This window comes from Eulemur rufifrons, chromosome 16 (genome assembly GCF_041146395.1).
Source record: "Eulemur rufifrons isolate Redbay chromosome 16, OSU_ERuf_1, whole genome shotgun sequence".
Taxonomy (NCBI): Eukaryota; Metazoa; Chordata; class Mammalia; order Primates; family Lemuridae; genus Eulemur; species Eulemur rufifrons.
Window position 1 is genome coordinate 27950640 of NC_090998.1, and position 72089 is coordinate 28022728.

The 72089-nt window shown below is 38.7% G+C and overlaps 2 protein-coding genes and 1 pseudogene across 3 annotated transcripts; 2 read left to right on the forward strand and 1 right to left on the reverse strand.

Annotated features, from left to right (window-relative positions):
* The first annotated feature begins 383 nt into the window (after positions 1–383).
* ETFBKMT (electron transfer flavoprotein subunit beta lysine methyltransferase) lies at positions 384–5359 on the forward strand. Its single transcript, XM_069490678.1, has 5 exons — positions 384–466; positions 1583–1653; positions 2392–2814; positions 3033–3163; positions 4306–5359. Exons 3-5 carry the CDS (start codon positions 2507–2509, stop codon positions 4647–4649), a joined length of 783 nt encoding a protein of 260 aa, XP_069346779.1. The 5' UTR covers positions 384–466; positions 1583–1653; positions 2392–2506; the 3' UTR covers positions 4650–5359.
* A 2151-nt stretch (positions 5360–7510) lies between these two features.
* Positions 7511–46230, reverse strand: AMN1 (antagonist of mitotic exit network 1 homolog). Of its 2 annotated transcripts, none has more exons than XM_069490501.1 (7): positions 45178–46230; positions 31302–31434; positions 26938–27082; positions 23971–24188; positions 23595–23651; positions 20615–20726; positions 7511–8796 (listed from the first exon to the last, which is right to left on the reverse strand). In XM_069490501.1, the coding sequence occupies exons 2-7, from the start codon at positions 31416–31418 to the stop codon at positions 8723–8725; spliced, it is 723 nt and encodes a 240-aa protein (XP_069346602.1). In that variant the 5' UTR covers positions 31419–31434; positions 45178–46230; the 3' UTR covers positions 7511–8722. The 2 variants fall into 2 exon arrangements, with proteins under 2 accessions (XP_069346602.1, XP_069346601.1); XM_069490500.1 differs by having other exon boundaries at positions 45158–46230.
* Positions 34090–34414, forward strand: LOC138397494 (cytochrome c, somatic pseudogene; annotated as a pseudogene).
* Positions 46231–72089: the final 25859 nt, after the last annotated feature.

Genomic DNA, 72089 nt, shown 5'->3' on the forward strand with positions numbered 1-72089 from the left:
CATAAAGGGCTTACACCGTGTCTATTTTGCTCACCATACTATGCCCAGTGCCTAGAAGCCTGACTGGCACATAGTAGATGTTCACGTACATACTTTCAGAATGAACGTTTTAGAAATCAGAATTCGACAAACATTGCACACATTTAACATTCCCTTACTTTCTAAGTGAGGTGAGGACGCCCTTGGGTTTCACACTTCTGCCCCTTTAAGAAAGTGTAGGGGACAGGAAACCGCCACCTCGGGAGAGGGCGGGCGGGGCGGGGCCGCGCGGGTCAGGCTCCCGCCCCGCCTCCCGCAGCCCCGCCCCGCCCCGAGGCCACGCCCCCAGCCCCGCCTCTCGTGCCAGCTCGCGTCTACGGAAGCGAGACCCCCTCGCGCGGCCGTAAAGAGTGCGCGGAAAGACTGCAAGGGCGAGTGGTAGACGTGCCCTGTGCTCTACTTGCGAGCGCGGTGTCAGCAAAGCCAGGTGAGGAAATGAGCAAGCCTGTGTCTGCCCCTTGAAGAATCGGTCCTGTCGTCCTTTGCAGGAAAATAAAGGGGTCAGAAACACTTTTTGGAACTTAACCCTTTTTATCCCATCATCTTTCCTTATCTGTTAATATTGATACCAACCAAGTGTCCACCACTTAATCACACACATCGTAACTGATGCCTCATTGGAGCTGGGGAGGCAGAGGGAAGCGTCTGTCTAAATGGCATGGTGTCCAAATCCAAAATAATCTCATGTTTGCTCTGTTTTAATTTTAAACCTTAGGCTTGTATGATTCAAGGGATGGCCCAAAGCTGCGTGACAGAATTAGTCTAGTGGGATGTCAGGCTCTTAGAGACTTCTGGGATCCCCAGGGCATAAACGTGTGGTAACTACCCCACTGACTGTCTACCAGGCGTTTACAGACTAGTGGACCTGACCTGCGTGTTGGCCTGCTCTGCGATTTGCTATTTGAATGAGTCGCCAGTGTTCAAAAGCAGGAGCTAATGTGTAAATATCTGGATTTCTGGATTATTTTAAGAAAGTGGAAGATCTGGCAACACGTTCCTGCCTGGCCCCTTTGGACTGTTTAGAAACAGTCTCCAGTTTGCCACAGCCACCTTTGAACCAGCCTGCCTCACTCAATTCTGGTGTCTGGTCCCTTGTAGGCAGTTGAGTTTTAGACCCCTTCGCTCAATACTTGGGTGGATGTAAGAGTATTTAAAACATTTGTAAAGAACAGATCAGAGGTCCCAAACACCTGGGTGTATAATTTGTGTTTAAATTGCTGTTCCTCATTCCCACTTATATTTGTCAAGGTGGTGTTTTTCTATTGGGACAAATCTTTTCAGTCCAGGCTTAGTAAAATTGAATCATCAGAGGTATTTACCGAAAAAGATTTGGGAGTTGATGTTATTTTATTACAATTAAATCCATAAGATTTCTTTTTAAAGAAAAAATCTGAAACTCGATTGTTTTATGATATGACAATCTTTAATGAAATAGTGTAGTTAGTATAATTTGTATATCTCTGCCAGTAGACACTTATAGTTTGTTAACTCCCACAACTCTTGGCTAAAACTGTTTGCCTTAACTGCTCTTTCCCACCACTAGAATGTAAACTTCCTGAAGACGGAGAACTTTTGTTTATTTTCTTCACAGTTGCCAAGCATGCCTGCTTAAAAGTAAGTGATTTGTTAAATGCATGAAAGAACTTTAAAGGTATGATCAACCTTCTATATAACAACATAAACAATGTAATAATAACAATATAAAATAATAATACAACAATAAAAATAATACAAAAAATACAGGATAACAATTATTTACATAGCACTTACATTGTATTAAGTATTATAAGTAATCTATTTTCTTTTATCTTCCCCACCCTCAAAATTATTATAAGTAATCTAGAGATGATTTAAAGTATTAATAGAGTGTATTGAACTGATCCATGTAACTAAAATTGTTTGTACTCTGTAATACTTTGAAATGAAAAGAGTACAGTTTATGGGAGGATGTGTATAGTTTATATGCAAATACTATGCCATTTTATATAAGGGACTTGAGCATCCTTGGATTTTAGTATGGTTGGGGTGGTCCTAGAACCAATCCCCTGTGATACTGCGGGATGACTGTGTATCTTATTTTATGTAGCAGGCATTTTCTCGAGGATTCTCTCAAAAATCAAATGCTTATATATTTCTTCTAAATTATTAAAACGATTCTCTTGAGAAAATGCATCATTTTAAAAGATTGGATTTCCCCACATTGATGCACCAAAGCTTCCATCTGAAATGAACTTGTACTTGTGAATCATCAGATATAGAACTTACACTGTAATATTTTCTCTTATTATGTAATAAGATCTGGAAATGTTGGTCAGCCTTGGAATTTTTAGTATTGTTTGTTTGTTTTTTTAGAGATCCAGAAATTCCAGTTGAGATAGAGTTGAAAGACAGACCTTGTTCTTCCCCCATGAGGAGCAGTCCTTGTCAACAACAACATTGACAGAACCTGTGTTTAGGAAAAGTCCTAATGGCTTTGAGTGTAGGTTGGAAAGCTCGCAGGAACTGCTGTGGTCTCCTTCTGCAGGCTATGAGACGTCCTCCTTTGTCTCCCTGGGCCTGCTGTTCCTGGAGAGGAGCTGGAAGCTTTTTGGACCCTGAGATGAGAGCTTTCCTGGAGGAGAACACTGAAGTCACCAGCAGTGGCAGCCTCACCCCCGAAATCCAGTTGCGGCTTTTGACCCCCAGGTGCAAGTTCTGGTGGGAAAGAGCTGACCTGTGGCCCCACGGTGATCCTTACTGGGCAATCTACTGGCCAGGAGGCCAAGCCCTGTCTAGGTACTGCCCTCTTGAAATGGGAACCTTTAAAGCTGCTACAGATCCTTTCTCTTTTCAGCCCCCTCCAACTCCTCATTCTCCTGCCCCTACAAAAACCAGAGCAAAAGTCTTCTTGCTTTCTTATTTAGAACACGTTAGCAATATTTTTTTGGTTGTTTTGTTGTATAGTTTCCCTTTCTAACCCTGTTCCCGTGTTTTCTCCTTTCTTTATAATGTAGGTATCTTCTGGATCATCCTGATGTTGTCAGAGGGAAATCTGTATTAGATCTGGGGAGTGGATGTGGGGCCACAGCTATTGCTGCTAAGATGAGTGGAGCATCAAGGATCTTGGCCAATGACATAGACCCTAGTAAGTATTCGTATTCAAAAATATTTAAAGCTCATCTTTTTTTCTCTTTCTGGGATAAGTATGTATACATACCTCAATGTGATAGCTTATTGCCATCTGATTTTTTTTTTGTAATCTGATATTATGAATTTTTGTTCAGTGGGACATTATTTGCAGGAATCCTCTGAGGCCTGAGTTGATGGTACATTTTTCCCAAGAGGATTTGCATTTGTATCTGCCAGACATCCTGGAAGTATACCAACCAGGAAGCACTTACGTTAATTTCTGGGCTAGGAATTTCCTGAAATAGTGTTTATTTGATCCCAAACCCAAGTGGGGATCTCTAGGGGAGATTTTTATTCCAACAGAACTCCAGGTGAGACAAGTTTTTATTTTATCTGATTTTATTCTGGTCCACCCTTTTACTGAGGATATAGCCCTTGAAGATCTGTATTTTATACAGGGGTCTCATTTCTAATTTGTTGTCATGCTCAAGCCCAAGACTCGTTTCCTTGTCCACAGTAAAAAAAACAAAACTCTTGGTTTGAGGCCGGGCGCGGTGGCTCACGCCTGTAATCCTAGCACTCTGGGAGGCCGAGGTGGGCGGATCGTTTGAGCTCAGGAGTTCGAGACCAGCCTGAGCAAGAGTGAGACCCCATCTCTACTAAAAATAGAAAGAAATTATATGGACAGCTAAAAAATATATATAGAAAAAATTAGCCGGGCATGGTGGTGCATGCCTGTAGTCCCAGCTACTCGGGAGGCTGAGGCAGGAGGATCGCTTGAGCTCAGGAGTTTGAGGTTGCTGTGAGCTAGGCTGACGCCATGGCACTCACTCTAGCCTGGGCAATAGAGTGAGACTCTGTCTCAAAAAAAAAAAAAAACTCTTGGTTTGAAATAAGCAAATGTTCCTAAAATCCCAATGTTTGTAGGTATTTTGGTTTGTTTTGTTTTTAGGATATCTTGTCATATATTCAGAAATTACAGTATATGGCTTATATTGCCATAAACTTTAGATTGTTTACCTAAAAAAAGAAACCTTTCAACTTTTTAAAAAGGGGAAAAAAACCCATATTGTTAGGAGATTTTCTAAATTATTTAAATTAGTCAATAGGGAATTATAACAGCCTACCATATATCAATCATTATATGCTTTTTTAAAGTTGCAGGAATGGCTATTACACTAAATTGTGAATTGAACCGACTGAATCCTTTGCCCATTTTAACCAAAAACATTTTGGATTTGGAACAAGAGAAGTGGGACCTTGTTGTTCTTGGAGATATGTTTTATGATGAGAGCCTTGCAGATAGTCTTCATCAGTGGCTGAAGAATTGCTTCTGGACCTACAGAACTCGGGTACTGATTGGTGACCCTGGGAGGCCCCAGTTCAGCGGACACAGCATTCAGCATCAGCTGCACAAAGTGGTGGAATATTCACTTCCAGAGCCTACCAGGCAGGAAAACAATGGACTGACGACAAGCACAGTGTGGGATTTTCAGCCTTGAGTTGTCAAAGTGCTTCCAAGTATGAATATAGTTATGTTTGGATTTACCCCTAGAAGTTTTCTTCATGGGAGATATTCTCCACTTTAAAGAATCCAATTACTGTTAAATGGCAAATCTTGTTTCCAAATATGAAGGTTTAAATTTGTGTCAGCCTTTGTCACATAACTAGTTCTGCATTTCCATGCTTGCTAATTATACAAATTCTCTATCTGCAATTTTTCCCCTAGTTTTACGGCTATGGGAATATTACGATAGAAGGCAATTTTCAGTGGTGGTAACATGTAATTTAAGTAGTGGAGATGAGTTAGATATTCTAGCTGAATCTGTTTCTATAGTTAAGGACAACTGTAATGTATCTTTGAATTAAACAAACAAAATACAAAATATAGAAGATTTTTTTTTTTTTGAGATGTGGTCTCACTATGATGCCCAGGCTGGAGTACACTGGCTACTGACAGGTATGATCATAGCTCACAGCAGCCTCAAACTCCTGGGCTCAAGCAATCCTCCTGCCTTAGCCTCCCCAGTAGCTGGGACTATAGGTTTGTGCCACTGTACCTGGCTTATAAGAATACTGTATTTTTAAGAAGTTATTTGTAAAGATCAAAGTGGTATGGTAACAGAGTACATGGGCTTTGGAGTCAGGCAACCCTGTCACTTTCTAGCCAGGATTTTGGGCTAGTTAAGCTCTTGAAGCTTTAATCTTCTCATCTAGAAAATAGTAATAAAACTCAATAAACCTTACCTCAAAGAGTTATTGTACTAAATGAAAGTATAAGGTGCCTAATATAGTATGTAGTACATAGTAGGGCCTCAATGAACAATCACAGAGAAAAATAAAGATTTTAGAATTTCCTACATACTCTGTGCTATGACACCTTGTGATTCCTCTTTATGGTTTACTAAGGTTAGCTAGAAATTGGTTATGCCACCAGTACATGCCCCCAGGTTGTCAGGATGTTATCAATAAAAACACTGTTACCTAAGTGAAAAATAATGTGAAGAAGAATATGTATATTATGCCACTATTTTTATAAAAATGTATATATTTACCTAGCCATGTATGTATATATTAATAAAATACATACTTGCTTGCAGTATACATAGAATATCTCTGGAAAGATAAATAAACTGGTAACAATTGTTGCCTTCTGAGAGGGAACCAAATGGCTTGTGGACTGGGTGGTGGAGGGAGACCTAGTTTTTACTTTTGGGTCTTAGAATTTCATACTAATTACATGTACTGTATTTCCTATTCTCTAATTTAAAACTAAATACCACCACTACACAAGGGCTTTCTGGAAAGTATCCAGCCATGTAACTGTTCTCATTATATGAACAATATTACAAGTGAAACATCAAATGCAGCCTTTCTAACGTACCCTCGCGTTCTTATAGACTGCTTTGGAATTGTTTATGACACTTGCATTCTATGCTTTCTAATATTATATGCTGTCCCGGGATTAGGATACCAGGGAGATATGATCAGAATTAGAGTCATACAGCAGAAATGCAGAAAAAGAATTAAGGGCAAGTTGTTGCTTAGACAGGAAAATAGGATAATTAGATGGGATTTTTGGAGCTGGAGTTGCAGAGGATCTTGGAATTTCCTTCCTTGTGATTCTTGAACTTGGGAAGTCTAAGTTTATTACAAGTCAGTGAATCAACTTTTTTTTTTTTTTTTTTTTTTGAGACAGAGTCTCACTCTGTTGCCCGGGCTAGAGGGCTAGAGTGCCGTGGCATCAGCCTAGCTCACAGCAACCTCAGACTCCTGGGCTCAAGTGATCCTCCTGCCTCAGCCTCCCAAGTAGCTGGGACTACAGGCCGGGGACACCATGCCCTGCTAATTTTTTCTATATATTTTTAGTTGTCCAGCTAATTTCTTTTTATTTTTAGTAGAGATGGGGTCTCGCTCTTGCTCAGGCTGGTCTTGAACTCCTGACCTCGAGTGATCCTCCTGCCTCGGCCTCCCAGAGTGCTAGGATTACAGGCATGAGCCACCGCGCCCAGCTGGAATTTTTTGTGTTTTTTGTTTTTTTTTTAATTGAAGGGCATTTAATTGAGCAAGGAGTGATTTGTGAATCAGGCAGCCCCCAGAATCAGAATAGGTTCAGAGTGACTCCAGGGTTACCACATGGTTGGGTAACATTTATAGACCCCTGGAGTTTTGAACTCCCAAGTTTATCCACACAGAGCCTCCAGCAACTCATGAATTATAGTTTAAGTGTTTTGTTGGTACTGGCTCCAGCAGCAGGCTTCTGCTGTGATTCTTTGTTTTCATCTGTCTTCCCAGTTTGTGAGGCATTGGTTTTCCCTTTGACATCACTATAAAGTTGATTTTTCAGTTTATTCAGCTTTTTTTCTTGTGAAGATGGGAGCAATGACTTCCAATCTCTTTACATTGGAAAATATAAATTAGACTGGACACTGGAACTCTGGGCATTACTTTTGTTTCTTACCTCTTTTACTTCTTTTCTGTTCATTTATTCAGTGAATATTTGAGTGCTTATGTACCAGGCACTATTTCTAGGCACTGGGAATACAGCAATGAGGAAAAAAAAGAGATAAATATTTGTCTTCATGAAATTATATTCTAGGGTGGAGAGACAGATAAAATAAAACAGGTATCACCTGGTGACAGATAGTAAGGAGAAAAATAAAGAGGTAAGGCTGGTAAGGAGTACTGGGTCTAGGATGGGGTACTGATATTTTAAACAGGGTGGTGAGAAATAGCAATATAACTAGCAATACAAAATAAGATCAAACCATAAAGTTATTTAGGAAGATAAATCTTTTATAGACCCTAAGAAGCTCACACCTTAGATCTTGAAACTAGTTTCTGTGAAAAGACGAAAATGCTATTGACTTGGTTAGACATTCAATATTAAATTTTATTGAATTTGTCTTTAGAAAAGTTTCGTAGATAGAACAGGCCTTACCTATTTTACACATATATGCATATATACCACCTTTGTAGTGGCAATATATATATTCACACTATAAACATACAACATTTATAAATAGTAGGGACAAAAAATGGAGTTGAATATGTCCCCTCCCACTAAACATGTACAAGAAACTTACCATACCATTCTTTTCCCTGTTTTTTACTACATCAGAGGTAAAATAAGAAATCTTTAAGACAGTCCCAGTGAGACAGGCTCATGGCACAGGGAGTATGTTAAATTAGGCGTTAGTTTCAGCATGGTATGTGTCAGATAATTTTGTGATTACCAAAGAGTTTTCATTTGAAAACTAAGGCCTTTGCTGTTTATTTCAAAATGTGAAAATGTGAACTCAATAGAGCTTCAAGAATACAATCTCTGTAATGATATTCTGTATTTATTCATTTTTATACATTTCTGAATGCCATTTTGCTGAGGAAGAAAAGTTTACAGATGGATAAAATGTATTTGGGAAGAGTAGCCATAAAAATCAGTGAATTAAGTGCTTGGGCAAGGGCCTCGGTATTATTAATATGCTGAATGGCTAATAAATCACTTCATTTCAATGAAACAAAGAAATATATAAATTCTGAGAAGAATTAACAGGCCTGATGTTCAGCTGTGCTTTTGGCAAATGGACATTTAAATACTTCAGGGACGTAAGAGCCAAAAAATAATTAGGAAGGTAATTTTGCCTTTAGAAATATTTTTACTTAGAATTCTCCTAAACTTTATCCATATTGGCAAATTTCTCTTACAACAGCTCAAATACCTATGTAGGAGAAGAAAATCTTGAGGGAAAACAGATAATTTAAAACTTTGTTATTTAAGAAACAAAACTCAATCCCCCCATGCCCATATCAGAGTTCATGCTAGGATTACTATTTCAAAAATGACTCATCCAACAGATATAGAATAATAACACCATTAAAATGTTTGAGAGTCTTGTTTAACTTCAAAGCACAAACCATGTATATACTGACATTTAGCTGGTTCTCTGACAGCTATAGCTTAAGACAATAAAATAATAAAATAGTGTTAAATTAAGTGGAACATAAATCTCTACAGACCATTTCCTGGGAAAGTAGTTTTCATAAACTTTCATAGCTTTGATAAGCTTCAATACCATCAATAAACAGTCCATGTCACTTGCTTAAGTTTGTTTGGGCCTACTAATTGCTCCAAGACTTCTCGTGAATGATCTATAAAAGAAAATGACAATATATTAATTCACAATAATCAAAAATATATAGTGTTTCCTCATGTATAAACTGGGAGAGATGATAACTATTATATCTCATAGAGTTATTTAAAGGATTAAATGAGATGATATATAAAGCACAGTATACAACTGAGTAACTCACTAATAATTAATGATAGCCATCACTATTATTAGGTATAGTGCACCTATCATAATAATACTTTTTTAAAAATAGGCATTTGTTATTTTCTCTGTAATTTAATCTCAATTTCACCAACCAGAGAGTACCAGCATAATTTCACCATTAACCTGTGTATAACCTTTTTCAGGGTCTTAGCAGGAAATAGATGATACACTATAGTGGGGTGACTGAACAGGGCTTAATAAAGGGAATATTACAAAGGATTAAGGAAAGCCAGCAGGTGTGTGAAACCACTTTCAGAAGCTACAACATCCCCAAAGCGTTAGAAGAGGAAACATTTACCATAATAAAATGTGGCAAGTTGACCTATAGTTGAGCATTTTTCCATTTCTGTTCAATACTATTATAAACCATGACTTTTTTTTTTTTTTTTTTTTTGAGACAGAGTCTCACTCTGTTGCCCAGGCTAGAGTGAGTGCCGTGGCGTCAGCCTAGCTCACAGCAACCTCAAACTCCTGGGCTCAAGCGATCCTCCTGTCTCAGCCTCCCGAGTAGCTGGGACTACAGGCATGCACCACCATGCCCGGCTAATTTTTTCTATATATATTTTTAGCTGTCCATATAATTTCTTTCTATTTTTAGTAGAGATGGGGTCTCTCTCTTGCTCAGGCTGGTCTCGAACTCCTGAGCTCAAACGATCCGCCCACCTCGGCCTCCCAGAGTGCTAGGATTACAGGCGTGAGCCACCTCGCCCGGCCCATGACTTTTAATAAATAACTATTATATGAATACATTGTAATTTAACCAGTTTATATTATTGGACATCTGTTTTTGAGACAGGGTCTTGCTCTGTCAACCAGGCTGGAGTGCAGTGGCATGACTATAACCTTTTTTTTTTTGAAATAGAGGCTTACTGTAACCTCTTATTGGATATTTAGATGGTTTCCAACTTTTCACAATGTATAATCGTGATTTTGATATGGTTTCTATCTCTTTTGCAAAGTCAGTTTTAGAATGCCTTTTAAAAATCTGAATTAAAGCAAAAATACTGATAAAATTTTATTACCTTAAAAATTATAAGTTTAACAAACTTGTTTCCATAGATATAACCTATGTCATATGTACATCATATCTCTAATCTTAAAAATTCTCTAATTTAGTGGTTCCTAGACTTATAGCTTTCACAGTCCAGTAGAAAAAAAAAAGTGGGTCTAACAGATATGGTTACTAAATTTTATTTTGAGCAAAAAAAAAAAAAAAGCAAAATACCAAGGTTTATTGTCAGCAAGAGAACCAGAGTGTATTGAAATGACAAGTTATTATCATCTGGAAAACCAAGGTTAACATCAACTTTTTTAAAAAAGCAGCGAGAAGATAAATGCAGTTTTATTTATGATCATAAAAATATCATCAAGGCCGGGCGCGGTGGCTCACGCCTGTAATCCTAGCACTCTGGGAGGCTGAGGCGGGTGGATCGCTCAAGGTCAGGAGTTCGAGACCAGCCTGAGCAAGAGCGAGACCCCGTCTCTACTAAAAATAGAAAGAAATTATCTGGCCAACTAAAATATATATAGAAAAAATTAGCCGGGCATGGTGGCGCATGCCTGTAGTCCCAGCTACTCGGGAGGCTGAGGCAGTAGGATTGCTTAAGCCCAGGAGTCTGAGGTTGCTGTGAGCTAGGCTGACGCCACGGCACTCACTCTAGCCCGGGCAACAAAGTGACACTGTGTCTCAAAAAAAAAAAAAAAAAAAAATCATCAGCTATTATAGAGGAAATCTAGATTAAATACAGGTTTCAAATAGGTTGAAAGTAAAAGGGTGGACAAAGACATGTACACAGCAAGCATACAAAGCTGGAATAGCTATAAAAGAAGAGGGAACACTTCTCAGCTCATTCTGTGAGGCCAGTATTACCCTGACACCAACGCCAGACAAACACATCACATAAAATGAAAACTATGGACCAAGATCTCGTATGAATACAGATTCAAAACCCCTCAACAAAACACCAGCACACCAAATCCAGCAACTATGGAAAGGATTACATTCCATAACCCACTGGGATTTGTCTTAGGAATGCAAAGTTAGTTTAACACCCATCTAAAACTCAGTGTGATAATGCTGTCTTTGTTTCCTATTACTGCTGTAACAAATTACCACAAACTTAGTAGCTAAAAACAACAAATTTATTATCATACAGTTTTGAAGGTCAGAATTCCAAAATGAGTCTCACTGGGCTAAAATCAGTTGTCAACAGGTCTGCATTCTTTTTTGGAGGCTCTAAGGAGAATCTACTTCCTTGACTTTTCCAGCTTCTAGAGACCACCATATTCTCTGCATTCCTGCTTATTCAAAGTGTGCAACATTGGGCACAGTCCTCATGCTCTCATCTCTATGGTTCTTCTCTCACCCACTTCCACTTTTAAGGACCCTTATGATTACATTGGGCCTATCTGGATAATCTCCCTATTTTAAGATCAACTAATTAGCAACTTTAATTCCATCTGCAAGCTCATGTAACATAACATACATTCTGGGCACTAGAACATGGACATCTTTCAGTGGGAGTATTATTCTACCTATGTCATATACCATGTCATAAGATAAAGGACAAAAACCACATGATCATCTCAATAGACACAGAAACACCATTTGACAAAACCCAATGTTAGTGATAAAAACATTCAACAAACTAGGAATAGAAGGGAACTTCCTCAACCTGAAAGAGGGCATATATGAAAAACCCATAGCTAATATCATATTTAATGACAAAAGATTAAATGTTTTCTCCCTAAAATCAAGACAAGACCGGGATATCCACTCTTGCCATTTCTATTCAACATTGTACCCAAGGTTCCAGCCATAGAAGTTGGGCAAGAAAAAGGAATAAAAGGCATTCAGTTTGGAAGGAAGATATAAAACCATTTGTAGATAATGTAATACCGTATATAGAATAACCCAAGGAATTCCCTAAAAAGTTAGAACTAACAAATGAGTTTAGCAAGGGTGAAAGTTATAAGAGCAATATACAAAAATCAAATGTATTTCTATATACCAGCAATGAATAATCCAAAAATGAAATTGAGAAAATAATTCCATTTGTTACCATCAAAAAGAATAGAATACTTAGGAATAAATTTAACAAAAGTGAAAAACTTATTCTCTGAAAACTACAAAACACTGCTGAAAGAAATAAGTTCTAAATAAATGGAAAGACATCTATGTTCACAGATCAGAAGACAATATTGTTAACATAGCAATACTCCCCAAATTATCTACCAATTCAATACAATCCCTATTGAAATGCCAGCTGGTTTTTTATTATTTGCAGGAATTGATAAGATGATTCTAATATTTATGTGAAAGTTGAAAGGACCCAAATAGCCAATACAATTTTGAAAAAGAGTAAAATTGGAGACTTATACTTCCCGATTTCATTTTAGCTGGTGTTTCTAGGATTATTTTGACATTTTTCCTAGTTGTGAACATGTTATCAAACATTATATATAATTTTTTTTCTGACTACATTTGTTACTCTTCTGTAGGAATTTACTAGTGCATGTAATAGGAAGATGCTTTTCCCCCCAATAGAAAGCATTTAACATTTTTATGTAATTTAAAATTTTTGATGCTAGATGGCAGTATTACATTACAGCCTCCTTAGGCAGTTTCTTCCCATGAAACAGTATTAGGACTGTGGGTTTAAATAGTAGGAATTTTCAATGCTTGTGAGTTTATTATGTCACAGGGAGAAACTGTGGCATCTCTAAATATTTCATGATCCCTTGGCAGAACACTTTATAGAAACACAGACTTTCCAGACTGAAAAAGAGCTAAAAGGTCACTTATATCAATCACACTACTGATGGTTCATGTCAACTTCCTATTTCCTTCCCTTTCCTAGTAACAGTTAAGCCACTTTACACTAAAGGCTCAGAAAAGAATTATAGATTGTGGATCAGATGATTTAGGTTTTACTTCTAGGGGTTTTTTTTTTTTTTTTTGAGATAGAGTTTTGCTCTGTCGCCCAGCTAAAGTGCTATGGCATCATCATAGCTCACTGCAACCTCAAACTCCTGAGTTCAAGCAATCCTCCTGCCTCAGCCTCCCAAGTAGCTGAGATTACAGGTGCATGCTACCACGCCTGGTTAATTTTTCTATTTTTTGTAGAGATGGGGGTCTCCCTCTTGCTCATGCTGGTCTCAGACTCCTAACCTCAAGGGATCTTCCTGCCTTACCCTCCCAGAGTGCTAGGATACAGGCATGAGCCACCACACCTGGCCTCTACTTTCAGTTCTATCAACTATTTCTAAGATCTGGGACAAGCCATTTAAATTGGCTGTATCTCTCTGTTCCCTTATCTTTAAAAGGAGGGAGTTGTGTAAATGATCTTGTTGGGGCTCAGAAAATGATACCCCAAAGTATGACACTTTGTTATGCTGAGTACTTTGAACTAAAGGACATTGGGAGGTCTAGAATCAGCCTCAGAACCAAAGTGTCTGACCACCTCCTGTCCTTCTGTCTCTTGCCCCTCATTTTCCCCTAAGCGAGTCATAGAAACCAGGATTTCTCTTAACAGAGGTGGGTCATGGAAACTGGAACCCCGTTATCCCAAAGCAAGCTGCAAAACCTAGAAATATTACTCTAACCTTCCCCTACCTTTCTGCTTAGGAGTTGGCCATAAAGAAATGCTCTGGGGCCGGGCGCGGTGGCTCACGCCTGTAATCCTAGCACTCTGGGAGGCCGAGGTGGGCGGATTGTTTGAGCTAAGGAGTTCGAGACCAGCCTGAGCAAGAGCGAGACCCCATCTCTACTAAAAATAGAAAGAAATTATATGGACAGCTAAAAATATATATAGAAAAAATTAGCCGGGCATGGTGGTGCATGCCTGTAGTCCCAGCTACTCGGGAGGCTGAGACAGGAGGATCCCTTGAGCCCAGGAGTTTGAGGTTGCTGTGAGCTAGGCTGACGCCACGGCACTCACTCTAGCCTGGGCAACAGAGAGAGACACTGTCTCAAAAAAAAAAAAAAAAAAAAAAGAAATGCTCTGACCTACCCTTGTCTGATAAGAAGTCATAAGACTCTCATTCCAAAGAAGTCCTCCCCTATACCCTGGAGAAAGGAATGCCACATAGAAAGGCCAGGAAGAATCTGGACAGACAGGCTTTGCTGGTTTTCTCCACTCAATCTGTTACTATTAGATCATTCCCTTCTTGTCCAATCACATTTCTGTGTAGACAGCTGTCCATACTTCATGGAACCTAAGCATAAAAACCAAAAGTTTTCCCTTGGTCTTTGATTCTTCATTTCTGAAGTTTCCCATAGAACTTTGATTCAATAAATCTCTTATGCTTTTCTCTTGTTAACCTGTGTTTTGTTATACGACTGTCAGCCTCGACCCTTATGATGGGTGAGGGAAGGTATTCCACCTTTCTACTCCAAACCTCTAAGGAACCGTTCACCAATTCTCTAAAAATTTATGAAAATTAGATAGAGACCTTTTTTTTGAAAGATTCATTGCAGGAGCATTTAAAGCACCAAGAATAAGAAGAAACTATGGGCAATATAAACATTTAACAAAGTAATTTTTTCAAGTGTTTAAGGAAAACATAATTTAGACATTGTCATAGAATACAGTGAAAAAAGGCTGGTCATATATTTACAAATAATGATCAAAGTTCGAATGCTTCATTACAGTAGTCTGGCATAATGAAGTCTGTCATGCTGGATTAGTAATGAGTGATTGAATAATAATGAGGAAACAATAATATAGGATTAAGAAAAAGAAAAAAATATGAAATTAAAAAAATGAGTTGTCTTAAGCAAAGAAGCAGCTTTAATTGAAGGGAAACTCTGAAGCAAATCACTCTGGTCTTAAAATAGTTTTCTTTGGTGCTCTCTGTGGTAAATCTTGACATACATATTATAAAAAATCTAAGTAAAGACCTTGCCTATAATTAGGCTGAAACAAATCCTCAGATATTACCAAAATTCAAGTCAACTCAATTAAAAGTGGCAGATTTCCTTGCCTTTCAATGTAAAACATAAGGACTCTCTTGCTGTCTGATTGCTTTATTGCCTCCATGTCTTTGAAAACCGTGAAACATGTTTAGATAGTTATGAGAAACTGAAATGCATGTCTGTTGTAGATTAACAGAGGTATGTAAGTTGAACTTACTGATAACCACTGCAGACATAATTGAATTAAAAATAATTTAATAAGTTTGAAAATTTTTATGCTTTCATAACATCTATAAAAACAACAGTGTGATTTACAATATTTCAAATAGCAGCTTAGTTTTTATCTCTTTTGCAAAAATCAAGTCAGAGTGCTTCTAACAGTTTCAAGACCTAGTTCATAATGCGGAGCTCTGCTTAAAGTCTGATGAAGGTTAAGAAATTTTATAAATATTTAGAAATATAGTAAAGAGGGTAGGTTAAATCAGGGAATCTGGTGGGAGATTACAGTGGACACTGCTTATTTGGGCGTCAGGTTGCTTTGCAGATAACATATAATTGCACGTGCATATGCAAGCATAGTAAATACTGTCTATAAAATATGAATGGTATTATCTTAAATACTCATATATGAGCAATCACATAAATATATAAACAAGAAGAAACATGTTATACAAGGTGTCATGAAAGAAGAAAGGACTTCCATTTACTAAATTAAAAAAAAGCATTAATCGTCTTCTTTGTAAAAAGAAGAAATTAAAAATTTAATATAAGGTGAACATATTAGCACACTTTATTTCCACTCAATGACAGTAGCAAAAATATGTTATATTACTAGTAGCAGATTTAGGGGTATTTTATGGGAAAGGTGGAAGAGTAGGGATGATCTGGGTAGTTAATAAACTTGGTTTTGTTTCTCTTTTAAGAATCCTTGTTAATAAATAAAAGTTATTGTATGAACTCTTGCATTATTATCAGCTCTCTCAAAGTTATGAAATTGACCATTACACACAAGGGGAAGCTGAGATACATAAAAGTTAAGTGATTTATTTAAAGTCTTGGAGAGATGACAGGGGACAGGATCAGTCCTCATTTCACTACATCTTGAGATTTAAGGTTTTGTCTTGGCACTATTATTAAAGGAGGTGTCACACCGGGCCAATAACATTTCAGTATCTCACTTTCCTATTCTGTGAAATCAGGGATCAGGAAAATAACACGATAAAATATGATGAATGAGTTGGCTAGGTCAAAAAAGTGTTTTGCGCTAAAAATTGGAAAATGCTTGGATAAACAAAGTTAAACAGTTCTTAGCTATGGTATTTCTCAGAGCCTTTGATAAATTAACATTTTTTATAGGTATGTTGCACTTTGCAAACTTTTTGGATATATGAAGACTTTTTGTTTTATACTATACGTATGCACGTCTTCTAGAAGGATTTCAGGGCAGAACAAGGGAAAAGGTATGACCACAAGGTGGCAGTAGGACACAACAAGTTTTATTTGAGCCATACTTTGACAGGTTTGCATGCAGAGGAAGTCCCTCACAGCATGTGATTTTTTCCAAGGGCAACAGTGTAGGGGAGCCACTACTCAGAAAGGGAGGGGGATAAAGGAATTCCTGGAGGACTGGACAGAGGGTTTATGTGTCATGATGTTGCTCCCCAGCAAGATGGGGAGTCTCTGGCTTAGAGAGCTCCAAAGGGCAAGCCATAGTTTGGGGTCTTTTATAGTCCTGCGTTTTATTTTATCTATGAGTAAATAAATGTTGGGTGTAGTTTGCAAGGTATGTAAAGCAGACAGGCTCTAGATGGCTAAAAATATGCTTGCTTAGGCTATATTTAAAACAACTGGATTTGTAAAAAATCGAGTTTGGTGCTGGCAGGCTTTTCACTAATGGTCCTGGTCTGTTGTGAGGAAGTAAACAACACAGGGCCCCAAAGGCCACTTTTGGGTCATTTACATAACAATAACACTGTTGGTAAGTGCTGAACTAAGTGATCTTCCAGTTAAAAAATATTGCTGTTTTATCCCAAATATTTTGAACTCCTGCTATTTCCATGTTTACTTCCACCACTTCCAGCAGTCATATGAAAATATAAGAAGTGATTTGAAAAGGGTATGTATGCTGTTTTTACTTCAAATGCTGAAGTTGATTGAGGATTTTTCTTTCCATAAAGCAGTGGTTCTCTAAGTGTGGTCTGTGTATCTTACTGTGAACTGAACTAGTCACTTTTTTCATGGACCACCACTTGTACTTGAAAGGACGACTGACAGCATAAGGTTATTCTCACTTGGGTACTTGGCAGACTGTTTCTTGAAAAGAGTGAAATGAGCCTGTCACTTCAAAGAAAACAAATGACAATTTGTTGACAGTGATAAAACTCTAGCTTTCAAGTGAATTTTGGAAAACTTGTAGCTGCCACTGTGATGTTTAAAGCTATCCAGTACCTTTCTAATGAGATCAGTGGTGATATTAACAAATAATTTTTTTTTTTGTATAAGGAAATGTGTCAACATTTGGAAGATCCATATAACTGAGAGAACTAATATTTTCCAAACTGCCAGTGCATGATGTTACAAAATTATGCATGGGTAAAAGAGCAATTCAAAATTCAAGACAGACTAGTAGATTATAATGCAAAATGTATGAAATGTTCATTCATATGTTTTCAACTTCCACACTGCAACTAACCTTGAAGATATTATCACTTGCTGAGTTTTGGGGTAATATCAAAGTATTCCCAATGATCTGAAAAGTGATGATCTGTATGAAAACATTTCTGTATTTTCCATGTAATAGGTTTGTAGGTTTATCATTGTTTAAAAAATGAATGCCTGTTAAAATTTGTTTTAATTGAATTTTTTTTTTCTTTCTTTCTTTCTTTTTTTTTTTTTTTTTTTGAGACAGAGTCTTGCTCTGTTGCCTGGACTAGAGTGCCATGGCATCAGCCTCACTCACAGCAATCCCAAACTCCTGGTCTCAAGTGATCCTCCTGCCTTAGCCTTCTGAGTATCTGGGACTATGGGTGCATTCCACCATGCCCAGCTAATTTTTTCTATTTTTAGTTGTCCGGCTAATTTCTTTCTATTTTTATTAAAGATGGGGTCTTTCTCTTGCTGAAGCTGGTCTCAAACTCCTGACCTCAAGCAATCCTCCTGCCTCAGCCTCCCAGAGTGTTAGGATTACAGGCGTGAGCCACCAAACCTGGCTAATTGAAATTTTAATTTAACAAATATAACCCACATAAAAAAATGCATTTAATACACCTAAACTAGCAAACATCCCAGCTTAGCCTAGCCTACCTTAAACATGCTCAGAACACTTAAGTAGCATAGAGTTGGGCAAAATCATCTGACACAAAGCCTATTTTTTAATTGTTATTATGTTTTGAGATAAGGTCTTGCTCTGTTGCCCAGGCTAGAGTGCAATAGTGTCATTATAGCTCACTGCAACCCTCAAATTCCTGGGCTCAAGTGATCCTCCTGCCTCAGTATCCCAAGTAGCTGGGACTACAGTTATGTGCCACCATGGTCAGCTAATTTTTTTTCCTACTTATTTGTGGAGATTAGGGTCTTGCTATGTTTGTCAGGCTGGTCCTGAGCTCATGGACTCAAATGATCCTCCCTTCTCGGCCTCCCAAAGTGCCAGGATTATAGGAGTGAGCCACCGCACCTAGCCCGAGCCTATTTTATGATAAAATGTTGACTATCTCATATAATTTACTGAATACTATACTGAAAGTGAAAAACAGAATGGTTGCATGGGTATGTGAAGTATGATTTCCACTGAATGTGCAACACTTTCACACACACCATTGTAAAGGTGAAAAATTATAAACTGAATCATTGCTTAAGTCGGGGACCATCTGTATATGAATCCAGGCACATTTAAACTTTTAATATTGATTGTAAATGTACAAATTTTTGGTATTTCCTTCTAAAGATTTCATTACTTATAAGGTGTTTGATAATTGTGTTAAGCAGTTTACCTAAGAATAAGTTTTCTTGGTTGATTGTATTTTTTTTATGACTTGACATCTATTAAAAGTAGAGAGAAAATGCCAATTTAATTATTTTCAAATGGCAACCAGAAAGACAATTGAAGTAAAATGAGCAAAGTTTGATTTTATAACATGTTGTGTAGCCAAGCTACCCTGAGACAAATATAATAGAACATTAAAATAGAACTATTTTAGCTAAGGTTCTAGGATTAGAGGTACCAGGTACTCTCACTCCAAAATGAGATACCAGATAAACCTATTCATGACTTGTAAATGCTTGGCTTAAAATGGATTTTGGAATCCATGGTTTCATCCATTCAAAAATATGAAAGTGTTAAAGTGAAAGGGGATGGAGAGTTGGAAATTGAAAAGAGGATTTCTTTAAAGACAGCTGTGATTTGAGTTTTAGAAAGAAGGCTGGGGGTGCTTTCTCTTCCCCTCAAGCCTAGTAAAAGGGGCTCTAAGGAGATCAGTTGGAGAGTCTGATATGTCCTTGGAACTTGGGGGACACAGTATACTAATATCAGAGCCACACCTAAGAAACCTAAAGGGCAAAAGGCTGTAGTGAGAGTCCAGGCAGCCAAAGAGAGGACTGAGGTTGGAAAATACCAGCAAACTCATTGTCTAAAGCTGAGTCCCCAAACCCCAGGCCGCAGTTGGCTGGTCTAAAGCATGAGTTTCCTATGGGTAGATGTGGACTGCATTATTAGTCATTTTTAATAGGTCAAAATGATGCACATGATACAAAATTCAAAAGGTACAAAAGGGTATATGGTGAAGTCTTCTTCCTACTCTTGTCCCTTCACAACTTTCCTTAGAGGTAACCACTGTTAACAGCTTCTTATGTCATTCTTTTGGCTCTAGTTTCTTGAGAAATTTCTTTGCCTAAAAAAAGATCTAATTTTCACTACAGATGTCACTGGTATCCAAATACAACCCAAGGTTACTACCTTGGTTAAGACTGGGAGTCCAAACATAAGAAAGGATAGAGAAGTTGTCAAAGGGACTTTTAGGATAGTAACTTGAGCTAGAGAATAATTGTTTAGACTATAATTAGAGAAATGAGTGGGAAAGACTGGGCATACCTACTGACTTACAAGTGAGATCCAGTTTATACTGTGGTATAGGACACATTACAGGGGTAGTGGGAAACGGTGAGGTGCCATGGTTTCTGGAGTAGGGTGATATATAGTATCATGGCTCTCAAACAGGCCAAATGGGCTACATCTACTTTCTTCTTCTTTAGTGAAGAACCACATTAGCTTAAGAGTCCAAATTATTCTGATCTCAGTGTCTATACCCTAATAACAGTTAACAGGTCATTTAGCATATTTGATAAATGTAATATCATAAACTTGAAAATTTTTATTGTCTACATGAAGCATCATGTTCAATATCATGATCACGACCACGGCTGCCATCATCATCCTCATCATAGATAACATTGAGCACTTACCACCACCACTACCACCATCACCATTACCACCACCACCACCACCATCATAATTAACATTTATTGAGCTATTATTATATGTGAGGCACCATATAAAGAATTGTGAGATAATCATCATGACCAAGCCTATGAAGTAGGTACCATCATCACGCCCATTTTACACATGAGGAAAATGAATAATGGAATGGGTTAAGTAATTTACCCAACACAGTTAGTAAAAGATGAAGCCAGGATTTGAACCCAAGCAGTCTATCGGACTAACCTGTTATTAGCGGGCATCCATGGAACAGTAATATACGTATCTGAGGACAGTAAGTTAGGACAGCTTCTACAGCTCCATCAGTTAGATTTACACAATGTCCCATATGGATCTCCTATTTAAAAATAAGGAAAATAAAATCAAAACAAAAGGAGGTCTATAATAATGATATGAAAAAGTTTGGAAAACACTCTGACACAAAAAGAACCAAACATCTACTTGTAAGAAAAAAACTACATAGAAAGAACCAATGTAAGTCTGAAGAAATTTGGAAGGTAAAGCAGCTTTAAAAGCTAAATGCCCAACCATTTTATAAAGTAATGTGGCAATACGTATTAAAGCTGAATATAAGTATACCATAGAACCCAGTAATCGCAATTACAGACGTATACTATAGAGAAACATGTACACAATGAAACAATTCATAAATATGCCCATTGCAATATTACATGTAACAGTATAGAAGTAGAGAATGGGCAAATAAATGGTTTATTAATAGAATAAGATAAAACATTCAAAATGAAAAATATCTACTTGTACTAATAGTCATAAATCTCAAACATGTTAGTTCAGACCCTTGGAAAAACAGTATGGTAGTATCTTATAAAGCTAAATATGTACTTACTATATGCCCTAACAATTTTACTCCTAGGTATTTACCAAAGAAAAATAAAAATGTATGTCTACATAGAGACTTGCATGAAAATGTCTGTAGCAGTATTCATAATAGTATAAAATTGGAAAGACCCAAATGTCCATCAGATGGTGAAAGTATAAACAAATTGTGGCATATCCATTCTATGGAATAGTACTCAGCAATAAAAGGCAGTGAAATATCAACACATGCAATAGCATCGATCAACCTCAAAACATTACACTAAGTGAAAGAAGTAAAGTAAAAGAAAGCAGTAAAAAACAAAAGACTGTATTCTGCATGATTCCATTTATAAAAAATTGAGAAAAGGCAAAACTATGACAAAGTAAACCAGTGGTTGCCTGGAGGAGGGTCACTTAAGGGGATCAACTACAAAGGGACAGGAGAAAACTTTTTAGGGTGATGCAAATGTTCTATATCTTGATTGTGGTGGTGGTTACATGGCAGTATAAAAATTCCTTTGTCTGTAGCCTTTACCAGTTTCTATCAAAGGCTACCTTTGCCAATTTATAACATAGGATGCTTTTTGCCTCAATTTTTATGAATTTTCAATGCACAAGTTTCCTTTATTTGTAAGATGTGATTGATTATAATATGTATACCATTTAATATCAACTTTTCAGAAGAAAAGAAACACTACTACAACAAATGTACACATCAAGCATTTGATGAATCTTTTTTTTTTTGAGACAGGATCTTGCTCTGTCTGCTGGGCTAGTGTCATCATAACTCACTGCAACCTCAAACTCCTGCCTCAGTGTCCCAGGTAGCTGGGAAAACTGAAAAAATGAAAAAGTCAACGATATGGCACTACAATCACCAACACTTATTGGTAATTGTATTTTTTCCTAATTCTGCTTAGGTTGGTATTCTTAATTTTATAATATTGAGATAAATATGTAAGTATACTTTCTAGCATAGCACTGCATAACAACTAATTTCCTTGGTGGTTTTGTTAGATGGTGATAAACTAAGTTAACTATTTGACAACTTTATTAAAAATTATGGTCATTATAGGATATTGTTATAATAATTAAACAACCTAATTAATATAGGGCAGTTAGCATGGAGCCTAGAAATAGTAAGTGCTCAACAAATGTTCACATTTAAAATAGTAAAAATTACTGCCCCTGGTTTAGGATGTAATTTAGAATTTGGAACTTGGTATAAGAATAATATGGTAATTTCTTAATAAAAAGATTTCTAGAAATATATATGCTAATAAGGCAAGCAGGACCTAGATAAGATATATAGATATCACAAAAAAGAGTCTCTTTGAGTAATAAGGAGAAATATTTTGGCAAAAACACCACACTGTCATTCTATTACAACAGTTACTATTACTAACTTTTATAATTCATTTATAGCCTGCTTACTTCCAAAAAAAGATTTTATGTGATTTACTGTAAAAAGCACAGCTATATTAAACAAGCCACTCACTGTCAATTGGGAAAGGAAGAAACCGAAATCCTGGGATAAAAGGCTTCCTAATAGAGTTAGAAACAGGTTAAAGGTGCTATATCAATCATTAAATTCAAAGGCTGAACACTAATTTAAGACCTTCTTAAATGGCTGTACACTGTGGCTATCAATAAAAATAGGATAGCAAGAGAATTAGTAGTCCTAATAGAAATATCAGTCAGACATGAAATCCTAAAGAATATACTGATCCTAAAGAACACATTGATAAACTTTCACAATGTTCCCCCATAATAAGACCATCCTTAAATCTGTTAGAAGCTAAAACTTGTGGTAAATAAAAACTTTCACTGGAAGTAAAATGAGATTTTTAAAATTTTATTTCATTTCATTTACTTTATTATTTTATTTTATGCAGGGTCTCACTCTGTCACCCAGGCTGAAGTGCAGTGGTACAATCATAGCTCATTGTAGCTTCCAACCCCTGGGCTCGAGCCATCCTCCCACTTCAGCTTCCAGAGTAGCTGGGACTACCAATGTGCGCCACTACGTCTGGCTAATTTTTACATTTTTTGTAGAGATGGAGTCTTGCTGTGTTGCCCAGGCTGGTCTCAAACTCCTGGCTTCAAGTGATCCTCCCGCCTTGCCCTCCTAAAACACTGGGATTACAGGTGTGAGCCACTGCACCCATCTGAGTTTTTCTTTTAAAGCACATTTATCTCATCTCCTAACTTTACCAGTTTTTCTTTACTCTGGGATAAAGAGGTGGAGGCCAAAAAAAGAAAAAAAAGAAAAAAGTCCATAAAATACCTAATTGATAAGTCACTCGTCTACTAGGTTTAAAAAATAATTTCTAAGAATAATATAAAAATTTAGTTACCATTATCTTCATAGTTATTTTTAAATTACCTCTAATATCTTGGCACAAGGTCCACTAACAAGCGCAACCACACCATTGTCAGATACCTAAGCAAAGGGAGAAAGAAACAGCCCATAAATGGAGATGATGGAAACAGAATTTTCTAGAAGTAATCATTTAGATATAGTTTTATTGCCTCCCATTCAACAACCATGTGTTTTAGCCATACACACCTTCCACCCTTGTTACTTAAAATAATTGAGGGGAATACGCAAAATCATACTGCAATTATTTAACCACCAAAAGCATGAGGTGGTCCAAAATTTCAACAAAAATGAAAAGAATTAATTATATTCTTTTTATTGGTCATGGAGATACACTGGGCGAACACATTGTCTATATGTTTCAAGCCTATATTTCATTTACCTGAGTAGCTGAAAAGTCCACACACTGCAAAAATGGGCAGTTTTTTCCTAATGCGTGTAAGGACACATCAGTAATACTTAAGCAGCCACCTAAATCAATGATCTTTAGCAGCCGGCAGTTGAGTGCAAGAGCAAGGACTCCTTCATCAGTGAGATTGCAGCATCTTTTCAACGAAGCTTCATGCAGGTATGAACAAGATGAAGCCACAGCTTTAATTCCTGGGGGAAAACATACTTAAATGTTGATGAGCTATGTATGTACATATATATGAAAAAAGTGACTGATTTTCATTTTAGCAATCACCAATTGTATGTTATCCTTTTTCAAAGTAGTCCATCTGTGAGACTATATTTATTTTCCAGTGATGCTGTCATTATTCAAAACTCTTTTGGAATTCCCTACACAGCCTGTAGTATTTGCAGTTAATGGTGAGCTTCTTTATTGTGCACAGGTAGATTTGCTTTTAGGAAATAGCCAGGAATCAGAACTAAATTAGTTAGTTAAATAGTAGGTGATTCTCCTTTTGGTTAAACAAAAATTTTAAAGTAGTAAAGTTAACTTTCTTGTGGCTTCTGGAGGGAAATCAAAAGTTAAATTGCCCAAATGTTTTAAGTAATGGTCTTCATGCTTATTGTTAGAAATTCATAGCTATACCTATACATTTTCTCTTGCCCCACTTTGTCCTCAAACGTTGATTTCTTTTCTACCACCATGCTCCTTTTCTGTTAGCCTGGATCAATCTTATACTTTCCTGAGGGTCAAGAAAAGAGAAGTCCTTAAATCCAACTGAACTGATATAAATGCGCATTGGCGATGGGTGCATAACACTGCCCCATAAATAGAAGAGTACTTTGGGGATCCTGGGCCCTTCCGTCATGGACAAACATTGTAGCACTGTTAAAAGACAACTTTATGGGCAAAATACACAAAAGGAAAGATGGTAAATTCATGGGTAGGTCATTTTTATGATTTTCCATATCTTAAGAAAGAATATTTATTTATTTTTTAAAGAATGGTTATTTTATTTACCAGTGTCCAGCATGGAAGTTGTGATATAAGAAATATATTTGGTCTTTGTCCCCAGTCCCTGGCACAGAGCTCCTGGAATTTCTTGAATGACAGGAGTGTCTGCCGTTATTCATGATAACTCCCTTTTGACCACACTGGAGTTTATGCTAATGAGGTGATGGGGTAGGGCCCTTAATTTCAGAGTGGGGTCCTCTCCAGAAATACCAAGTGATTAGAGGGTTAGAACTTTCAGCCCCAACCACTGACCTCTGGGAAGCGGGAATAAGTTTTATAAAAGCTCTTGAAAAAGACTTGATGAGCTTTCTTCACGTGGTGTACCCCTAACACCATGGGGACCTAAGCTCCTGCCCCTAGAAACCCTTCTAGACCTTACCCTATGAATTCTTCATCTGGCTGTTCATCTGTATCCTTTATAATCTTTTATAATAAACTGGTAAACCTAAGTGTTTCCTGAAGTTCTGTGAGCCATTCTGCTAAGTTACTGAACCCAGGGAGGAGGTCGTGGGAACCCCTGATTTATAGCTGGTCAGTCGTAAGTACCAGAGGCTCAGACTTGTGATTGGCATCTGAAGTGGGGACAGTCTTGTGGGATTGAGCCTTAACTTGTGGTATCTGATGCTCATTCCAGGTAGACAGTGTCAAAATTGAATTCAGTTGTAGGACACCCAGCTGGTGTTCCAAGAGTTGGAGAATTGGTGTGGAAAAAACCCGCACACTTGCTGTCAGAAGTGTTGTGTGATTATAGGAAAATGCTTTGTTTTGGGGAGAAGTTCCTTCTAGTGAGTTATTATTTATGTAAACATTTAAAAACTTATGCTTGTTTGCAATATTATGAATATCCTAATTTGCTAACCAAGATGAGTGCAAAATATACCCAAATACCCACAAAATTTTCCAGAAACCTACTTAGCCAAATAAGTCCCTCTTTCTTATACCGAAAAAAAAAGTACAAATCCTACATTGGAAACAAATGATCTAAAAAGAAAAAACAAAAGTAAAAATCTACTAATTCATGTAATTGTAACAATGAAAAATGCAGTTTTTCTGGCTATAAAAAACTATGCATTGAATAGACTGATAGGAAAGTGCTTGTAAATTTAATCTGATGATTAATTCTGTTGTATTAATAATATGGCATCAAAAAGCCTTAACAAAATACGAACTGGTCATTTCTTATTCCACTATACCAGGGAAAATACTTAAAATATAGATGTATGCATCCATGTTTATTTAAATATGTTTAAAATACAAGGTAGTGACTTACTCAATGTATTTCTTAACTTTCAGCACTAGTTATAAGCAAGAATTCTAATTCGGATTATTTTTATTTTCTGAATATTTTTACTGATAAATATTGTTAGGTTTTTTCCAGGTGGGAACCCAAAAACGTATGTATAGGACAGAATGTGGTTAATGCAAAACTTAGACTTGTAACACAATAGCTGCAGGACTCTGGAGAGTTCCCGGACTTTGTAAATCTAACAGACAGCTGCAGCCAGCATTCCTTCCTCCTCCCTCTCTGATAGAAAGTTTATGCCTCCCTAGCTCTCCTGATAAGGATGACGCCAGAGCTGAAGGATGGATGCAATCCTAGGGGTAGGGGTCCTAGGAGCTGGTTGTTTGAGAAAGAATTAATTACAAACGGCTGTTCTGGCCCACTTACTTACTCCCCTCCAGAAAAACCCTCTATAACACCCAAGGCTCTCCCCTTTTCTCTCTTGGACACCCATCTGCACCCAGATGCTCAAAATAAACAGCATTTTGCTACACATGAGGCTTCTTTGTGTCTCTCTCTCGGCTCCGGACCCAACAAATATAATTCCTATTTCTCTGATATCATCATATTCTCCTTTGACATATTTTTCCCCTTCTTTGTTCCACAACTATATCAGATGGTGAATAGTAATTTGCCAATTTATTCAGTGTTAATAAACATACCTTCTGAAGTTACGGAAACTCTGTTTCCTTTTGAGGAATTTAAATTAAGTTTCTTCAGTTTTCTGCAGTTACACAGGTGCAGGAGAGCAGTATCTGAAATATCACAGCTCCGTAGATCTAGAGTTTGGACTTCAGGATGTAAAATCTGTAACATAGACATGATGTTGAAAAAGTAACTTTTTCGGCCAGGCGCGGTGGCTCACGCCTGTAATCCTAGCACTCTAGGAGGCCGAGGCAGGAGGATTGCTTGAGGTCAGGAGTTCGAGACCAGCCTGAGCAAGAGTGAGACTCCGTCTCTACTAAAAAGAGAAAGAAATTATATGGACAACTAAAAATATATGTAGAAAAAATTAGCCGGGCATGGTGGTGCATGCCTGTATAGTCCCAGCTACTCGGGAGGCTGAGGCAGGAGGATCACTTGAGCCCAGGAGTTTGAGGTTGCGGTGAGCTAGGCTGACGCCACGGCACTGTATGTCTCAAAAAAAAAAAAAAAAAAGTAACTTTTTCTATAAATATAAATATGTATTCCATATTCAGTGTTTTGGTGGTCAAAACAGACAAGTGGCTGATGCAAAATACAGCAAAAAATATGGAAACATATCCATGTGGAGACAGATACATAAAGCAGGAGAAAACCAAGTGTACTTCCAGCTGGAGGTGCACCTTTCAGTGCCCCTAAAGTCCTTACTGGGACACGAAGCGCTGTTGAGATGGCTGGTATAGAGTAAGGACCCCTAACCTCAGAAGCATAATCAAGGTAGTGAGTAATTATCTTCTGGTAGTTCCTGACTGTCACCAGAGATGCTACCTATGTACCTCTTTGCTCAGCAGGTATAAGTCTTTAATCATTTATACACCAAATGCTTACAGGGTGTATTGCTTATCTAGAACATTTACCTTCTACATCATTATTCTGGGGAGCTAGTACAAACCCAGTATTATTAAGCATTTTCTTAAGGCCAACAATTAACAGATAAATTTCTAAGCAATCTGAGCTCTTTCCTGGGGGTATTTTTCTTTTCTTTTATTTTTTTTCCAAAATAGAAATGACTTTATCTTTCTGAATATAAAAATAATGTATTATTATTGTAAAACATTCAGACAATATAGAAAAATTACAATAAATGATAAAAATAACTATTTCTATTTATTAGACACTTACCAGGAAGGGTACTAAGTGTCATTATGTTATTTCATATTCTCTCTCTTTCTCACTCTCTGTTCCTCTTTCACACACACACACCCTGAAGGATTGGTCCTTGCCATTTTATAAATGATGGAATTGAGACCCCAAGAACTTAAGTAGCCGACATAAAGAACACACAGCCAGAAGGAAGAGAGCTGGGATTGGAACCCGTCCTTCTAATTCCAAAGCCTATGCTTTTAACTACTATAAGTAAAATCACCCATAATACCAATACCCACAGATAAAGTTACATTAGTTTTGATGTTTTTTGAGTTTTTAAAAAAATCCATTGAAGAAAAATGGGATCAGATCATATATAAGATGAGCACTTTTTATAAAATCGATTGATTGTGGTTGCATTCTATTCCATTTTATGCAAGTACCATACTTTAGTAAATGCATCCTACACTGGCAAACACTGAACATTTAGGTTGCTTTGGAAGGCAATATAGTGCCATGATTAAGAACATGTGGTCTAGAGGCTGACTGCCTGAGTCTGAACCCTAGGATTGTGACCAAGCTCTGCTTTCTCTCTGTGCTGCACTGGCCTCATTATTAAAACAGGGATAATATATTGTGAGAAATAAAGGTGCCTCATTTATAATATATGCTATACATAACTATTTTTTTTCTTTTGGCTTTCAACTTGTATGTTACTATTTTTTTTTCCTTTTTATTTCAGCAAATTATGGGGGTACAAATGTTTAGGTTACGTATATTGCCATTGTCCCATCCAAGTTGGCGTTTCAAGCATGTCCATCCCCTAGACAGTGCACATGGCACTCATTATATATGTATATACCCTTCCCCTCCCATCTGCCACCCCAGCCTGCCAGAGTTCAATTATAGGCATGAGCCACCGCATCCCGCCCTACACCAACTTTAATAACAAGCTAGAGAGCTAAGAAGCCTGCCTGTATTGGTTTTCTAGGGCTGCCATAGCAGCAAAGTACCACTAACTGGGTGGCTTAAAATGACAGATATTTATACTTTCATAGATATGGAGGCTAGAAGTCTGAAATCAAGGTGCTAACAGGGTAGTTTCCTTCTGATGACTCTGAAGGAGAATCTGTTCCATGCCGCCCTCTTAGCTTCTGGTAATGACTGGCAATCCTTGGCATTCCTTGACTTGTAGATGTATCACTCCAATCTTGTCTCCATCTTCATATGGTGTTCTCCCAGTATCTCTGTGTCTTCTCATGGCCCTCTTCTTATAAGAACACCAGGCATATTGGATTAGGGGCTCTACTCTAGTATGACCTCACCGTAACTAATTACATTTGCAAAACACTTATTTCAAAATAAAGTCACATTCTGAGGTACTAGAGGTTAGGACTTCAACATATTTTTGGAAGGAGGACACAATTCAACCCCTAACACCTAACACCACCTAGTGATCAATTTTCCAGGAAAATGTAACATTGTTTGATCTCCTATTTACTATTAATTGAAGCAAAGATTCTAATTACCTTACAATTCTGCAAAGTGAGATGTTAACTTGTAGAAACTGGTAAAATGCAAATGTTTCTTTTTCTATAGAGACGCAAAGATTTCTGTTCAGTAGAAAAAACAGCCTTAGTGGTTAGTTTTATTGTCCTGTAAAATATTATCCAATTTTGTATCTAATTTAGTAAACTTATTCTAGCTTCATTTCTTTGTGTGTGTGTGTGTGTGTGTGTGTGTGTGTGCACGTGTAGATAAATAGATATTAGTTTCTTGAATACTCTTTTGAACTAGTTTTGCATTCCTGCTGGTTCTTTTACTAATGAGTTATTTAAAACTTTGGCACATGTTTACTATTTGTATAAGAATTATGTTTTTAACATTTTAAAAATTATGTTTTGACACACTGAAAGATTAGCACAAAAGGATAGTTTTCACACAAATGAATTTCATAAAGTTAACAAATTATTTAGTAAATGTAAAAAGTATGAACCCTCTCTTTCAATCAAGAAAGAAAATAATCAGCCTCCCAGTGCTTCTAACAACAGTCTCTCCACGTTAGTCCACCTCCCTTCCATTAGCACATTTCCCACCTGTTCTTGAGTTGAGGACTTGAGTTCCTACTACTGGCCTGGCTATGCCCTCAGTTTTAAGATCACATAGTTTTCCAAGCAACACATTAGCCACTCTGAAAGAGTCCTCAAAAAATCCCTGTGAACAGTTGCTTTTACCTCCCGTTTGACAGTTCGGAGAACTGAGATGCTATGTCAGAAAGAGTGGCAAAGGTGGAATTTTAATTCAGGTTGGAGGCCCTTGCTATACTTCCTGCCTTATAGAAAAGCCAATGAAAGGCACAAGTGTCCTGAAGAAGGTTAGCTTAGTTGTAAGGAAGGGCAGTAAATACAAATTAGCAGGAAGTAATGAGGTAACCAGAAGAATGGGACTACCATAGTTTAGAAGAGTGATTTTTAACTGCTGGTTGTTCATTTAGTAGACTGTGATCAATATTTTTTAAAATGAAATAAGACGAAATAGAATAAAAGAAAATATCAAAGTGTACTGCACACAGTATTGTTACATATAAGCGTGATTTGTTTACTGCAGTCATGATGTAACACATATTTCTTCTTTTTGTGAGTCTTGACCGAAAAGTATTAAACTTTCTGCAAACACAGAGATCAAGGGTGCTGGTACCATGAAGACAAGTGTGGACGGAAGGCTAACTGAGCTGACCAGATCAATGCCATCTTGTCCCTGAATGCCATTTTGTGATTGCCTGATCCCAGAATGTACTTGCTGATGCTGCAGACAAAATTGCTGCCCCTTATGAAAAGACTTTATCCTATGACAGAATTTTTCCCAAACCCCCAAATCAAGGACTTTTGCCTAGAAACCCTTACTCTAACCAATGAATTGTTTTAATAACACTTTCCTACCAATCAAAAAGTAGGTTATGAATGAACTAATAAATTCCAATTTCTTCATATTTCTTTAAAAAATCCTACCCCAAATTAGCTAGTCAGGACACAATTTCACATGCTTCTGTAATCTGTGCTCCTTGAATTACAATTTGGTTATCTGGAGGAAAAAAAAAAAACCCTGATGCTTTATAACATTTTATATATTTTATATAAATGATTACCAATCCTACTATAATACCATTGCTTCAAAAACTGAAACCATATCTAAACAGTAAAATATAGTATGCTTGCTTTATAGTTATACATACTCTTACCTCACTTATATTTGAATCTGTTATTCGCCCCTGCATGCTCATTATTTTAATCAGTCTATCTTTTATGTTGGGAGGCAAAGGTTTAATGTCTGTGATGTATCTGGAAATATTCTTCATGAAGCACCAAAGGCACCTGAAATACAAATACAATATAGTCAATTACACTGTGCTTGTACTGATTTCTAACACTTGGCTTAATACTGTTTCTTAGCACTTAGCCCTTTCATAAAAAATATACATTTTATATTAATGCTATATTTACAACTTCAGTTGAGTATACATATCAAGATATATATACTCAACTGATCTGAAAATATGCTTGTATGGTTACAATAATTTTTAATTTATTGAGTCTTGTTTTATGGTTTAGCGTATTGTCTACCCTGGAAAACATTCCATGTGTGCTTGATAAGAATGTATATTTCACTGATATTGGGTCCCATAGGTCCATCCCATAGAACTCTATTTGGACTAGTTGGTTTTTAGTATTGTTCAACTGTTCTAATTCCTTGTTGATCTTCTTTCTAGTTGTTCTATCCATTATTGAAAGTGGGTTATCGATGTCTTCAACTATTGTTGTTGAATTGTCTAATTCCCTCTTCATTTCTGTCAGTTTTGCTTCATGGATCTTCATGCTCTGTTGTTAGGTACATATATGTTTATAATTGTTATATCTAGGGTTGATCCTTTTATCATTTAAAAATGTCCCTCTTTATCTCTTATAACTTTTGTTGATTTAATACATAGTCTTATATTAATATATCCACTTCAGCTTTCTTATGGTTGTTTTCATGATATATCTTTTCCTACGCTTTTTCGTTCTGCCTATATGTACCTTTGAACCTAAGTATATCTCCTGTAGTCAGCATATAGTTGCATCTTGTTCTTTTATCCAGACTGACAGTCTCTGACCTTTGGTTATATTAATTCATTCACATTTAATGTTATTACTGTTATGGATGGGTTTACACCTGTCATTTTTTCCCCCTATATTTCATCTTTGCTCCTCCATTACTTCTTTACTGCTTTTTTTATTAAGTGAATTTTTTCTAATATCACATTTAATTCTTTTAATAATATTTTCACTACATATTTAAGTTATTTCCTTAGTGGTTGCTCTAGGGTTCATTATATACATCTTATCATACTCAACTTCAGATTGTTTCAACTTCATTCCAGAGAAACATAAAATATTAATTTTATACAGCTCTATCCCATCCTCCTCTTTTTGTGTGTGTGTGCTATGACTGATCTACATATTAGATCTATATATGTTATAAACCCAACCAATACAGTGGTGTAGTTACTATTTTAAATAATTTTATCTCTTTTAAAGAAGCTGAGAGAAGAAAGGAAAAGAGGCATATATTCATGGTGCTGCTTATATTAATCTTTTATTAATAGTTTTTGGTTTTCTTTATTTGTTCCTGTGGATTTGAGTTAGCATCTGGTATTATTTTCTTACTCCAATATAGCTCTGTTCCCAGTTACCTCCTTTGCACTATTATTGGCAAATATATCATATTCTTATGTGTTATGAGTTCAAAATTACAATTATAAATACATTTTTATACAATTGCTTTGAAAATCAGTTGAGAAGAATAAATATATATTTATACTGTTTTTTTTTTTTAAGAATGATATAATTACTTTATCAGTACTCATTTTTTCATATGGGTTGAATTACAATTTGGGGTCACTTGCTGTAGTCTTTAGTATTTCTTGCAAGGTCATTCTGGTAAGAACAAGTTCTCTCAGTTTTTTCTTTAGCTGGAAATGTCTTTATTTCACCTTAAATTTTGAAAGAGTTTTGTGAATTATAGTATTCTTCTTTAAAAAAAAAAATTATGGGTTGGCCAGGCATAGTGGCTCATGCCTGAAATCCTAGCACTCTGGGAGGCTGAGGTGGGAGGATTGCTTGAGCTCAGGAGTTCAAGACCAGCTTAGCAAGAGTGAGATCCTGTCTACTAAAAATAGAAAAATTAGCTAGCCGTCATGGTGGGCACCTGTAGTCACCGTTATTCAGAAGGCTGTGGCAGGAGGATTGCTTGAGCCTAAGAATTTGAGGTTGCTGTGAGCTAGGCTGACACGACAGCACTCTAGTCCAGGCAATAGAGTGAGACTCTGTCCTCTCCCCCCCAAAAAATTATTATGGGCATATAATAGTTGTATATCTTTATAGGGCACATGTGATGTTTGGATACAGGCATACAATGTGAATTAATCAAATCAGGGTAATTGGGGTATCCATCACCTAAGGCATATAACATTTCTTTGTGTTAGGAACATTTCAATTCCACACTTTTAGTTATTTTAAAGTATACCCTAACTTATTGTTGATTATGTGATAGCACACTATCAAATACTGTTCTATCTAACTATATTTTTGCACCCATTAACCATCCCCACTTTATCCCCCTGTCCCTGCTACCCTTCCCAATGGGTTATAGTATTCTTGGTTGAAGTTCTTTTTTCAGTACTTTGAATATATGTCATCCTACTACCTTCTGGCCTCCAATGTTTCTGATGAGAAGTCTGCTGTTAATCTTATTAGGATTCCCTTATATAGTTCTCTGGCTGCTTTCAAGATTTTGTCTTCATCTTTGGCTTCAGTAATTTTACTATGCTATTTCTGTATCTGTATCTCTTTGTATTTATACTATTTGAAGTTCATCAAGCTTTTCTGATGTGTAGATTAATTTTTCTTATGAAATTTGGAAAGTTTTGAGAAAGCAGGATGTTTGGCTTCTAAGTGAGAACATCTGCACTGTCAGCAACCAAAGAGAGAATTAAATATGGGTGATGTTGAGAAAGGCAAGAAGATTTTTGTTCAGAAGTGTGCCCAGTGCCACCCCATGGAAAATGGAGGCAAGCTCAAGACTGGGCCAAATCTCCATGGTCTCTCCGGGTGGAAGACAGGTCAGACCACTGGATTCTCTTACACAAATGCCAATAAGAACAAAGGCATCACCTGGGCAGAAGATACACTGATGGAGTATTTGGAGAATCCCAAGAAGTACATCCCTGGTACAAAAATGATCTTTGCTGGCATTAAGAAGAAGGCGGAAAGGGCAGACTTGACAGCTTATCTCAAAAAAGCTACTAACGAGTAATAATTGGTAACTGCCTGATTTATTACAATATAGAAATGTCTCATGACATTTTTTTATGTGCACCATAATTTAAATGGTCTCATACACCAGAATTCAGGTCATGAATGAGTTACAGAATATTTTTCTTGGACAGTCCTGATTTAACTAAGACTGGCTTGTGGTTAAATGAATATGATTGGTTTTTTGAATTTTGATAGTAATCCCAATTCAGTAAATGCAGTCACTGTTTTCCTCTTCTAAAGATATGACTGAGCTTAATTAGTAATGTTCAACGTTCACAGAGATGGTAAATTGCCATCTCAAAACATATTGAAGATTGCTTTTATATTTAGATTTCTATAACTGGTTATGTGAATATGTTTAAATACTAGGGAAATCCCTTCACTGTCTCAGAACCAAGCAAGACTCACCAGTGTTTTAATTTGTGTTCATTAGCCTGTTAAAGGTGAGAGCTGGAGATAAGGTAGCAATATTTATTTTATATTTTTGGTCTTCACTATGCCAATCTAATTGCCTGCATCTACTAAAATGCTGCTGTTTACTTACTGTAAGGCATTTTAGTGTGGTTTATGTGTAATATCAAACAAAGAATAGTTAATATTTCTCACATTTTATAGACAATCTATAAGGTTAAATGCTTTTTAAAAGTCAATGTGACAAGAAATAGCAAATTAAACTTTTGAATTCTTTACTACCTAAGTTAGACTAAATTATAACTTAGGATTGTCTTTAAACAGCTATTCAAAAACACACAAAACTGTAGAACTATTATATATATGTGATTGGTAATGGTGCTTTTGCCAACTCGTTAGAAGGATTAAAGTAGAGGAGATATACACAAATTTAAAAATTATGTGTGATCATAACTTAAGATAATTAAAAACAAAACCACAGATAAAAAAATTTGGAAAGTTTTTAGCAATATAAAAAAAATTTTTTTTCCTCCTTTGTCTTTTCATTCTGATATTCCCATTACATGTATGTTAACATGCTTAATGGTATTCCATACTCCTCTGAGTTTTGTTCAGCTTTCTTCATCCCATTTTCTCTCTGTTCTTTAGAGTGCACATATTCTACCAATTTATCTTCAAGTTCATGCTTTCCCTTGCCAGTTCAAATCTATTATTAAGTCTGTCTAGTCGGTTTTTTATTTCAGTTATTATACCTTCCAATTCCAGAATTTCCATTTGGTTCTTTTTTTATAATAAATAATTTCTGTCTTCTTATTGCTATCCTCTATTTGATGAGAAATTGTCATCATACCTTTAGTTTTTTTCTTTTTAATAATTGAGGCAAAAGTCACATAATATAAAATTAATCATTTAAAAATATGCAATTCAGTGGCATTTTGTACATTCACAATGTTGTGTGACAACTACCTCTATCTGGTTCCAAAACATTTTTATCAGCCCAAAAGAAAACTTGTACCTATTAAGGAATCAGTCCCCATTCTTCCTTTTCCAACCAACTGTAGTTGTGAGGGAAAGGTTATAGTACTTTGCAACTACCAGTTTGTTTCCTGTCACTGTTGATTTATCTGGATTCATATAATGTGTGGCTTCCGTGTCTGGCTTCTTCCACATAGTATAATGTTTTCAAGGTTCATCCATGTTGTAGCATATATCACTACTTCATTCATTTTTATGGCTGAATAATATTCAATTGTATGAATATACCACATTTTGTTTATTGATTCATTGGTTGATGGACATCTGGGTTTTCTCACCTTTTAGCTAATGTGAATAGTGCTGCTATGAACATTCATATATAAGTATTTGAGTACCCAGTTTCAATTCTGTTGGGTTGTATCTAGGAGCAGAATTGTGGTGATTCTGTTTAAGTTTTTGAGGAACCACCAAACTGATTTTCCTTTTACATCTTTAAGCATATCTTCCTTTAGTTTTTTGAACACATTTGTAATAGCTTCTTTGAAGTCTTTGTTAAGTCCAATCTCTGGGCACTCTCAAAGGCAATTTCTGTGAATGCTCTCCCCCTAGGTGGTGGGGGAAGGGGGAAGGGATAAGGGTCCCCCACTGTCCTACCTGTTGATGAGGCTGAGTGATTAGAAATGAACCACTTGAATGGTGTTTTGGTTGTTGAGCACCCTTCTCAATGTGGGAGGAAGAAGGGATGTTAGTATGACAATTGGATAGCAAGTCCTGTGGCTCCAGTTAAGAGGTAATATGATTGTGGTTTCTCAGGCAATTAATTCCTTATGCTGAAATAAATGGTATCAATAATGAGGACCCTGCTATTTGACATGCCAAAAACAGAAGTTCATTTGGTTGAACTACAGGTGAGTAGTCCCACAAAATAAAAGTGAATGCAAAGCCTTGTCTAACAGTGCAAAACCAGCTGCTTGTATACCTGGCTCCTGCCACACAGTCTGGCATGACTAGTGAGGAACTGGTAAGGATGATGGGGCACTGGGCAGAGGGGTGGCCCAAATTACTAAGAACTGTTGGGTAAAATGTAGTGATCTCCACTGGGGCAGAAAGAAAGGGACCTCTGGGCCTGGATGCTCACTGGAAGGTACCCAAAGGAGGAAGAAGTGCCTGTGCTCAGGTATCAATACTGGAGTGGCACCAATACTAGAGTAGGACGCAAGGGAGAAAAAAACATCCTTACTACCCTCACCACTCCCTGTAAGCTATCCTCTCTGCCACTCTGCATTCCTCACACCCCCAGCTGGGGAATAGCAGTCTCCTGTTGGCTGTTGCTATAATTCATAACTTGGACACAAATTAACCTCCTTGGTCTCTGATCTGTTAGGGGAAAAGTAATGAAAATTCAACTGATAGGGTGTGGGTAAAGTTCTCAGTGGGGAAAAGAAGCTAAAGTGACATTGTGGGTGGAGTCTTTTGGGCCTATCAATGTACTGTGCTGTGGCTTTCGCTAATGAAAGTATAATTGGTATTGACATGTCACATGGTTACATTTTCCTGGTCTATGAGTATCAAAGTGGATTCTCCTGTTCCAGGATTGCCATGTGTAGAGAGGTGATAAGGAACATGTAACTTGGCCTCTAACCTACCTCCCTGTCCTTTCCTGAAGAGTCCAGCAGAAACTATTGAATTCTAGGAGGAGAAAGGGAAATCATAGATTTACAGACTTAACAACTGCCACAGTATTCAGACAAGCTCTTTTCAAGTACAATATTACTACCTTGCTGACACATCTATCATATGCACTTTTTTTAAAGGCAGCTATTAACCTGATAATAAGCTTCTGTTGAAATTGAATGCCTGAACATAAGGGCTTGTAACTATATGGCCTGATATCCTCATTTTGTGATGGATCAACTAGGGCTCTACATATAATAAGAGAAGGGCCCAACAGGCCTTGCTGATCGCATGGAAATGGTATATTAAAGATTGCAGTTGGCCTGGCCCTAGTGAGATCTTGGTTTTATGTGAAAAAGTGACAGCTTTTGGGAATGCTTTATCTGCCACTCATATCTCCTGATGCAAAGCCACTGACTCAATGGGGCCCTTGATTCACAGAGGTTCCCCTAACTGTCTGGATCCTCTAATGGTTCAAGCTCAGTTCAAAGCTGATGGTGTTCACTGGGTGTCAGTAGTTGTCCAGCCTGAATGACAACTATGAAGACTGCGCCATGGGCTGGTCAGGGTAATGGATGAATTGAAAGCTGCTACTTTTGCCTTAAACAAGGAGCCTAAAAACTATGCCTGTGAGCAAAATATGGCTTGTCACCTGCTTTTGTAAATAACATTTTCTTGGAACACAGCCATGTCCATTCATTTATGTATTGCCTATGGCTGCGTTCACACTATAATGGCAGTGCTGAATACTTGTTAGGGAGACCATGTGCCTGCAAATCTGAAAATATTTACTATTTGGACCTTTACAGATAAAGTTTGCCAACATCTGCCTTAGATAATCCTCCTAAGGTCAAGGCATATTATATTTTTACTGGCTCTTCAACTGTTGTCAAAGACCTAGTTAATGCCTTACAGTCTGCCACTTGAAAGAACACAGACTGGCAGATTATAGACACTCCTCTTTAGGACCATGAACTGCAGAAATAAATTGCAGCTGACAATTAGACAGAAGTACATGGTAATGGCTTTCTCTAATAGAATGGACTGGAATCATATTGCTAATGAATATGTACCACCCAGACTGCAGCCATTGCTGCTGGGATCTGTCAACATATTTCACACAATAACACATCTGCCATCATGGCCTGGGAACAAAGTAAAGATTACATATGTCTGATGCTACCATTACATGTTGGTCTTGTGTCTCCTTTCAAAAGTCAGCCTGTCTATCTTGTAGTGAAATAGCCCATACTGCATGGGGTATTGGTTCCTCTTGTTCCTGAGAAGTTGACTGTATCAGGCCTTTGACCACACTCCTCCTTGGGGCTATTGTTAATGCCTTACAGTTGTTGACATTTTTCAGGCTTTGGTTTCATTGTTCCAGTCTTATCAACCAAATCCAGCCACACTGATCATAACATAAAATGTGTTACATTTCTGGTTTTCCAGACCATTTGTAGTCTGACGATGGTATGCCTTTTATTGCAAAAGTCATTCAACAACAGGCCAATAGTCAAGGTATTTATGGACATTTCATCCTCCTTATCATCCTCAGGCTACAACAAGAGGTAAAATGGACTTAAAAAAAATCACCTAGAGGCCGGGCGCGGTGGCTCACGCCTGTAATCCTAGCACTCTGGGAGACTGAGGCGGGTGGATCGCTCGAGGTCAGAAGTTCGAGACCAGCCTGAGCAAGAGCGAGACCCCGTCTCTACTACAAAATAGAACGAAATTATCTGGCCAACTAAAATATATATAGAAAATAAAATTAGCCAGGCATGGTGGCCCGGGCATGGTGGCACAGTAGTCCCAGCTACTCGGGAGGCTGAGGCAGTAGGATCGCTTAAGCCCAGGAGTTTGAGGTTGCTGTGAGCTAGGCTGACGCCACGGCACTCACTCTAGCCCGGGCAACAAAGCAAGACTCTGTCTCAAAAAAAAAAAAAAAAAAAAAAAAAAAAAAAAAAAAATCACCTAAAAGAGATTTCTGATTCTACCTCCTTCACATTCTCCTGGTCCACACATCTTAGTAAGGCAGTTTGGTCATTAAATGCAAGCATCCCCTGAAAGTGTTCATATTCTCCTAGCTACCTAGATAATGATCAGGATGAAACGGGGAGAGGGTTATCCAGACTTATTCTGAAATTTTGGAATTCTACTCTGACAATTCCTGGGCATGATGCATCTTTTTCTTTCCCCTAATAACAACCCCAAGCCAGCCTGGTTGGTATACCCTCTGGGTGGCAGCCTGGCCAAAAGGGAGCTTCAGGAATTCAAACTTAATTCTGGTTCAGCCACCCAGATTCTCTCGTTGGATTGAACCCCTAGGTCATAGTCAGCAAACTGTGACCTGTGGGCTGAATCTGGCCAGCTGTAGATTTTTATAAATAAAGTGTTAAGGAAATTATTTTATTTATTTATAAATAAAGTGTTAAGGAAAAATCTCAGGACCCCCAAACTTGTTATGCCAAAGGGAGAGTTAAGCCTGGGAACTGAGTCATGCAATACTACCATCCTTTCCCCCAAAACAGACAGCTGTTACTTTGCAACTTTGTGTCAAAGCATATACATAAGCCAGGTCCCCACAAAGACAAAAGGTCTCATGCCTCTTGGGATGGCTGTCCCCATAAACTGCTCACAAGGAAATTCTTTGCTGCCCCCTAAACCTTTCAGGATGTATACCCTATAAAACAAGCATATGTGAATTATAACCTTAGGTCTGCAACCTAAGTTTAACTCCTACAATTATGAGCTTATCTTCCCCCGTACAGAACAAGGCCAAGATGAGATCAATCATTCCTTACCTAACCTGAGAGAACTACATAACTGACTCTTTCCTTTCCACCCTCTTCTTCGATTATCTTATGTACAATGTAGATCTTCTGGGCACTAATTAGAGCCTCATGCTCTCTCTCCCTTAAAGAAAAATTATAAACACTGAGCCTCCCAAAAACCTCTTTGGAGAGCACAGGCCACAGATGCTTCTGTGACTTGTGTTTTCCTGAGCGTGTCCTCAAGCGCTGGCTCAATACACCTTGACTGATTGAGACTCCTGCCTCAGTTTTTCATTTGGGTTGACAAAAGTTTTATTGGAACACAGCCATCCCCATTTCTTTCCTCCCTTACTCTCTTCCTCCTCCCTTTCTTCCTTTCTTTTTTTAGAGATAGGGTCTCACTTTGTTGCCCAGCCTGGTCTCAAACTCCTGAGCTCAAGCAGTCCTCCTGTCTCAGCCTCCCAAGTAGCTGGGTATTTCTGTATTGTCTATGGCTGCTTTTGCTCTGTAATGGCAGAGTTGAGTAACCGTGACACAGGATATGTAGCCCATAAAGTTGAAAATACTACTCGACTACTATACTACCTTTCACAGAAAATGTTCCCCTGTCTTAGATAATGAAGATAGTTGCCACTTGGTTGAGTACACTTGTCACCAAGTCCCCCTCTGGTGACACACATCAGTCAAGATGGGAAACATGATCAGACCCTATAAATTTTCTAAAAATAGTCTTGTTCCTCTTGCACTTGATCTCTGTGAATAAGGGATGACTGGGGAAAAGTAAGACATTTGAAGTGACTGACAGTCACTCCCCTTATATAGTAGTCCCCATGTTATCCAGGGGGATATGTTTCAAGAATCCCAGTGGATGCCTGAAACTGAAACCACCTACATTAAAATAATGTAAGGGGCCAGGCATGGTGGTTCACGCCTGTAATCCTAGCACTCTGGGAGGCCGAGGCGGGCGGATCGCTCAAGATCAAGAGTTCAAGACCAGCCTGAGCAAGAGCGAGACCCCATCTCTACTAAAAATAGAAAGAAATTAGCTGGACAACAAAAATATATAGAAAAAATTAGCCAGGCATGGTGGCGCATGCCTGTAGTCCCAGCTATTCGGGAGGTTGAGGCAGTAGGATTGCTTGAGCCCAGGAGTTTGAGGTTGCTGTGAGCTAAGCTGACACCACAGCATTCTAGCCCGGGCAACAGAGTGAGACTCTGTCTCAAAAAATAAAATAAAATAAAATAAAATAATGTAAGGCCAATAAGGCAGGAATAGTGACAAAAGTCTGATTTTTATAAAAGTATAGATACAGCTAAAAGTTAACCAGCCATTGTTCCCTAACTTCCCTACTGCTGTAACTGCTCAATGCTTAAGTGTCAAGTTTCCTTGACAGATGTAAGATTTGTGACTTCCCAACCGCTTCTATAGAAAATATCACTATTGTAAAACCTAAGACTGGTCTTTGAGATATTTTCCAGACTCTGAATTCAGGGGGACCAACTGATAGACATCAACCGGACCAGTGGCCATGTGTGGGAACTGACCCAACAAATCTTAGTACCCCTTATCCAGGAGCTATCCCAGCCAGGAAGACAATTTCTGTTTCCCAATCCTATGAATTCATCCCCAGCCAATCAGCAGACCCAATTCCATGGCCCTTTGTTTGCCAGACCACCTTTAAAAATCTTAGCCCCAGAATTCTCCAGGAGATGGATTTGAGAAATTACTCCCATCTCCTCTCCTGGCATCTTGCGAGCTTTCTCCACTGCAACTCCTGCTGTCTTATTATATTGGCCTTTACTGGGCAGTGGACAAGGGACCCGGTTGGGAGGTAACAAAAAAATGGATAGTGAAGAACCCTATATATACTATGTTTTTTCCTATACATACATACCTATGATAAAGTTTAATTTATAAATTAGGGCACAGTAAGAGATTAACAACAACAACTAATCATAAAATAGAACAATCATAACAATATGCCAGCATTACTACTCTTGCACTTTGGGGCCATTATTAAGTAAAATAAGGGTTCCTTGAACACAAGCACTGCCATACCTGCAATAGTTGATCTCGTAACTAAGTGACAATGAGGATTGTATGCAGAGTGGATATGCTGAACAAAGGGAGCGTTCACATCCTGGAGTGAGACGGCACAAGATTTCATCAGGCTACTTAGAATGGCACCCAATTTAAAACTTATGAACTATTTATTTTTGGAATTTTCCACTTAATATTTTTGGACTATGGTAGAGCATGGGTAACTGAAACTGTAGAAAGCAAAACCGGAGATAAGGGGTTACTACTGTGTTATCCTTGATGCCGGTTTCAGCTATATTTCAACGTTACCTTTTTTCCACAATACCACCCTTCCCCACCCCTTATTCTCCCAATCTTTTTCATCTTGGCCCTTTAGTATTCCCTTCTCCGAGCTCAGCTGTGCAGGCTGTACCATGTGTTTCCCAGAGTAAATGGTTTCCTCTTTCTGCTCCAGTTTCCTCCAATGGCAACAGCAGGGAGTTGGGACAGAAACAAATTAAATATTTCTTAAAATGCTGCTATGAATACCATTAAATGGCCCACAAAGCCCATCCAAAAAGCCTGTTGGCTGAACAAAGCATAGTTTATTAAATTTACTGCAGCAAGGTCGAGCTGGCAGGGCTTTAGCAGTATTTCAGTGGGGGGAAGTCAGGCAAGAGTACATGATGTACAGTTTTGGGATGTAAACTCCAGTAGTTTAGGAGTTTTCCCCCCAAGATGGGAAATGGGTTTGGATTGGGCAAAGTTTGTGACAGAATAGTTTAAGACTAATGGAGACAGGGTCTTAAAGCAAGCCTTGATGAGCAATCTGTCCTGATAAACATGTTTGCCCTAACCATCAAAATGTTTGTCTTGATAGCTGTTTATTTAGATAAATTGATATGTAAAAATTTCCTAGAGCAAAAAGTTATGTTGACATAAGCAGTCCCAATTCTCAGGCACAACAATTGGGGGGTGGGGGGGCGGGGAGCAGAGATATCCTATCCAATATGCATTGCTCTACATTTTACAGTTAAAAGGAACAACTTATTAGTATTTGGCCAATAGGTTATATGGTGAATTGATCTAACAAAGAAATGGTTTTTGGCAAAATGGTCTTCTAACCTAAGTGTTACATAAAATTTTGTCTTTGGCTTTCTTTTTTTCTCTGTATGTTCTCTCCCTTAAACTTAACCATGGCTTCACCTATCATCTATAGAGATTTACCCCCAATCTTAAGTCTCAATCCCTGATCTCTCTTTCAGATTCAAAATTATATTCTAACAGCCTGCTTGATATTTCTATTAGATGTGATTCATGTTTCCCATAGGACCCTTCTTCCTCCATAACTGTCTATCCACCATTCTCCCGGTCAACTAAACAGAAAACTTTAGAGTAATTTCTAATTCTTCCCTTTCCTTGGTCCCTCTATTCAAAACTGTTCATCATGTCCCAGACTAGGAGACATGTGAAGATGTTCTTTGCATAATTACTTCTGATGACAAGAAGTTGGAGTGGGAGAGGTGCCATGGAACATGCAGCTGTTAGAAAAGTAAAGGGTAGATATATACAGATTTATATGGGTGGAACTTTAAAACATAGTGCTTAGTGAAAAAAGAGGAAACAGAATAACATATTTAAGAAAAATTATCCAGAACTTGAGGGTAAGGCAAAACGACGACTACATGTCCTTCATTGTCATAATAGGATGTTGTCCCCATGTAAGGGTCCATTTTTGCCTTTGGAACCATATTTTATACCCTTTTGGGACAAGGTATGGTCTGAGATTGGCAGTTGACCAGCAAGCTATTTCTGGTTTGTAACAAAGTAAGGAGCTTGAGCCACGATAGTGGTCAACTGTGTCACTAAGCACATTATTTAGTCCAGCTGATAGGACCTTCTCCATGAAGGAAATAGTGCTTGGTCTATGTTCTTGCATAAACTCCTTATTTCCTCACTGATCAGCACTTTGACGTCTTAAAGAATCCTATTCTTTAGGATAGGGGACTGGACTGTGGGCCAGGAGTTTATGCGATATAATGTAAAACGTCAACTCCCATTGTTTCGGAAAGCCTTCGATAGATTAAGGAGATTGTTCTCCTTAGCTTTATGATGTCTATTTTTTACATGGCAATATTAGTGGACTGAAAGCTCCTGGAGGGAGCTTTTCAACTGCCCGTGTGACTGCAATTTCCAGCACACTTTCTGATGTGAAATGATTAACAATAATTAACACCCAGTGGTGTTTATTATTTGCTAGGCATCCTTCCAAGGGCTTGTGTTAAATTTATTCCTCACGACAACTCTATGAGACAGGTACTCTTATTACACTACTTTTAGAGACAAAGAACTCTTGGGAAAGGTTAAGTTACCCGTCCGCGGTCACGTGGCTGCTGAATGGCAGAGCCGGGGGCTGAAGCCGGCAATCCCAGTCAAGGATCCGTGTTCTTGACCACTTTGCTACACACTGCCTCAAAGACTGCGCATTTATCCCACTTACAACAACGGGGTGGAATTTTGCTGACGGCTTTTGCGAGCCCCATCTAGTGTTTTGTTTTGTTCTACCAAGGCTTTTTAGCTCCTGTCAGAGACAGGCCACTGCCTGGAACTACGCGGCGCGGAGCTGTCCAGGCTGACCGAAGAACCGGGACGCTCATCCGGGAGCGTGCAGGGCAGAGGACTGAGGGCCAAGCCCGCCCAGCAGCCCACTCTGCACAACTGCCCTCAGCGTGGAGGCGACAAGTTAGAAACCCAGGGATGGAAACACAATCAGGGCCTCTTCAAAGGTTGGAAGCTGGGAAAGGGGCGGGGAGGAGGAGCAGCGCGGGGCCTGGCCGTTTGGAGGAGGTGCCCGGGCGGCGCGAAGGGAAGGCCGGCGGGGTGGACTCACAGATCCAGAAGCTGACTGACCCGCCGTGGGCGAGGCATTGCGGCAGCCTTCAGAAGCCTCTTCCGCGGTCGCAGGGCCTCCAGAAGCCAGCCAGGGACTGTCCGCCAACTCCTGCACCTCGCGTGACGCGTGGGTTTTCGTGTCGTCACACAGATGTTTCCGGTGGCCGGGGCGTGGCCACGCCCTGAACTACACAAGGAAACAAGAGAACCCTGTTGGGGAGGAGTCACTGAGGACTGCGCGGCAGAGGCTGGGTGCGACAAAATGTAGAGAAGCCCTAAGCTCCGGCGAAGCACGACGGGAGTTGTAGTTCTTCTACCCCGAGGGCGGCGGTCTCTCAGAGGAGCTCCAGGCGGTTTCTGGGGAGTTCCTTCCCTGCGCGCAGCCCAGCAGCGACGTCCCAAGCCGAGGACTCTCCTTTGACAAAGGGAGTTCTGAGAGATCGCTGCTCTTACTGAAGGGATGCGTTGGATGCTGGGCCACACACTCAGCGGTGCATGATTGGAGACCCCAGTGGATGGATACGGACTCCGTTAACATTAAACAGCGTTTTAGAGGATCCAGGAGTTGAGCACTTTTAACGAAGCACACACTAAGCTACGTGCTTTCCATGCTTTATTTCAAAATTAGCCATATTCATTATAATCCTGGGAAGTCTGAATTATTTAGCCTTATTTTACAGCTGAAGACACTCCATGCCAATAAATAAGCTCAGACAAAATTTCATCATGGGAGAGAAGTCGGCTTGTATTCAAATCGGAAAGAATTCTAAGGAAGGGGCACCTTTCCTTTGGTGGAATTATCTGTTTTTGGTTCTGCTACAGATTACTGGCTGCTTTTTAGTGCTTTTTCATTCTACTTGTAGATTAATTTGTTCGTATGTTTAACTCGCCTTTGTAAGCTCTTTGAAAGTTGGAACCCACTCTTGTTCATCTGTTCAGGATGCTGCTCACTCAATCAAAATACATTTATGAAGCACCAAATGAGGGGATTGTGCTGGGTGCTGAGGATTCAGTGGTGAATATGTGCACCAGACAAGTGAAAGGATAATTAGAATGACTGTGAAATGCTAAGGTGGGGTTAGTTCGGTGGGAGCAGGTTGTGGGGGGCGGGCGGGAAGTACAGGTCAGAGACAAAAGGGTAGTCTGTTAGGAACTGCAAATATAAAGTTCGGTTTGGCTACGGAGAGTGATGTGAAGTGAGTGCAGAGCAGGGGTTGGCAAACTTTTTCTATAAAGGGCTGTGAAAGTTACAAATATCAACAGACGTCATTCTTGTCAGACCCAGACAGTTTGGAGCCCAGAGACCCTGAAGGAGGAGAGCTCACGTCTGAGATAAGGATTGTCTCAAGGACTTCCCAAGAATAAAAAACAAAACCCACAATAAATTTCTTCACATCCTTCACACATCCCATGCTTTGCACGACTTGCTCATTTTGGACATATGCTCTTATTTCTATGACAATATTTATTGCTGCAGCAATTCAGATAACATGTTTTCAAAAGACACTTGCCCAGCAACAGCACCTCCACCAATGAACTGCTGCCAACGCCAACGCTTGTTTTCAGCCTTCCGAACCAATGAACTTTGTTTCCATGCAGTTTACCTTGAACTTCTTTCTCTTGCCAATAAAAGCTTACTCCTACCCTTCCTTCTCTGGGTGCACCTGTGGCTTGCCTTAGTTTGGCATCCTGGATTATAATTCTTTTTGCTCACTCCTGAATAAACTCATTATCTTTGAAGAAATCTTTCTCTGTTGTGTTTTTAGCTTGACAGGACCAAATAATAAATATTTTAGGTTATTGTGGGCCATACTAGCTTGGTCACAGCTACTCAACTTGTAGCTCAAAATCAGCCTTAGTTTTTTGGCTGATTTTGGGTGGGGCTGTGTTCCAATAAAACTGTATCCTAGACACTGAAGTTTGAGTTTCATATACTTTTCACTGTCATGAAATATTATTCATCTTTTGATCTTTTTCAGTCATTTAAAAATGTAAAAACCATCCTTAAATCGCAAGCTGTACAAAAACAGGTAGTGGGCTGGATTTAGCCCTTGGACTATATGCCTATTTGCCTTCCCCTGATCTAGAAAGCTAAAATGGGGCATGATGGCCTGTGTTATGTTAGACAGTTTAGGCTTTGTCTGGAGGACTTTGGGCAGAGTCATTGATGGCTTTGAAGTAAGGACAGGGTATACATAGGAAAGATGAGTTTTAGAAAGACAACTTTAGCTGTTATGCGGAGAGTGAAATGGAGAGTTCGCAGGTAGAGGCTGGGAGACCGGACAGGAATCTTTTTATGGCAGCCTAAACTAAAGTAAGAGAAGTGGGACAGACAGATTCAATGGATATACAATCAATAGGATTTAGAGATTGATTGGCATGGGAAAGGGGATGAGGGGAAGTGAAGAGTTGAGGCTAATTTCTAGGCTTTGAGTTTGGGGAATTGAGTGGTACATGGTTAGTGCCATTTATTGAAATAAGAGGATTAGAGAGGTTTTTTTTTTGTTGTTTTATAGAGGGGGAAGATTATTTAAATTTTGGACATGTGGATTTTGAGGTGTCTATGGAAAATATAGGCTTGGAACTATGAATCTGGAAATGGTGGTGGTTTGCTTTTAAAGAAGAGATTGAATAGCAGTGCTGGACTGTACATGTATTTACTCAAGAATACAGCAATTTTTTGGAAGAACACTCAGCTGTTCTGGGAGTCAATTAGACCTTGGGAGACAATGGAAGACCTTGACAGAGCATAGGGCCGCACTCCAAGGTCCTTCCTACCCACTGAGTGCTGTACAGCTCTCCATCTAGGTCTTCCCATTTAGCCCTTGATTCTTCAAGGCTAGGAAAGTGCAGGTTACTGCCCCAATCTTATGAGGTGTTTAGGTTCCCGCACACTTCCAGGTCGTCAAAGAAGTTGTCACACCTGCTTTCTTTATGTCCTTTTAAAAAATATTAACTACATAAGAAGGCAAGATAACAAAGTCCTATTTATTTCTAGCCAATTTATTTTAAAAGTCAAAGCTGAGTGAGCTCTCATGATATCACAATGCTTAGCATTTTTACAATTATTTCCCACAGATTTTAGGGCCTGTAGTATCTCCAAGCCTGCCTCTCAGATAGTTAGCATAACTGTGTCAAGAATTCCTTATTTTAGGTCTCTTTCCACTGAGTAAGATAGATCTGATGTACACTGTGGTCACCTTGCTGTACACATGTCATTCCACCCTGGTTTTGTGGCAGCCATGTGATTTGGGGAACTGACTCCATCTTCACAGGTGGGTCCAGATTAAGGATAATCAGTGATTACTACACTGATTGATTCAGGCGTTAGTGAGATTAGTGGGCCTAAACCAACCAAGAAATCATGATACCGTTGCCCTTTTGTATCTGTGGGTTCCCTGTCCATGGATTCAACCAACTATGGATGGAAAATATTCAGGAAAAAAAAAACTCAATGAAAAATAATACAACTTTAAAAACCAATACAATATGACAACTATTTACATAGCATTTACATTGTACTAGGTATTATAAGTAATCTAGAGAAAATTTTAAGTATACAGGAGTTGCTGGGTGTGATGGCGGATGGGAGGCTGAGGCAGGAGGATCACTTGAGGGCAGGAGTTTGAGGCTGTGGTGGGCTATGATAATGCCTGTGAATAACCACTACCCTCCAGCATGAGCAACATAGCAAGATTACCATCTCTAAAGAATAATTTTTAAAAGCCTGTAATCTCAGCACTTTGGGAGGCCAAGGTGGGAGGATTGCTTCAGGCTAGGAGTTCAAGACTGGCCTGGGCAAAAAAGTGAAACTCCGTTTCTATAAAAAAATAAAAATTAGCCATGCCTGGTGGCATGTGTCTGTCGTCCCAGCAACTTGGGAGGCCAAGGTAGGAGGATGGCTTGAGTCCAGGAGTCTGAGATTACAGTGAGCACCACTGCACTCCAGCCCAGGCAGCAGAGCAAGAGCCTGTCTCAATAAATAAATAAATAGATAGATAAAATTTTTTAAAAATTTTAAAAAGCTTACAGGAGGATGTGTGTAGGTTATGTGCAAATACTATGACATTTTATATAAAGGACTTGAACATATGCAAATTTCGGTATGTGCAGGGGTCCTGGAACCAATCTTCTGCAGATACTCAGGGATGACTGCATCCCCTCAGCCACAGGGATTGGTTCAAGAATAGGCACGTGGGCATGGTACCCGTTTGGGGCCAAGAAGGAAAGGAAAAATTTCTGCTGGAGGTTTCTGGGAAAGACGCTTCCTCAAACTTAGGACAATGCTTTGAAATAACACTCTCTTTTCTCAGCATTATCATGTTGGACGAAGTTAAACAGAGGAAGGCAGAGTATGAGAATTACAGAGGAACAGCCAGGGTCCTGAGTGAACGTACCCGAGCACCACCCCTCCTCTTTACTTTCTATTTCATTATTCAGTAAATTCTCTTTGTTGTTGATAAAATCAATGGAGTTGAATTTTCTGTTTCTTCCTGCGCCAAACACTCTAACATTTACATATTTGAAGCAGGAGTCACCAGCATATAGGTGAAAACTGAAGGTAAAGGAAAGGCTGAGCTCACATATGTAGAGAAAAACAACAACAATGACAAAAGTCCGGCCATATCTGAGCTATGATAATGCCCGTGAATGAAATCTGCCATTTCATCTCCAAAAGCCCTTGGAGAGATGGCTGGCAATTGACACTGAGGAGTAGCTAAAGAGATGAGGAATAAACCAGGGAGTGGGGTGCTACAGAAGATAAACAAGTGATCAAAATTGTCACATGCTATGGAGAGGTCAAGTAAGGTAAGTCTTAAAAGCGACTTAACAGTAAGAAGGTCCTTGAGGGTCATTGAGGTGGTGGTGGAGGGTGCAGCCTGACCTTCAAGGGAGGAAGGAGCGGTAAGTGAGGAAGTGAACACATGGTAGCTCAGCTCTCTCTCACGACAAATCCTGATGGAAATGAATTGCTGCTTCTATTCAGACCCATACTGAGAAGTGTTGCTCAAGGGTATAGCTGTACTTCAAAGAAGGTAAAATGGGACAGTTTAGAACTATTATTTATGGAGCTTCTAGGTATCAAACATGGTGAATACTCACATGACTTCATGTAATCATCAAACAAATCTGAGGTATCACGCTATTTTATTGATGGAGGTGAGAGCTTTCCCAAATAAAAAGGTCTGTCAGACACCAAAGACCCTGCTCTTTCTACTCTGTTTGGGTACCCAGGAGAGGTTTATGGTGCACCCAGGGCCAGCAATATAGCTTGTTTTTTAAAAACTTATTAAGAATTTCAAGGTGGGGATACCAGCGCCTTAAACCAGGATGGGAGTGGCAGTCGGACAGGTCACACATGCATGAAGCCAGTCCTGGGTGCACCCAACCTCGGGACCTCCCAGGAAAATCAGCTCAGGAACCCTTTGTCAAAATAAAATTGGAGACAAATATAAGCACAGGGAAATATTTTTACTAGCAGTTCAAGGAAATCAAGCTTTCAGAAGTAGTGGCTCATCAAACAGAATAAGAAGAATTTATAGCTCAGATGAAATGGCAGATATTTATAGCTCAGATATGGCAGTTAATTCACATTGGATAAGAACAAGATGTTCCTGCCTTTTGGTAAGGAAAACAGGATGTTCTTGTTTTTGTGGCTTATCTCTGGAGGCACAGCTTTTAGGATTTCCTGTTTGTCAAGGCTTTTAGCAGGTTCCTGCTAGTCATGGTTTATCTTGGAATGCAAGGGTATTAGGAATGGAAGTCTTTTCTGGTGTATCACAAGTGATGTGTGGCCAGGGCGAGGTAGGCTAAGGGCAGGATGTCATTTTCTCTTTTTCTCCTCTTTTCTTGCTATGCCCACTTTACAGTAGTTCCCTCTAGCTCAGAACCTCCTCCATTTCCTACCATAGGTATGGTACAAAGTAAATTTTATCATATTAATAGTTTGTTACTCAAGGGTAAGAGTAGGTTATATAAGAATAACAAAATTACTTATCTTATGCTATTAATTCATAATGTGAAATATGAGATACATATGGACCCATATTATAAAATATAATAAATATGCATATAAAATGATTTAAGATATCTTATATATATGTGTGTGCATCACACAAATAGAATGGAGCTAAGCCAGATGAGCCCCTACTCTACCATCCTACCATGTGTAGGTTCTTTTCAATTATAAGCACCCTTACCTTGTCCTTTTGAAAAAATAACACATGCTCTTTTTTTTGAGACAGAGTCTCGCTTTGTTGCCTGGGCCAGAGTGAGTGCTGTGACATCGGCATAGCTCACAGCAACCTCAAACTCCTGGGCTTAAGCGATCCTCCTGCCTCAGCCTCCCGAGTAGCTGGGACTACAGGCATGCGCCACCATGCCTGGCTAATTTTTTGTTTCTATTTTTAGTTGACTGGCTAATTTTTTCTATTTTTAGTAGAGACGGGGGGTATTGCTCTTGCTCAGGCTGGTCTCGAACTCCTGACCTCAAGGGATCCTCCTGCCTCGGCCTCCCAGAGTGCTAGGATTAGAGGTGTGAGCCACCGTGCCCAGCCAACACATGCTCTTTTTATTTACTTTCTTTTTATAGCTCTTATTATGTCATACTCCAAATTGCCCATGCTCATGGATTCTTATGCATTGTTAACATTTCCCATTGGCTAGAAACACTTTAATTTGTTTCTAGGCTATAAACTCATGTCTTTAAAATTCTCAAGAGTTTGTGACATACATTGTCATACATTGGTATGACTCAGGATCCAAGCAGGTAACATGCGGGCAAGTGCAAACAGTATAAGCAAGGTGATATTAATAAAGGTGCTGTTTACAAAGCATCTTTGTAAAGGGCAGAGTTAGGGGAAAGCAAGAGTAAGGGTGGTTGAATACCCAAGGTCTGCAATCGCAGGAAGCCCTTACTCCTTTCTGGTCCTGAGAGAACCAAGAGAGGGGCAGTTACAGAAACCTTGAGAGAGTGGCCACAAGTGAGGCCCCCTGAAAGGAGCTGTGGCCTTTGGTTTGATAAAGGGACCTAGCCAGCCTGTGGCAACCCAGTAGGGAAGGAGCTGCAAGAATCCTCTAACCCCTTTCTCCAACCCCCTTTAGCTCTCCTGCTGGTGCCTATCACTGCTTCAGCCCAACCAGAAGTCAGAGTCGAGGGATCCCAGTTTATGTGGTCTATAAAGGTCAGCTTCTCAGAACCCAGAGCAGAATAGACAAGGATAGAAACAGCATAATATCTAACTCATACACAGATCACTGATTTTCAGATAAAGTAATTAAATGTCACAAACTTTCATTCATTCAAACAAATATTTAATACCTACTATGCACCAGGCAGGATATATTGGTAAACAAATATGTCCTCTAGGAGTTAACATTCTAGTGTGAGAGATGGAAAAGCACACAAACGGAACAGGTGGTCAGGGAAGGCATCCCTGAAGCTGTGATATTTTTGCTGAGATCAGAGGATTAAAAAGGAGGCAGCCACGCAGAGATCTGGAGACTGGGGGAAGAGAAACATTCTGAAACTCAAACGTGCCTGGCACCATTTGAAGGACAGAAGGAGGTCGGTGTGGCTGAATGGAGCATGGAGTAGGAGGAGATAGGATTGGCCATGCTAGGGGCCTAATCAGGTAAAACCTTGATGATCAAAGAATCGAATTTGAATGTTATTCAAAATGAAATGGAAACACTGAAGGTTTGTAGAAGGGGATTGATACCATTTGGGCTGCAGTGTGAAGAACAGAGGGAGCTGTGGGTAGTAAATCACAGCAGGTCTTGAACAGGGCAGAGCCTGGCGGTGGCTTCCTCAAAGGCTACACCTCTTCTTAAACCCCTTAGAATCTTTAGCCCCCTCACAAGGTGGAAAGTGTCCTCCAGGGGTGGAAGAAGGTGAGGGTGACACACATTTGCTATCTCTAAGCTTCTGTGGATCAGGAGTCTGAGTACAGCTCAGCTGGGTCCTCTGCTTAGGGTCTCACCTGGGTTCCAAGTTCACTCCAGTTAATGGCAGAATTCAGTTCCTTGAGGTCAGGGGACTGAGGGCCTCAGGGATTTTTGTTGGCTGTCAGCAGCCCTCAGCTCTTGGAGGCTGCCTATATTCATGCCTACAGTCCCCTAAAATGGCCACCTGCATCCTAAACGTCAAATTGAGGGAGGAAGAGAGAGCACCTCCAGCAAGATTGGTGGTACCATCTTACGCAACACAATCACAAGCATGTACATATAACCACAAACATCCCATCATCTTTACTGTTAATTTCAGTTAGAGGCAAGCCACAGGTCCTGCCCACACTCAAGTAGAAAAGTTCCCATAAGGGAGTGAATGCCAGGAGGCAGGGATCATGGGGCCACCCTAAGAGTCTGTCCACCACAATACCTTTCAATGCAGAAATATTAATGTGTTTCATTAAGTCCTAGAAAAAATGTTTTTAAAATCTCGCATGACAAGTCAGAATAGGATGGTTCCAGGGCTGGTTATTCAGTGGCTTAGTAACACTATGACTCTAGCTCAGCACCTCTGTGGTTCCCTTCAGTTTTCACCTGGTGCTTGCAAGGTGGCTCTACAGGTCCACGCAATACATACTTGCACTAAGTGTCTAGAGGCCGGTAAACTGTACCTGTTTTTTCTTACATCTCTCTTTTTAAGAGCACAGAATCTTTGCCTAGAAGAACCCCCAGCAACACCCCTAGTATTACAACATCTACCATAATTAAACCAACCATTGCCAAGAGAAATGAGACATTATCTTTGACTTAGATCAATCATGATTCATCCCTCAGGCTGGGCATGGACCTCAGTGCTCTTATAGCACATGGCCACCTAATACCTGAATTTCCATAGTGGACTTTTAATCATTGTCCATCTATTAACAAAGGGTACAGAACTTAATTGCAGAACTTTTAATGAAAGATAGAGAAATAGCCTATATTTTCAGGTGCGATATTTCCTATTGTTTTTTTCCCCCGGGAATGCACAGTTTTCCTAGACTTCAAGCCACTCAGTGTGTATGGCCTCCAACAGACCTGTAGCCAGGATGAGGTGGGACCTTGTCTCACCTGAAGGGCTTCTTCTATTATTATATAATTCTCCTTTTGTGTGACATCTAGTCTACTACTCAAGCTGGTGATTTTCCATCAGATACAAGCTTTAACAAAAGATATTACCCAAGTTAGTTTTTCTCTTCCTCTTTTGTGGTTGAGGTTATTATTTTTTTTTCTTGGTCTTGCACAACTGCAAGAAAATGTTTTATCAGAGCTCGGTTATGCAATTTGCAGCTGGGCGTTTCAACTTCCTGCAGAGAATCAGCGGTACAAGTGAGCACTTGCGAAGAACTGACACTTGTCCAAAGTTGTGCAAAAGAAGGAGTGCAAGTCTATCTTACACATATAATTGAGGAAGAAAAAGAAGGCTGGCATTGCTGACATTTGGGGAGGAAGGAGATAAAAACAGAGAGGTAGGTAAGGACTAGATCATATAGGGCCTTGAGGATCAGAGAGATTTAGATCTTACAGCTAAGTGCAATCAGGAGATATTGGAGGGTGTTAAACAAGGACATAACAGGATCTGATATGCATTTTTAATAGATCAGTTTGGAGCCATAGATTTGGGGAAAATATCTGTAACACAAATAAAAAGAAGATGGGTATCTAGAGTTTAAAAAGTACTCCTACAAATCAATATGATAAAAGACAAACAGCACAATTGGAAAATTAGCAAAATACTGGAGCAGGCACTTCCCCAAAGAGAAAATCCAAATAGTCAACAGACACATGAAAAATGTTCTATCTCATTAATCAGCCAGGGACATATATGCTAAAATCACATGTTAAGAGCTGTATAAGAGCCAGGCACCATGACGCACGTTTGTAATCCCTGCTACTCTGGAGGCTGGGGCAGGAGAATCGCTTTAGCCAGGAGTTCAAGGCTGTAGTGACCTATGATGGCCCCTGTGAATAGGCACTGCACTCCAGCCTGGGCAGCACAGCAAGACCTCATCTCTAAAAAAAATCTGTACAAGCCGCTAGATTGGTAAAAGTGGAAAAAAAATCTGACAGTACCAAGGTATCTGACAGTGCTAACGAATTTGACAGTACCAATGGAAACTCACCTTCTGGTGTTAAGTTAGTTATAACCATTTTGGAAAACAGAGAATGTACATTTTCAAGTTTATCAAATAGTCCAATATCTACATTCTTCTAGATATGTATCGTAGAGAAATCTTGCACGTAAATACCAGAAGGCATATATCAGAATGTTCATTGTAGCACTAATAAATAACAAAAAACATCCTAAATAGTATAATAAATCATGGTATTAATTATGAGGTCATATTACAAAATTCTACACAGAACTACAGCTATATCAGGATAGATGACGTTCACAAATATTATATTATATTGAGCAAAAAGAAGCAAGTCACAAACATGTGCAGTAGGATTCTATTTATATAACTTAACTTCAAGATGGGTAAAACTAAACTATATTATTTAGAGATGTGATAAATATGTGATAAAACTAAAGCAAGAGAATGATCATCACACACACACACACCCTGACACACACAGAGAACTGTGGTTATCTCTGCAGAAAGGGAGATGTGAGCAGGAAAAGCAGGTCCTAAAAGTTTACATTTCTATGAAGCATAAAAGTTTTAATTTTGGTGAAGTCCAACTTATCTGTTTTTTCCCCCTTTGGTTGCTTCTGCTTTTGGTGTCATATTTAAGAAATCCTTGCTGAATCCATGAACACAAAGATTTATCCTATGTTTTCTTTGAAGGGTTTTATACTTTTAGCTCTTACATTTAAATCTTTGGTCCATTTTGAGATAATTTTGTACATGGTGTAAGAGGTAGAGGGTCCAACACCATTCTTTTGCATATTGTGATCCATTTCTCAACATTTGTGTGTGGATACATGGATATTTACTTTATAATACATTTTATATACTGTGCTATAAATATATTTCATAGATTGAACAGTATAAATAGGAGATAATGGCTTTGGATACTGTTTAGAGTACCCTGTCTATGGAGAATAAGTTGTAGTGAAACAAAGAACAAATCAGGAAGACAATTGGGATGTTCCATGGGTTTTTGATTGAAGCAACAGGATGGATGGTGGTACCATTAACTATGACAGCAACGAATGCAGAAGGAGCAAAGTTTTTTTTGTGGGAGGAGAAACAAAATTATCTTTAGGACATGTTAAATTTGAGAAGCATTTTAGACATCCAAGTGGAGAAGTCAAAAGGCAATTGGAGCTAGGCATGGTGGCACGTACCTGTAATCCCAGCTACTTGGGAGGCTGACGCAGGAGGATGGCTTGAGCCCAGGAGTTCAAGGCTGGAGTGCCCTACGATTATGTCCTTGATTAGCCACTGCACTCCAGCCTGGACAACATATGTAAAACCCTGTATCTGAAAAAATGATAATAAAAAAATTGGTATATGAATCTGGAGTTCAGGGAAGAAAAGAGGGCTGTAGGTATCCATCTGGGAATCTGTAGTATCTAGTTGTCATGAAGCCATGGGACTGGTCGAGATTACATGGGAAAAGAATGTAGACAAAAAAAGAGGAGATCATCAAGGACCCAGCTCTAGAGAGTCCTAAAATTTAGAAGACAAGCAGAGAAAGAGGTAGGTACTAGCAAGACGATTGTGAAGGAGCAGCTAGTGATGAAGGTGGGACACAGACTGTGGTTTCAGGAAAGCTTAGAGAAGAAAGTGTTTCAAAAAGGAAGGAGTGGTCAGCTACTACTAAGAGATTAATGACGATTTGGACAGAGGACTAATCATTAGATTTGGCAAGATGAAGATGGTTGGCACCTTTGACAGGACATGTTTTGTGGCAGAAGCAGGTGTTAGTGACTTCATTCAATTCTGAGCGGGGTATTTGCTAGCCTGCACACAGAATAGTAATTCCTCTTTCACAATGAAAGCTACTGAAGTTAACACAATGTCAAACAAGTAACTTGACGATTTAATTTTGCCAATAGCTTGTTTTGCTTTCTCTCTGAGTGTATTTTCAATAACTTCCCAGCTGGTTTTCACAAACCTTTTGACAACAGTGAGAACTACACATTTTAGTATATAAGGAGTGAAAATCTGAATAAATATCTGTAGTGTCAGCTTCTTTCTGACTTCAGCAAAAGAATTATTTAATTTTGTACTATACTTTTTTGCTCTAGTGATGAAAAATTTAATTGGTTTGCCAGAGGTCAATGTTTTGTTAGAAATCAAAATGAAAGCATCATTAACTTTAATGCTAAAACTTGATAGTTTCTTAATAGATAACACAGGGTGAAAACAGAATAGCTGGATTGCTAATTTTCAGATAATCACTTTCACATTTCTATTCATATTTTTCTAACTTTTTTTCTATGAAATTATCACATTTGTCTATTTACTTATCTGAAAATGGGAGTCTTGTTAATTTTTATATTTATGACATTCTGAACTTTAATATTCATGTTATTATTTTCCTCACTATGTTTTGCTCTAGTGAAACACTTTCAAAGTTCTTGATAACATTTTTTTAAACATCGGAGATATAAAGCCACACAAAGGTAACCACATAAAAGATTAAAGTGTTGTGAAAATATTTTAAACCAAGATGAGTTTCACCTGGTAACTGAATGTTAGTGGAGACACGTTGCCAAATGGTTTTTCAAGTACACGTATTTTCAAAATACAAAGATAATTCAAAGATACTATACTTTGAAGCACAGTATCTTCAAAAATGAGGTTATCACTAAGAATGTAGCAGGACTTAAGATCTGAATGTGGGAAAGTTAGCATTTTTCCTTTTTGGGGAGGTAATCACCCAAAAGTAAGAAGCAGAATAACGAAAAGAAAGTATAAGACAAATTCCTAAATTACAAAATAAATGGAGGGGGTAAGTATGGGTGAATGTTAAGGGTGCAGATTTTAGAAATATTTTATTAGATTTAAGGTTTGGGATTGGCTTTGAGTCAAGGTTAGGGTAAAGTAGCAAAATACACTTTTTGAAGTTTAAAGATTTAAATCTCAGGCCAGGCGTGGTGGCTCACGCCTGTAATCCTAGCACTCTGGGAAGCTGAGGTGGGCGGATTGTTTGAGCTCAGGAGTTCGAGACCAGCCTGAGCAAGAGTGAGACCCCATCTCTACTAAAAATAGAAAGAAATTATATGGACAGCTAAAAATATATATAGAAAAAATTAGCCAGGCATGGTGGCACATGCCTGTAGTCCCAGCTACTCAGGAGGCTGAGGCAGGAGGATCGCTTGAGCCCAGGAGTTTGAGGTTGCTGTGAGCTAGGCTGATGCCACGGCACTCTAGCCCGGGCAATAGAACAAGACTCTGTCCCCCCAAAAAAAAAAAAAAAAAAATTTAAATCTCTTGTGTAGAGTTTAAATTTTTTGTTTCAAAGACAGAAATAAAATTCACAGGCTCGTTGCAGGAGCTGCCCTGGATCCCATCTGGTTCTAAGAAGCAGACAAGGTGCAACACATGCATAGCATAGATAAGTTGTATTTACAGAAAATAATCTGTATCTATGACAGTGGGGACAAGAGAGACTTTGCACTGTGGAAATTCCCCTAACAGCCTATATTTATTGGAGAGAAGTAAAGGTCAAACAAACTCACACACAAAACACTGGGTCCTAAGCAAAATTCTCTCTGGCTTAGAAAACAATAGAGAACCAGAGTGGCAGGGGCTGCCAAGATGGGCGGGAAGCCAGGAAGAGAGCAGTGTTGGCCTGAGGAAGTATTTCTATAGCAACGCAATTAAGAATACCAAACCTTGGAACAGTAGCCATGTAGAAAAGCTGAGCCTGGGACATTCTGAGCCAAAAACCCCGAGGAGGGCTGATGTGGTCCTATTTACTGACAGGAATAAAAACAAACCTATTTTAGAGAAGAACTTTCCAAGTTTGGTCCAGGGGAATCCCACGGATTATGATAAAAAAGTGAACTCCCAGCCAAGATTACCAAACTTACAAGAAGGCAATCACCATGAGTGAGAGTCAGCAGAAACAAGAAACAACAGATTTAGATGCCCCAAAGATTTCAAGTATGAAAATTACATATATACAACATTAAACAGGTATGCATGAAGTAGTTAAAGAAATAAGGCATATAATTTAAAAAGTAGGCATTCAACTAGAAACACTCAGGAATGAACAGAAATATTTTGGAAATAATCCAAAAGGAACCAAAAATTAAATATATAATGGGGCAGGGGGTGCTGGTGGGAAGAACTCAGTGGAGGGATTAACTAGCACATTAGATAACTCAAGTGAGAATTTGTGAACCAGGAAATATATCTGAAGAACTGATCCAGAACATGGTAAACAGAAACAAGGAAATGGAAAATATTTTAAAAAGGTAAAAGAAAGATTCCAGTGGTCAAGACCAATATATGTCCTGATAAAATTGTAAGAATTATTTGAAGGCCAAAAAGAATAAATCATTTATAACAAGGAATGGCTGACTTCAGCTTTCTCCACATTTGTTCTTAGGAGACAATGTAGGTAAATACCAACAAAATCCTCAAGAAAAGAGATGGACCCAGGAATTTTATATTCAGTCAAACTGTTGCTTAAATGTAAAGGCAAACAGTTTTGAAAATACAACATCTTAAGGATATTGTTTCTACTAACTCACTTGAAGAATCTGCCAGTGGACAAATTTTATCAAACCAGAGATGACCAGAAAGTATAAGGTAGACAGCAGCATAAGGACTGTGGGTAAGTAGGACTAAAACTAAAACAAATACGGGAATTATTTTTACTAAACAGAACAAAGATAAACATTATGAATCATAATCAACTAAAATTGGGAGATTGTGGAGAGAAAGGGAGGAGGAAGAGGAAAACTACTAATTAATTATTGTTCAGAATAGGGTATCGATAATACTGGCTAAAGAAGATTAGACAGTAGACAAAAAAAATACAAACATTCAAAATTATCAGAAGAAATGCATACGCAACAAAGCAAAATCTCACACAGGAAATTATTTTTAACCTTAAAAACATGAATCATAACATGACATTGATAAGGAAGATTTTTATTTATTACCTGGCATATCAGTCACCTGAGACCCCACCCCTCAGACAACCCTTATTAACCTAATATTAATCTATTATCTGGCTCAGTCACCTGAGACCTCACTCCTTGGAAGATTTTTATTAATCTATTAAATGGCTCAGACACCTGAGACCCTACCCCTTGGACCACCCCAACCTAATAAATGTGGGAAAAATCCAGTAGACGGGGCTCAAAATTTGGTGGTGAGACCCCTCTGAGGGTAATAAACCTTGATTCTCCGACTCTCCGTGTGTCGCTCAGTTTGTCCTTGGAACCACCTGCTGTAACACTTACTATAACATTTTGGTCCCCCGACTGGGAAACTGACCGGGCTGGCCCCTTAAAGCCACCGGTTCAGGGACGGGCGCGGCAACCCGCAGGAGCTTGGCGCCAGCCGCCATTTTGTGGAATATCTTCACTCCTCGGGAGCTCCCGCTGGCCGCCGGTTGGGAACTCGCCCAGAAACGCTGGAGGGACAGACAAGTCAAATCAAGTCTGGAGGCATCAGACCAGGTAAGTTCCCAGAATCTGTCCAAGTCCAGCCCGTCAGAGGACGGAAGAGGAGCTTAATCACCTCCTGAGTGCAGGGAATTCCCAGGGCGGGTATGTGGAACCTCTGCCTGTCTGAATCTGTGAGTGAAGAGTGAGTGAAGAGTGACTGTTTGTGGTTCCACGGCTACGGCAATGGAACCTGAGTGCGTCCTCACCCGCAGTTCTGCGCCGTCGTCGTACTGCATAATGGTGATTCACTCCCCTAAAGGGAAAGACCAGGTCCGGGGTTTATATGGGTATACCTTCACGAAAACGCGTGTAAGTTCCCTTGAGGGACACAGCCAGGCAGACACCTGAGAGAACACCCTGAGCTTTGTCTGTTAAGGGGCCACACCGTTCAAGGGTCTACGATGGGTAGTGTGGAATCTAAGCCTACAGTCCTTAAATACATGTTAAAGAACTTTAAGAACAGTTTCACAGGCGATTACGGTGTCACACTGAGGTCAAGTCAACTTAGGACCCTCTGTGAACATGAATGGCCCACACTGGGTCATTATTAGCACAATGAGTCTGTGCTAATAAAGGACAGAGCAGGATTTTTGTAGCCCACAGGACCAGAGGCTCCAAACCGTCCAAACCCATCTATCGGGAAGCTCCTGAAGAGGAGCCATGACCACGGTCCTACAAACCTATCATGATACCTCCTAAGGTAAGCCCAAATCCATCAGACACCCTGCCACCGTCAGTCTCCCTGCCGCCAGCTCCGGGCCAACCAGGTAAAGACACTCCCATCACCCACCCGCTACAATCAGCTCAGGCCCCAACTTCGGCCCTCCAGATGCCCCTATGTGAGGTTTGAGGTCCAATGCAGGTTACGGGCGATGGGTCCGTTCAGCCAGGTCAGCCAGTCCTGTACTACCAGCCCTTCTCCACCACTCACCTGAACTGGAAGCACCACACCCCACCATACTCTGGAAAACCTCAGGCCCTCCTTGACCTCCTGGAATCCATCTTTCAGACCCACCATCCCACTTGGGAAGACTGCCACCAGCTCCTTCTGACCCTTTTTAACACGGAAGAATGACATTAGATTGTAGCTAGAACCCAGAGGTGGCTGCAGGACCAGGCTCCAGCGGGGATCTTGGACATGGAGCAGTGGACACAGAGAGCAGCACCCTAGACCAACCTGGATTGAGATTTCAACTCCCCGAGTGGACTCGAGGCACTTGAAAGGTATTGGGAAGCTCTCCTCCACGGGGTCCAGGAGGGAGCCAGAAAACCAACCAACATGAACGAAGTCACTCTGATCCCCCAGAAGCCAGAGGAATCACCGAGCGAACTCTTCGAGCACCTTTGTGAGGCCTACAGAGTCTATGCACCCTTCAACCCAGAGGCAGCTGAAAATCAGCAGATGGTAAATGCCACATTTGTTGGACAGTCCTATACTGACATCCAACAGACACTGCAGAAACTTGACAGGTTTGGAGGAATGAACATCACGCAGCTGACGGAAGTGGCCCATACGGTCTATGTTAATCGAGACCAGACCGCCCAGAGGGAGAATGACAAGAAAATGAAACAAAAGCCCCTCTCCTGGCCATTGCTCTTGGAAGACCTGACCCAGCCAAGAAACCTGGCCCGCCACGGGAAGGAGGAGCCAGGAGACAAGGGACCCTGAAGCCTAACTAGTGCGCCTATTGTAAGGAGTTTGGTCACTGGAAGCATGAATCCCCCAACAAAAGAAACCACCCACCGCCAAACAGGAACCTGCCTAGGGGCTTCCAGCAGGAGTAGGAGCCAGAGACCCAGGACCTCATCTGTCTCACCGGGATCGACTCGGAATAGGACCGACCGAGTTCCCTGACTCTTGGCCCCTGGGAGCCTATGGTCATAATGGAAGTGGGGGGCTGACCAATGACATTCATGGTGGACACCAGGGCAGAACACTCAGTGGTAACAACCCCAGTGGCTCCACTTACAAAGTAGGAAACCACCATTGTGGGAGCCACAGGAACTCGAGTAGCTTGACCCTTCTGCCAATCCTGAATAAGCCAGATGAGGGGCCACCATGTAAGACATGAATTCCTATACATACCGGACTGCCTCGTTCCTCTCCCAGGTCAAGATCTCCTGAACAAACTTGAAGCCCAGATCACCTTCCACCTGGAGGGGACCACGAGCCTCATGCTTGGCGCCCCAGAGACTCTCATAATGGTGGTCACCCTGCCCCAGGAATCAGAATAGAAGCTATATGATGAAGCCAAAGAGGAACAGAACCCGCCTGACTTCCAGCAGGATTTTCCATCGATATGGGCAGAGTAATGAAGTAAAAGTAGAAGACAGTAACATAACAAGGAAACCAAATTTGGAAATAAAATATCTTAGATTAAACAGCTTTTGGGCCCAAGAGAAAAATCCAGATGGAATTGCAGACTATCTAGAAAGTAATGATAATAAAAACATTACATAGGAAACCTATATGATACTGCTGAAGCAGTGTTCAGAGAAAACATTGTAGTTTAAATACTTCTATTACAAATAAATAAATAAATACTTCAGAATATTACTAATTCTGAGCAAGGAAAGCAATTTTTTTTTTTTTTTTTTTGAGACAGAGTCTCACTTTGTTGCCCAGGCTAGAGTGAGTGCCGTGGCGTCAGCCTAGCTCACAGCAACCTCAAACTCCTGGGCTCAAGCGATCCTACTGCCTCAGCCTCCCGAGTAGCTGGGACTACAGGCATGCACCACTATGCCCGGCTAATTTTTCTATATATATATTTTTAGTTGTCCATATAATTTTTTTCTATTTTTAGTAGAGACGGGGTCTCGCTCTTGCTCAGGCTGGTCTCGAACTCCTGACCTTGAGCGATCCACCCGCCTCAGCCTCCCAGAGTGCTAGGATTACAGGCGTGAGCCACCGCACCCGGCCAAGGAAAGCAATTTTTTGAAATTCTCTTCTACACTTACCTTAAAGAATATTATGTCAAATTACAAATGCAGAACTTAATAATAAAAGTCATATTAAGAAACAAAGCAAAATATTAAAAAATAAATAATTTTATAATGTGCTACAATAGCATGTATATTGACCTAGATTTGTTTAAAGTAACTAGGGATTATACTGTGGGATTCCAAAAACCAACTGCATAAGTAAAAATTTTGTACTATTTTTAATATGCAGAAGTCACTAGTAGCAAAATTATAATCCAAAGTCAATGGAATTCTAGAAATTGAAGTGTTTTTCAAACTCTTCTTGTGTCAAAGCAAAAATGCTAGTCTGGACTTTAGCAATGCACGATTTTATTAAGGGAGACTATGGCAGTAGAGGGACATTCAAAACCTAAGACAGAAACATCTCAGGGAAGGGTGGGAGAGCAAAACTTTTATATGCAGAAACCGTGGGCCAGGTGACTGTGGAAAGAGGAAGGGGCGTACTCAAATTGTGAGAAGGAGTCTTGAACTTAACGAACTATGTCAAAAAAGCAGAAGAAAACAGGAAGGACAAGGCAGCAAATTTTAGTTTGTGGTTAGGCACATGGGGTTGAGTTTGGGTCTGAGATGGAGCAAACAAGTCACAGTGCAGAAAGGTTGCATAAAGTTCGGGACCTAGCTGTCCTTGCCCACTTAAATGATTTTGGTTTTTAAGCAGACATAAATTGCATATATTCCAGGTCATGTTGACACAAACATGGCTCTACAAATATTCCAAACTAGGTCATATCCACAGATGGACAAATCATAAAGCAGCTGGAATATTTCACTATATTAATAAATAAGAAGGAATAAAAACAAAGAAAGCATCCAAATGAAGTCAAAGATCAGCAGAACAAAGCCAAGAAAGCAGACAGAAAGAGATTAGAAAGATAAAAATAGAAACTACTTAATTAGGGAAAAAAACTGTAGAATTAACTAAGTAATCCAAGAGCTGCTTACTTGGAAAAAAAGATAAGATTTTTAACTAATTAGGAAGAAGAGCAAAAATATGCTTGACTCGATAATTTCAAAATTCTAGATAAAATGGATTCTTTTTAAAGAAAGTATAATTTATCAAAACTGATCACAAATGGAACAGAAAATCTAAATAAACCAATTATAATACCATAAAAGAAAATACAAAGAGCTATCCCACAAAAAAAGCACTAGGTCCAGATATTTTCATAGGTGGTTAAGGTGTACTTTTAAGGAACAGATAATTCTAAAGCTATTTAAGCTTTTCTAACACGTAGAGAAAGAAAGAAACCTTCCCAATTCTTTCTATGAACCAAGAATAGTTTTGATACTAATTCTGACAAGGATTATAGAAAAAAAAAAACTGCACTCTAATCTCACTTATAAATATTGATGAAATAGTGCTAAGTATTAGGAAAAAGAATCCTGTAATATCTTAAAATAATAACATGACAAAAATGGAGTTTATGTTAGAAATACGAGGATGATTAAATACTAGGACATCTATTTTATGAATAGTTCCAAGGAAGATCATCTCTACAGACTTTGAAAGATAATGTGATAAAAACTTTGAACACCTCCTTTTAAAAGTAGTTGTTTAAACATTCGTAAAAGAATAAGCATAAAAGACACTTCCTTAACATAAATCTGTTTTAACCCAAGGCAGCTTATGTTCAAAGGAAAATATTAGAAGCATCCCCATTAACAAAAGGCTTAAAATAAGCCAAATGTGGTGGCACACACCCACAGTCCCAGCTCCTGAAGAGGCTGAGGTGAGAGGATCGCTTGAGCCCAGGAGTTCTGATGTAATAATACCACTCTGTCTCTAAAAACAAATAAACAAACAAACTAATGATGGCTACTATTACCACTAATATTTACCTACCCAATGCAATTATCTTTATATTTGGGGGGAAATTAGAAGTTAAAAATTATTAGAGGCCAGGTGCAGTGGCTCACGCCTGTAATCCTAGCACTCTGGGAGGCCAAGACCAGAGGATTGTTTGAACTCAGGAGTTCAAGACCAACCTGAGCAAGAGCGAGACCCCGTATCTACTAAAAATAGAAAGAAATTATATGGACAGCTAAAAATATATATAGAAAAAATTAGGCAGGCATGGTGGCACATGCCTGTAGTCCCAGCTACTTGGGAGGTTGAGGCAGGAGGATTGCTTGAGCCCAGGAGTTTGAGATTGCTGTGAGCTAGGCTGACGCCATGGGACTCTAGCCTGGGCAACAGAGTGAGACTGTGTCTCAAAACAAAACAAAACAAAATTATTAGAAATAAGACAATGCCTGCTCTCACCACTTCTATTCAACATTGTACTGGAGGTTCTAGCCAAGGCAATTACGCAAGAAAATGAAATAAAGGCATCTAGATTGGAAAAGAAGAAGTAAAGCTACATCTATTTGCAGATGACATAATCTTGTATGTAGAAAACCATAAAGAATCCACAAAAAATCCATTAGGGTTAATAAACAAGTTCAGAATGTTGTGGGAATACAAGATTGATATACAAAAATCAGTTGTTTTTCTATATAGTAACAATGAACAATCAAAAAGTGAAATTAAGAAAACAATTCCATTTACATCAGCATCAAAAAGAATAAATGCTTTGGAATAAATTTAAGAAAAGAAGTGATGACTCATACTAAAAAAAAAAAGCATTGGAAGAGATTAAAGAAGACTATCTAATTAAAAAGACATCTGTGTTCATGTATTGGAATACCTAATATTGTTAAGGTATCAGTACTTCCCAAATTAATCTACAGATTCAACACAATCCGTGTCAAAATTCCAATAGCTTTATTTTGTAGAAATGGAAAAGCTGATCCCCAAGTTGATATAGAATTGCAAGGGGCCCTAAATAGCCAAAACAATCTTGAAACAAAGAAGTTCAAAGTTTGAGGACTCACACTTCCTCATTTCAAAACTTCCTTTAAAGCTATAGTAATCAAGACCATGGCACTGGCATAAGGATAGACATATAGCTGAGAATGAATTGAGAGTCCATAAATAAACCCATACACTTCTATCAATTGATTTTCAACAAGGATGTCAAAACAATTCAACAGGGGAAAGAATAATCTTTCAACAAGTAGTTCTGGACAACTGGATATCTACATATGAAAGAATACATTTGGACCCTGAGTACCATACACTATATACAAAAATTAACTCAAAATGGGTCAAGACCTAAACATCCTAAACATAAGAGCTAAAATTATAGAACTCTTAGAAGAACTTAGATATAAGTTCTCTTAGATATAAATCTTTGTGACCTTGGACTAGAGAATGATTTTTTAGAGATAACATCAAAGGCACAGACAACAAAAGAAAAATAAATTAGACTTCATCAAAATTAAACACTTTTGTGCTCCAAAGGTCACTACCCAGAAAGTAAAAAGACAACCTGCAGAATGGGATAAGGTATTTGCAAATCATATATCTGGTAAGTAAATTGTATCTAGAAAATATAAAGCATGCTAACACCTCAACAATAAAAGACAACCCAACTAAAAACTGGATGAATGATTTAAATAGGCATTTCTCCAAAGAAGATATACAAATGACCTATAAGCTCTTGAAAAGATGCTCAATGCTATGATTATTAGGGAATTGCAAATCAAAACTAAAATGAGATACTATCTCACACCCACTATGTTGTTTATAATAACTTTTACAAGGACAATAACAGGTGTTGGTGAGAATGTGGAGAAATAGGAAGTCTCATTGATTGCTGGTGGGAATATAAAATGGTGTAGCTGTTGTGGAAAACAGTTTGGGATTTCCTTAAAAAGTTAAATCTAGAGCTGCTCTATGATGAACAGTTTTACTTCTAGGTATATACCTTAGAGAACTGGTAACATATGTTCACACAAGAACTTTTATACAAGTATTCACAGCAGCATTATCCATAAGACCCAAAAAATGGAAACAACCCAAATGTCTATCAACTGATGAATGGATAAACTAAATGTGACATATCTATAAAATAGAGTATTATTTAATCATATAAGGAATGAAGTACTACTACAACATGGATTAATATCAAAAACACTACGTCAAGTGAAAGAAACTGTATACAAAAAGCCACATATTGTACGATTCCATTTATATGAAATGTCCAGAATAGGCAAATCCATAGGAACAGATAATAGATCCGTGGCTGCCAGAGGTTAAGGGGAAGGAAGAATGGAGAGTGACTGTTAATGGTTATGGAGTTTTACTCTGGGGTGATAAAATGTTCCAAAATTAGATAGTGGTGATGGTTGCACAACCTTGTGCTAAAAATCACTGACTTATGCACTTTAAAAGGGTGAATTTTATTGTGTTTGGATTATATGTCAAAAATATTGCTAAGCTCTAAGTTTATTACATAAAAGTAGACTTTTCAAAAGTCTACTAAATTAATTAAAAATTAATTTTGCAGGGAAAAGAAGTGGTAAATTTATAAATTATTTCCAGATGATATGATTACATATTAATACATGAGAACCTGAGAGAACAACAAAGTTTTACAAATAATAAGTGAATTCAGGTGGACCAGCATGAAACTAACATTCAGAAATCAATTCATATATGCAAATAGAAAACAGTTTGAAAAGATCTATTTACAATAGCAACAAAAAAGAAAGAATTCCTGGGAATAACCTAACAAGAAATGTGCAAAATCTAAGAAACCTTTTAACTCCTACTAAAGGAAGCAAAAGAAGATTTTAACAAATAAAAAGGCATGACCTGACCTAGGATAAGATAATCCAACATCATAAAACTTAAAATTCTTTGTAAATTAATCTATAACATTGCCCTCCCAAATTCTAAGGATTTTTAAAAAAGAGACAGCCTGCTTTTAAAGTTCATACAGAAAAATTAAAAAGTCAGAGCATATCTGATGAAGAAGAGATATGACAAGGAACTAGTCAAACCAGAGAAGAAAACTTATATTAAAGCTGTAATTATATGTGTGAAACTATTAATAGTGTACCAATATCCATAGAGCTGAATGGAATATATCAATAGAATATTCAATAGAATACATCAATAGAGCTGAATGGAATCCAAAAATAGATCCAATGACATATGGAAATTACTATGTGACAAAATGATATTTAAAGCACCAGAGTGAAAGTGGACTATTCAATACATGTTTGAGGACAACTAGATAGTTATCTCCAAAAAGAAAAAATGTAAGATGAAAGAAGAACCTTAACAAAAAAAAAAAAAAAAAAGACCAAGAAAGATCTCAGATAATTAAAGATTAAAATGAAAAAACATTATCAAAATAATAGAATAAGTCCTTGGAGAAATTTAAATGTATTAATCATTCCCTAGAAGCCCAAGAACCACTAAAGAAAAAGCTTGATAAGTTCAATTTTAAAAATTCTGCATAGAAAAAGCTACCATAAACTAAGTCAAAAGGCAATGGCAACTTGGGGAAAATCATTTGATACTAATATCACAAAGAGCACCTAAATTAAAGAAAGAAACAAACAACCCAACAGAAAAATGGGCAAATAATATGACTACATAGTTCAAACAAAAGGAAACACAAATGGCTCTAATACAGGGAAAAAGTTGTTTAATCTCATTCACAATAGAATGCACGGAGATGATCATTTTTGAACTACTGGTTAGCAAAGAAAATATATATTTGATAATATATCATGTGGCTGAGTTTATGGAGAAACAGGCACTCTTGTTACCTCTGAGAGCATAAATGGCCCTCCATGAAGGGTGACTTTGAATATAATTTTAAAAGTTACAAATTCACATGCCTTTTGACCTAGCGATTCTGTTTCTTGAAATTTATCCTACAGATGGATTCAAATGTGTACGAACTGCTATTTGTACGAAGTTATTTATTAAGACCTTTTCTGTAATAAAAAAAAAAAAACAATCTTTTTGCGCATCCTAGCATTCTCCACAGCTACAAATGAGAATGAAGTCTGATACATGCTACAACACAGATGAACCTTGAAAACATGCTAACTGAAAAAAATCAGACACAAATAGGCAATATATTTATGATTCTATTTTTATCAAATGTCCAGAATTGACAAATCCATAGAGATAGAAAGTGGATTAGTGTACACATAGGGCTGAGGGTCATGCAAATGTTGAAGGGTGAAGGCAAGTAGACCAGGGTTTCTTTCTGGAGTGATGAAAATGTTCTAAAATTGATTGTGGTGATGGATGCACAACATAGTGAATATGCTAAAAGCTGTTGAATTTTACACTTTTAATAGGTGAATTGTAAAGTAAGTGAATTATGTCCCAACAAGGAGGTTTTCTAAAAAAAAATTTTTTTGCAGGTTTATTCACAATTGCCAAAATTAGAAGCAACCAAGATGTTCTTCAGTAGGTAAGTAAATTGTGGTGCGTCCAGACAATGGTATATTAGTCACTGCTAAAAAGAAATGAGCTACCAAATCATGAAAAAAACATGGAGGAAAGTTAAATGCATATTACTAAGAGAAAGAAGGCAATCTGAAAGGCTACATACTGTGTGATTCCAATGTATGGCACTCCGGAAAAGGCTAGATTATGGAGACAGTAAAAATATCAGTGATTGCCAGGGGTTTGGTGGGGAGGGAGGGACGAGTAGGCAGAGCACAGAGGGTCCTTAGGGCAGCAAAACTATTCTGCGTGATACGACGATAATGGGTACAGGTCATTCTATTTGTCAAATCCCATAGAATGTGAAACATCAAGAGTGAACCTTAATGTAAACTGGACTTTGGGTGATAATGCGTCAATGTTTGTTCATCATTTATAACAAATGCTCTACTCTGGTTTGGGATGCTGATGGTGGGGGAGGCTGTGCTTGTGTGCGGATGGGGGTAATAGGAAATCTCTGTACTTGCCACTTACTTTTGCTGTGAACCTAAAACTGCTCTAAAAAATAAAGTCTATTAAAAAGAAGAAAAAGAGGAGGAGGAGAAGGGGAAGGTCGTTATCTCACAAGGCACAACTTCAGAGAGTTGCTCTCTGAAATGTTCCTTGACCTCTCTCTCCCCTCCCTCCTGGCAGAAAAATTAATTGCTCCTTTATCTATCCTCCCATGGTGTATTATTCTAACTTCTTTGGTAGTTGTTTGTATCGTAGTGTTTGCAGGTCTCACTTCCTGAGCCATGACCTGAGAGCAGAGGCAACGTCTTATTTTGTTGATATTTCTACAGTACTAGGAAGACTACATAGTAGAGTTCAGTAAATGTTAGTCATGTGAATATATGAAGGACATTCCACAACTACTGTTTTAATGCAGTTTTACAGGATTTTTGCCTCAGAATCTGTTCTTCTTCAGGTTTTTGGGGACCCTGAAAATAGCTGTCTGTCTCCATGTGGCTTCTCCCAGGGGCAGTGGTCAGGATGCAAATGAGTGAGCACTGAGGACACTTCCTAGGAAATTGAAGACATATGAGAATCCTAAACTAATAACTAATCTATACTGAGTCTTCAAATAGTAGCATATTACTCTAATGGAGCTTTTGGAAAATATTCTTCCTTGGAGACGGTATAACAAAGTGCAGTGTGAAATCCAGGCCCAGACTTCTGTGGGGTGATGTAGGTCAGTTGGGAGGTGCCATGGGATGTTGGTGAGAAGACCCCACTCTCTCAGAAGCCACCTCTGCCAGCTCCCAATGGCTGCCTGGAGTGCTCTGGCTAGAGCCTCTTACAAGGATTAGCTGTTAGATGTATGCAAAATGTGTGAAATATGCTCCTGGGAGTCATATGTAATATAGTTCTTGAGAGCATACTGTTACAGAATGGAGTGCGAGAAATGACCACCTAGAGACCAAGTTGAGCCAAGTTATGAGTCTTTATCAGCTGGTCAGCGACCACCTCCTGCCCTGTTAGGGTACAGGTACAGAGAATGGTCCCGAGCCGAAAAAAACAGGACATTTTATACTATCCTAAGTTAGTGCTACGTGACTTTAGGTGCGGTGGTTGAAACAACATTACATCATCTTCTCCACAGCTGTGGGGTCTGGGACCAGCCTCGGACCCCCGTTTCTGTTACAATCTTTAAGCGAGCAGGTTTACAGAAACAGCACCAATTAGGGAACATTCTTTCAGGCGTTAAGCAAGCACAATACATTTTACTACAGGCAGCTGGAAAGTTTAAACAATTAGTTATAAGTTAATTGCTTTGTTTTATCTCTGAAGGGTACATCTTTCCAATTAAAGACATAGGTCAAGCCGGACATAGGTCACCTAGTGTGAGCAAGCATAAGTTTTCAAGTGGGAGATACACATACAAGGGAGATAGAAAAAACTATTAGTATAAAGATACTAGTGCAAAGAGCGGAAAGGAAAAGTTAACTAAGAGGTGATAGAGTACCTAAAATAGCTTCTCTTTACTTCCCAAATTTGCCAGTGTTTAATGGACAAAGTGAATATTCTTAGCCACAAAGC

Bases quoted from the DNA above. Each gene is read 5' to 3' on its own strand.
- ETFBKMT (XM_069490678.1), top strand. From the start codon at position 2,507: ATGGCTTTGAGTGTAGGTTGGAAAGCTCGCAGGAACTGCTGTGGTCTC. The intron at 2,815-3,032 runs GTACTGCCCTCT...TTTATAATGTAG, and splicing joins GGAGGCCAAGCCCTGTCTAG to GTATCTTCTGGATCATCCTG. The intron at 3,164-4,305 runs GTAAGTATTCGT...GCTTTTTTAAAG, and splicing joins GGCCAATGACATAGACCCTA to TTGCAGGAATGGCTATTACA.
- AMN1 (XM_069490500.1), bottom strand. From the start codon at position 45,195: ATGCCTCGCCCACGGCGGGTCAGTCAGCTTCTGGATCT. The intron at 27,083-31,301 runs GTAAGAGTATGT...TCTATGTTACAG, and splicing joins CAGATTCAAATATAAGTGAG to ATTTTACATCCTGAAGTCCA. The intron at 8,797-20,614 runs GTTAGTCCGATA...TTTCTTTTATAG, and splicing joins TGGATGCCCGCTAATAACAG to ATCATTCACGAGAAGTCTTG.